The 72,089-nt window shown below is 38.0% G+C and overlaps 1 protein-coding gene across 4 annotated transcripts; it reads left to right on the forward strand.

The window, feature by feature from the left end:
- Nucleotides 1-17,913: 17,913 nt before the first annotated feature.
- RAB11FIP2 (RAB11 family interacting protein 2) lies at nt 17,914-59,224 on the forward strand. 4 transcript variants are annotated; one of them, XR_002177316.3, is made up of 6 exons: nt 17,915-18,856; nt 24,271-24,713; nt 25,425-25,893; nt 29,455-29,530; nt 49,076-49,121; nt 54,893-54,980. XR_002177316.3 is itself a non-coding variant. In XM_019940072.3 (5 exons), the coding sequence occupies exons 1-4, from the start codon at nt 18,504-18,506 to the stop codon at nt 29,522-29,524; spliced, it is 1,335 nt and encodes a 444-aa protein (XP_019795631.1). In that variant the 5' UTR covers nt 17,914-18,503; the 3' UTR covers nt 29,525-29,530; nt 30,511-31,276. The 4 variants fall into 4 exon arrangements, 3 of the variants coding, with proteins under 3 accessions (XP_019795631.1, XP_019795630.1, XP_004322680.1); XM_019940072.3 differs by lacking the exons at nt 49,076-49,121; nt 54,893-54,980 and adding an exon at nt 30,511-31,276 and having other exon boundaries at nt 17,914-18,856; XM_019940071.3 differs by lacking the exons at nt 29,455-29,530; nt 54,893-54,980 and adding an exon at nt 50,966-54,886.
- The last annotated feature ends 12,865 nt before the right edge of the window (nt 59,225-72,089 follow it).

The following is a 72,089-nucleotide window of genomic DNA, read 5'->3' on the forward strand; positions in this document are numbered from 1 at the left end:
GCAATTCACAGGGATATTCACTGTAGAATTTTATAACAGTAAAACACTGGAAATGACTACAATGTACTATAATAGAGAACTGAATAATGATAGATTCATGCTATGAAATTCTATGAGGCCAATAAAAAGAAAGAAGTTGACTTATGTCTACTCACCTAAAAAGAGCTCCATGACATATGGAGCTTAAGAAACTGAAGAATTTATATACATATATATATATGTGTTGATCTTATGTATATAAACAAGATACGTATAGATAGGTACATATATGTGTGAAACACATAGAAGAGGACTGAAAGAATGTACATCCAACTCTGACCACGCCCACCTTTGAGTGGGACACAAGAGTAGGAGGGTGATCAGAGACTCTCACGCTTGGTTTTGTGTCACTTGATTTGTTTGTCTCATGTGCACTAAGAATGCACAAGAGTAGAAATTAATGAAGTGCTCTCACATTTTTGCCATTGTAAATGGAAAAAAACACTTCAATAATTAAAAATAATAAATATTTTTAAGCCAACCATCTAAATTTATTTATGTCCTTCCTTGAAAACTTCTTGCTAAGTCAGCTAATTTTCCAGCATATGATAAATACAAACAAGAGATTCGAAATTAAGGGTCACCATCTATTTATCATCTATCTATCTGTCATCTAACATCTACCTATCTACCTACTTATCTAACAATTTTCTATCCCTGTTATTTATACTCTCTGCCTTCCCTAAATAGTTTGTACTACCCTTCATGCTGGTCCTAAAATTTATAGCTGTTTCCCCACATAACATTTTGTTTTCAGGAGCCAAGAAATGACAAGAATAGAATGGAAAAATAACAAGAATGCATAACAAAAATAACAATATTAAAGTAGACCTGTGTCAACATTACAGCTCTAGAATTTTGCCATCAACTGTAAAACCTTTCTTGCCTATGTTCAGGTTTTCCATCTAAAAGGTTCAGTAGCTCTGTTTTCTTAGCAAAATGATAGCAAGCTGTAAAGCGTTCTGATTTATTTTGCCACAGTGAAGAATTTTTTAATATGACCTCATGTCACTTTTGCTGATATGAATGTTTGTTGCCGTAGTCAGTGCATTCTATTATGCATTCTATACCAGCTTGCAAGCAACATTTTTTATAAAGGTTAATCCAACTTCTTTTACAGAAAAAGCAACTAAAGAGCTTAAAAATTAAAGCAAAAATTAAAAACATCTGGTTTGGGGTCTTTGCATTTGATTGGGTAAATATGTATATAAATTATACTTAGACCTGAAGGTAGTCCCTGCCCGTTTTTACTTTATGATTACCTCAAGTCAATGTCGTGCCTTGTAAAAACATACCTATGCTGCAGTTATTCCATAAACTCTATGAAATAAAACACATCTTTCTGGCTCAGTGAAGTTCAGAAAATCTGGGTCTTCGCTCCTATAAATGTATCATATTGCATTTACTGGCTAATAAAGTCTCAAAGAACAAGATTGCCCTTCTTCTCACAACTTGATCCTTTACAAATTTACAAATGTAATGCTTTAACCTACTTGAACTCAACTCTGGCTCCCTGAGGGAAGATCCTAACCAAGTGGAAGTGTCTGTTCTCGGTTAGCTGGGCCTGGGCTCGCAGCAGCGGGCGCATCGGGAGGGGGCAGCCGTGTGCCTGAGGGTACAGTTGGCCTCCGCTAGAGGTTTATGTAGCCTGAGTTAATGAGGTTAATAAACCAAGGTCAAAACAAGGAGGCAAAAGGAGAGAGTGGGCACTGAGGAAGCAGAACACAGGGACCAGGTACCAGAAGGTTTGGTCACAAGACAAGGTCGAGACCTGTTATCAAACCGGAGGCCAACTCCCCGAAAACCAAACAGAGATAAATGCTGAGGAATAGGTGACATTCTTCAGAATCAAAGTGTTCGTTCCCTCCTAGCCATCAAATGCCGGGAGAAATATTTCTCTGCAGAGCTTCTGTATCTAGACAATCACAGTCCCCTTACCTGAAAGGCCTTTGTGACATTCATGTGGCCTTATGGAGGGTCTCATGATAAAAGGCCCTTACTCAAAGGCCACCCAGAACAAGTCATTTTAGTCTGTTTTTCGGTTAAAAGGGTATAGTTTGAAAAGAGAAGCTCCAAAGGAGTTAAATATATAAGAAACTGTAATGACACTGTAGGCAGTAACTTGAACGTGACCTTGTATAAAAATGGCAAGTTCTTTATCAAACAATGAAATGTTTTGTCTATACAACTCCAAGCATTCTGAACTAGGAACAATAAAACAATGAGTTTGCACTGGACGTAGAGGGAAAGTGGAGAAAAGTAAAATTCAAAGAAGAGAGAAGAAATGAGAGGTAGGGAGAGGGAGGGTTAATGTGTTTTCTCTCCAAAGCAGGGGAGCATGTTTCACCTGTCAGATAAAAAGAGCCCATTTCTGCTGCAAATTATCCTCATGGAAGACTGGATTTTTTTCTGAATTCCCTGCATGTTTGTCGTTGAGTCTGATCACTTAATAAAATGGATAATTAAAGCTGTTTGCTAAATAACTCCAAAAATTGCTTCAGTTTCGACACCACCACAAAAATGCAACCCATGCATTTTCTAGGTAATTTGAAATCAAAGCTTTGGGATCTAAAAGAATTACCTGGTTTTCCATTCTGCTCTGCTAGTTGATCTTCATTGGAAAAGGAACAAACGGTTTCTTAGAGTCTGCAATGCACACGCTCCATTTGTTTTGAAGTTTTTAACTGGGCAGATGCCCTATCCATTACCCGTGGTTAAGAGCCACTTCTAACTACCTCGCGCCCCCTCCAAGAAGAAGCAGTGTGTGATCATCATCAAAACGCTGACAGTAAAATGTCTGTTTCACTAAATTTCAAAATAAACCACTAAAAGCACTGTGACCACTGGCTACCTCGTGCTCGTTTCCTTCATCTTTTAACAGTTCAAAATTTTATGGAAAACAAGTACTTTTCATGAAAATGGTTGGAGCTCTGGCTGTCCCTAGATGAATGTGGGTCCCTCCAGAAATAACATCGCATAAGGTCCCCAACTGCCAGCATTTTAATCCAGGTAAAAAAAATCAAGTGATGTGAGTCTTTGTGGCAACCCTAAAGGGCAAAAGGTCAGCCAGAAGGTCTGCAGGTGGCCTGTGGAGGTGGGGAGGGGCAGCTAAGGAGCCTTGAAAGGCTACAACTTCTGAAGAATGTTCTCAGGAAAACAAGTACCCCGTCCCTCCCAACACACACACACATTTTTCCATCCTCGCTCCACTCCCTATAAGAGGTTTTGTTTGTTTTGTTTTATTTAGCATATTTGGGGACCAACCGCCACCATCTCATGAGTTGCCGTCATAGTCCCACCGGGCAGGGGCTGAAACGACCATCTTTGATTAACATATGGAGAAAATCCACCCTCTGTTTTGGAGCTGAAATGCCAGTTGGTCTTTGTTTTACAAATGTGTCTGTAGTTTTATCTTTACTTCTGATGCAGATGAGGCACCGTGACTTTTTTTTTTTTTAAGATGTAAGAGAAAAACTTCCCAGTGAAATATCTGTTTGCAGTGGTAATGTGCTTGCCTGAATATTTTGGGAAATATTTGCTTATTCTTTACAACAAATATTTGGCAGAGCAACTGTGTTTTAAATAGTAGCTAAAACTCTATAGTGGAGATATGATTACCCAAGGAGTGGTAAACATTTCAATTCAATTCAATGTAGTACTGCTTTCCTAGTCTATGCTTAGCACCCTCTAAGTGCTGGAAGATAGCAAAGAAGTGTAAGAAGCAGCTCCAGCTTTTTGCAATGTTATTGAAGAGAAAAGACAGAAATAACAGACGGTGCAAGAGAGCATGAAACGAAGTACCAACATGTGTCCTGCCAAGGACATATTCTTGTTTTAAGCACTAAAGGAAAAAATAAATTGTACTGAAGCTCTGCTAAGAAAAATGGCTTAGCTCTACTTTCATTGGAGGTAGTATGGTACAGTGGGGAAAAAAAAAAAACAAAATAGATTTTTAAGGTCAGAGCGTAGCAACCCAGGTCAGTGGGGTGGCAAATATCTAAGCCAGAGGGTTCTTACGCAGACCTGGGTTTGAATTCGGACTCTTCCTCTGATTTCGTTTTGTGATCTTGGACAAGGTTAGTTTCCAATTGCAATTGAGGATAATGATATAGTACAATTGATTTATTTCAAAGTCTCAGTGAAGTGGGGTATAGACATGAACTGGCTTTACGTTTATCCAATCACTGCTTTGAACATTGTTTTGGGTAACCCTATCTTTCTCATTGGAAGGCTTGTAATTTCTTATCCGTGAGATAAGCCGTACTGACGCCAGGAAAAATGTCCGGTCCCCGTGTTAAACGTTACTTAGATCAAGCAAAATCACTAGGCAGTTTGGTCCGGAAAACACTTGTTTTGGAAGAGAACATCATAAATCCATTCTGGAAGACAAGAGTCAACTAAATAGCTTACTGATCAAGACTAGCTACTTGCTCAACAAGGTTCATTCCAAGACTGGAGTCTTGATTTGCACTTAACCAAAGCTGTTACGTCACAGACCGCCCGGTCTCACCCAGTGACCCCTACTCCTGCCTCGCAAAACCTGCCCCAGCATCACCAGCCCAGACCCTTAGGCCCTTTCCCAACTCCCCACTTTGAGGCACCCCTGAGACTTTGTCAAGGTGGTGTTCTCTCTTATTGCAGTAGATCTAATAAACTTCTCCTGGCTGGATCAATTGGTTTTCTGGTGGCTTTTTAAGAAGTTAATGATCAACGCATCCCTCCAGAATATCTTCAGCAGCTCTCCTAATATTCTGGCCACTCTGGAATTAAAACACAAACCTATCGGGTCTGGCTTATAAAGTTCAATTTACATCTTCTTCAAAGCACTCACCCAACCTTACTTTACCCCAGATGTGTGGCTCAAGGGACCTGGGAGGGCAAGGTGGGTTGGCCTTCCTTTAAAGTGGGGGTGAGGCAAGAGGGGGAGGGGACATGGCTTGAGATGACCCTTCCCCCTTTGAAGAACTCACACCCCTGGGAAGAGGAAGGTAGCTGGTCACTAGCTGGTTGTGTGGAGAGGTTTTCCTCATATTGCTGCTCTAGCTGGTTCCCTGGGTCCCTGTGTCCACCAATATGGTGGCCCCTGTGTAGATGGTGCCCATGGCTTTCTCTGGGCACAGTCAGCATCACGCTGCCCCCTCCATCACTAATGTCCTTTTCAAAGAAGAGAATCCTATCCATCACACCTGCCTCACAAAACCTTTCTTGGTACAGTGTTGCCCTGCTCTGCCCCCTCTTATAAACTTTCTGCTCCTTCATATGGAGCCACTAAGAAAATGAGAATAAAATAGAACATTGTAGTGAGAATTAAACACACTTCTAAAATATATGGCCTACAGACAATAACTAGAAATCTTCTTTCTTCCCTGTTATACAGGATACATTGTGATGGTGACACTACCTTTGTAATTAAGAATGAAATATGAGAATATTATCTAAATTTACCATTTTCAAGTATACGAAAAGGTTCACAAACCAAACTACAAACTAATGTAAATTTACCATCAAGTATTTAAAAATTCTTGTCCAGACCAATAAGGAAAAAAATTTTGGTGCCAGAGTGGTGCTCTATTTTGACTTTTTGTTGTTGTTACCTCTTAATAAATAAACTTTAATTCCACGTCTTAAAGATGGATACGTCGTTGTTGATGTGGTTAGACTCTATTCAAGGTGTGAAATTAGTATATGCCAACATGAAAGGGGCATAGTTTTCTTAATAACACTTTCCATGACATGTCTTAAAGAGTATTGCTATTCGGGGGAGAGCCAAAAGAGCAGAGTGAGAAATACTTACAGCATATGACTATAATAAAAAAATGTAATCATGAACAAACAATACGTTAAACTGGTAGGACATAGTTTACATTAGATCACAGGAATGAATATCAAAAATACAGGCAATATTTTTGAAAAAACAACCAGCAGTGAAAAATTTATTTATAATGCAAACCAGACACTCCAAAATAATTTGTGGTTTACTTAATTCTTACCGTTCATCCTATATTCTTTTGAATAAGCTGAAGGAAGGCACCCGAGTAACTACCTCAGCTGTTTTTGATTTTGATTCTGAATTTTCAGTGAGATGAAAACTCTAGTCTATACAACAAAAAGAGATGGCATGTCATTTTTAGAAATTTAGATTTTTCCCCCTCATTGTAGATACATATTTAAAAGAAATGTATTACAATAAATTACTGTATTTCCAAATTGTCTCATTATTTCTGGGCAAACAATAATTACATATAAATTCTGAATAAAGGAATATCACATTGCATCTTATGCGTTCTGCAATAGGCACTCACAGAAAATCATTACAGTAATAAAACCAGCTGTATGTAATAGAAAGCAAATGATTTACAATGTTACTATGAGAAACTACTTTATTTCATATTATCATAAAAAGAGCAGAGCTGAATATTTGCATGACAAACAGAAGAATCCAGGAAATTCCAAATGCAGCTCAGTTTTTTTTTAAATAGGTATTAACGCTGGGAGGTGATTTGAAAGCTTTCTACTCTAGAGAATATTAGCAATTATAATTTGCAGTCATTATTAGTCCAACAATTGAAAGAAAAAAATCTACAAACACTAATAGAATATAGAAATAAATACTTGGAGTAGTATGGGCTTCGATCATACAACATCGACATTACAAGAGCTTACATTTAGTGATTGTGAACACTTCATTTCATTTAAGCTGAGAAGTAGAATGCATTTTTGTCCCTATGTGAAGCTTGACCCTGAAACTTGACCCACACCAAAAGTCTTCAATGTCTGTGTTTTAACGTTTTATATGTCATTCATCGTAGTTGCCTACCAACAGCCTAGTCCAAGAGAATTGGCTCTGTCCACATCCCTGATAAAGGTGAAATCCTCTGCAGACTGTGGGGTCCCAGCTTTCTCCCTCCATCCAGCCACAGCCATGGGGATAGAGTCAGAGCTACTCTGATATGCCCTGCCTCAAGAAAAGTTGAACTGGGTCTGTGAGACTCTTAACATCACCAAACCAGAGAAAGGTCCCAGGATGCAGATATTTATACCTGAAGTCCAAGCTCCAAGTCCCTTGTTAGAGCTACCAAATAAAAGTTGTCTTTAGTGATCATGCTTTTTAGAGAAGCACCTAGTATAGGCTGTTTGATAACTTTTATGGTGGAAGCAGTGGGTGGATATAAAACATATTTTAAATATAATTGAAAAAAAATACACTAAATGAGTACAGGAAACTAGCTCTTGGTTTATATTTTCATTACTAATCATCATATATCACAATGACATTAAACTATAATACACCCAATACTGCAACAGAGTAGGCCATCACTTTGAACCTTGGTGTTGTTCTAAGACGTCTTTGCTCCCTAAATTCTAACATCAGTTTTACCTCATGAATGAAAGAAAGCTTTAAGTGATTAACTGTATCAAATGTTGCTAATCTGCCCAATAAGATGAGGACTGACCATTGACCCTGGCAACATGTAGGTGTAGAGTAGGGAAGACAAAATCTGATTGGAGCACTTTCAGTAGAAAATGGGAGAAAGAGAGAGCAAATCTTGACAAGACTTTCAGGAAGTTTTCCTCCAAAAAGAAATAGAAAAGTGGGGTGGTAGCTGGAGGGGATGTAAGGTCAAATGAGCGATTATTGTTTTAATATGAGAAGTATTGGAGAATATGTATATTGATGAGATTTGATCCAGTAGAGAAGAAAACAGCTGAGATGCAGGAGGGAGAAGGGAGGATGGAAGACGCAAAATCTTGAGACGACAAGGGATGAGACGCATTGCCTGTGCAGCGGAAATGTCCTCAGGTCGGGGCACAGATCAGTGATCCGCTGCAACAGGAGAGCAGAGTGAAGGAGAATACTGGAGCACCTTCATGAACTATATTTCCATCAATGCATGCAAAATTTGCATTAACTTTGCAAGAAGCCACACCATGATATCAATTTCAACTGCCTTTGGAATCAACCAAGGCTCTACGTCTTTTCCCTGTTTGCTGTTGAGAGGTCAGGTGTCCAATCCACCGCAGGTGATTTTTAGGACCAAGTTCACTAGAGACATCACTTCAGGTTAATACATTTGTAGTGTTTGTTATATATGCTAATACATTTTAACATTTAGTCCTAATGTACCACCGTAAGCTGATAGAAAAGGGGATCCAACACCATCTTATAACATCATGGAGGGACCCCTCAAATCCATGGGCTCTGGCAATCACTTCACTTTGCTTATAATGTATTACCCCTTGTAGTGAGTATAGTATTTTAGGCCACAGCCTGGGGTGATATGTAAGAAATGTAACTATTTTCCCTATTATTCAACTTAATCTCTGTTTTGATTGTTCCATTTCTATCCCTGTCAAAATTCATCCAGAAAACATAGCTGGATAAATTTAATAATTTCAGGTTTTAAACTCGGGTAATAATTTCTGCCTCCCTATCCTTCTCCCTGGGACAGAACTGAAGTTCTAAGGGCTGAACTGAATTTGAGGCCCAGGGGACCAGCCAGGGTGTGTCCATGGCTGTTGGAATCTGTTCCCAATAGCATCTCCTTATGTATATCAATACGTGTGTGTGCCATTGTGGTCGGTTCCTGGTCTTGGATCCGTGTACTCCAATCCTTTCCAGTCCTGATTTGGATGATCATTTAAGTCTACCAGTGGTTTCTTAGTCATTTTCACACTTCTCTGGGGAAGATGAAATTCTCAGAAGTTTTCTGGTGCCTCTCTGATGACAGGAGGCTCAGGGGGTTACCTTGGATCTTCTCTACCTAGGGTTCCCCTGCCCTGATGTTCTACTGCTACAGTAGCTGCTCCAAGGCAGCGTGGTGCAGAGGAGTGGGGAGCTCTAGTACCTTGCACACCTTCAAGGACCCTCCCAGGAGACAAGATACAAGCGATAACCGCTTTTGGTCTGGAGGCTTTATCAACAATATGCCCAATTCTTATGCTCAACAAAAGCAGGAAGAGAAATACCATGCACACGTTAAAAAACATCAGACAAGCTCGACCTTCTGTGCCAGTATCCTTATTTTTTCCCTTCTCCCTGACCAGTAAAATCTTTGTCCAGTGTAATTCTTCCATCAATTGCATTCTTCCAAAATTCTTTGTTTACTGCATAAACTTTGGCTTTTGTTATCTCTACCCTTACTGGTTACTTTGACATGGCAAAGCTGATACTGGACCCTGGTGCAGTAAGTCTGGTTTTCCTAGCTGCTGCCTGAAACTAGGAGGAAGGTCACAAGGGGGCCAGGTATAACTAAGAATGAGAAGCACGTAAGGTGTTATCAACGTATTATCAACCTTAACAACCACATGAGCTTGCTAAGGTGTGTTTTTCCAAGAGGGTACTGGGATTCTCATTCCATAATAAATTTACATTTAGTCTGTCTAAGTACAGTGTATTTGACCCATCACATATATTTATCTATGTAGTTTTCAAGTTATTATTTATTCATTACCCTATAAATTTGATTGAGTTGAACTTAGCTTGAATGATGGTAAACTAGAATTTTCTTTCTTTTAAATCTGTCCAACACTTATCATTCTAAGCAACTATTGATGCTAGAAGAAAAAGTGTGAATGCTAGTAGGTATGCATGTGAGAGATACAGGACTAAAACCTATGATAAAATATCATATTTGTAAAATTCTTTATAGTTTACAGCATGTTCTTCCATACATTATTGTGTTTTACTCTCCAGCAAATGTCTAATAAATATAATGAGTAGGCTGAGGTACTATGTGAGCCTTGGTCTCCTGAATGAAAACCCAACAATTTCCCAACATTGAGCTATGAAAGCAGAAGAATGAAGTGATATCAAAAATGACTTGTTTTTCAATGGAGAGGGTTCACTAATACATTACAATCCCCTCTAGTTTGTGGATGCCAAACACCACAGAACAGGCTGCTGCTCCCGGGAGTATGCCATGAGCTGCAAAATAGATCAATTGTCTTTTGTTTGTCTCTACGCTTTCACTAAAGCAGTGTTAGGCTCTGGGATTGTGTCAAGGATGCTACGATAATGCTTAAAGCCAATTGAGGTACAAGAGTTGTTCAAAGGATATGAAGGATTTGATTTCCAAGTTTCCTGCCTCATCCTGGTGTGAGCAATGCCTAAGAGGACAGTCTACTGTACAACCTTCCTCCTTCTTTGTGATGGGATAGGAAAAGGCAATGGTGATGTTTGTGTTGGCTATAGCTTTATCTCTTTCAAATTAAATGAGAATGCAATGTTAAAGAATTTAGCGTAAGGTGAGCAATCAGCAAATATTAGCTATTATTATTAGTACAGAGATAACATGCTTAAAATTAGAGTGGTACACGGGAGTTCGAAAACACTGATTAGTCGCTGAATGTTTATGTTACTAGGTGTACCAAAGGATGTCATACTTTTGTTTTTAAATTCGTCACAATTCTAAGTAGAAATCTAGTATATTAAAATATTATCTGGTATATGATCTATTACTTAAGTTTCTAATTCAGCTACTTGTAGAGATAGAAGGTACATAATTTAGGGAGTCTTCGTTATTTTTGTGCAACTCAAAATCTGTCTAATAAAGTTGTTAAAATGATACTTTAAAAAGTCAGTATTAAATGTTAAGTGAAGGTCTGAAATATTAAGGAGTTATTTTATTTTTATTTGGAAAAAAGTGTCTAACAACATTGGGTTTGGCTTGAAACTAAAGTAACTCAGGGTCTCCGCTGGCTGGCTCTCACCTGCTGAGCTAGAGAAGCACCTGCTGCAGCTCCAGACCCTTAACCCCTTGGTGAAGAATAGCCCAGAACAACCGTGCTGCTAGCCATTGCCTTCAGATATGAGGAAAGCCGTTGCAAAGAGAATTGGAATTGTACCACCAACCCAATAGCAATGAACATCTTTTGAGAACTTCCTATGTGCCAGGCCCTCTCTGAACTTTACATGACCCCTCAATTCATCCTCCCAACAACCCATTTGGCAGATGAGCAAACCTAAATTTAGAGAGTTTACATCATTTTCCAGAGGTCGCACTGGTAGTTAGTGCCCAAGGGACAAAACCTTTCCTGGGATGGACACTCAATCAAAGTTGAGTGAATGTTTCTATCTGAGTGAGTGCCTGTATCCCAGGAACTTTGGAGAAAGTCTTGTTTTAGAAAATGTTGCAAGCCCTTGATTCCTGAGGTGCCTAATGCACCGGACTTCATTTTTACAAAGCTAGTTTGCTCCATTCCTTTCCAATGTCCAAGTGTATGTAGAAAAGGCAAACAAAACCCCTTGAAATTACAAAGATGATTTAGTCAAAACTTGAGCTTAGAAATTCATACAATGCACTTTGTAGTTTGGACAGGAGTTTTTTTTTAAAAACTTCCTTAATTTTTCTTAAGACCTCAGGTTACAAGAGCACAGTTACAGGCACAAATTACACCATCTAAATACCTTATCCTCCTGGGTAAGCCTGATAAACAACCACGGTAAAACACAGTTGCTTATTGATGTGAGTCCATTGGGAAGTAGGTCTGGATAACCTGAGATCCAAGTTTGGAAGTAGAAGAAAGGTACAAGTTGCTATTTTACTAAAGAAGAATTTAAGTTGCTCAGGGTCATACATACTGTTGGTTGGTTGACCCAGATGGCCTCTCTCAGTCCAATGTTCCTTCCATTATTCCTTCACTTTTTGGAAGCAAGTATTGCTTTTAGGTCTACTTTGCCAAACTAAGTCCGATGCTTAATTCTGGCTATGGAGATCATCAACGATCATTTCAATAACTAGAAAATGATTATAATATGGTTTCGAAATCATCGTTCCCTATATCATAACCTGTAAGTGCTCGGAAGGTGACCTAATCCAGACCATGTAAAAGATAAGTACCCGGTTCTAAGCCAAAACTATTTTTATTATCAGACATTCAGATGGACTAAAACATTGTTCAGGCTGATTGAAAACTGCTTAGCAGAAATCTGACCTTGGAGCAAGAAGAGTTGGGTCTAGCCCTCAAAATGAAATGCTTTTCCCCAGGCTTTATATCAAACACACAAAATATAACAAATACTTTTAAAGTCCTCTACTTTGTTTTGGATAGATTAAATAAGTAGAAAGGGAGAGAGAGCAGTAGATCTTATGTAGGGGGAGAAAAACATCCCATCAAATGGTTTTGCAAGCTGCTCACCAGTTTAATGCTCTCCCAAAGAACATATATATTAGTTCCAGAAATATTGTAATTCTAATCCCTTATTATTTGTTTCTAAAAATCCTCCATCTTGGATTTTAACTGGTCATGAAAAACTATTAACAGATGTTTACCGAGTACGGGGATGATAAGTTTATGTAACTCTGATAAACATTTCTTTCAATAATAAAGTTATCCCTTCCTTGTTAACTTCCACATAAATCCATACAAGTAGCAATGTTCTGGAAGATTTCAGTAAGACTCATGATGGTGAGACAATCACAACTTGAAGACAGATACCTGTGTATTTGCAAAATCTTTTTCCAATAGCAATAATCTCTGCTTTTCAGTAATTGCATACATATATAAACTTAGTTTACTTTATCAATATATACAATATATGTATACATAGAAACAAATCATATATATTAACATATAACATTATACATTATAATATATATATTTATTAAATTATAATATATTATAAATTATACATATTATATATGCATATATGATATGTTATTAGATATTATATACTATATACAACATGTAAAATTTATAATATATTATGTTGTATGTAATATATATTATGTACAGTATTTTATCTATTTATTTTTATATATAACTTTGAGAATTCTGGAGGTGGAAGGGGCCTCAGAGGCACAGAAAGATTATGACTTGTCACGTCTACAACTCCTTAGTTGCAGAGCCAGAATTAGAACTCATGTCTTCTGATGCTCAGGCCCATGGGTTTCTCACACTATCATTCACAAACTCCTAATAATTTCATCGTCAGTTGTCAAAAAGAGGCACGATTACCAAAAAAAAAATTCCCTGCACATGTGCATAGGAGACATATATGGATATCTCTGCAGCATTGTTTATGATACTGAAAAATTAGAATCAATTTAAATATCCTTTGGAAGGAGAAAAGATCAAATCGGGCTTATTCATTTGACCCAATACTATAAAGTATTAAAGTAAATCAGTTCATGTTCTGTGTGTTAACATGTATTGACTTTGTTGAGGAAACAAAAATTGCACAACATAATAGTAAGATACCATGAAGAGGAAATTAGAAAGCATCCATACTAAACATTTTTATGTACAAATATGAATTCTGGTCCACAAATTCTTACCCTTCTCAGCATGTCTTCATAGATTGAAAAAGCTACAAGTAATATGAATAGAAGTTAGGTTTATTACTACTAATGAAAAGTTTAATACTTTTCAAAACCCCTTTATGTAATTTCTTCCAAATCTTGAGTTGTTCGTGTCAATTTCCTCATGCAGGGTCTATAAATAAAAGTTATATTTACTTCCTTTCTGTGATGGTCATTTTCATCCGGGAGAGAGAGCTCTCATTTTGAAGATCTTTTTCTCCTGAATTAGAAAATCCTTCATTAATAAATTACATAAAAAGGGATCTGCTTTAGTATATTGACCAAATTCAATTAGATAATGATAATGCGATTTGCTTCTTTGTGTTATGGACGTACTACTTCAAATTATTAAATGATAGAAAATGCTTTAAGTGGTTCCTATTATAGACTCTTACTTTACAAATGAATAAACAGAGGTCCAAAGAAGGAAAATTACTTCCCTAAAGATATGTACCTAGGAATCTGTAGCCCTGGGATTAAGATACAGGCTGTTGACTAGAGCACTTTAAACTACACACCACACTGCTTCTCCTGCATCACAAACTGTGTCCATACACTGCCCAATCCCAGAGACAAATTAATCAATGATACAAACAAAACAATCACCAAAAACCCCAATACTAGTTAATAGCTATTATAATTTCTAATTGGCTTGCCAAGTTTACTTTTTTACTGATTATGTGGAGTTTATCTATGTATGTATCTCCAACATAACCCTGAGTTTTGCCATATTGTATATGTATATATATTTTATATACATTGAGTTGTATGTATATTTGCAGCATGTGTGTGTGTGTGTGTGTGTGTGTGTGTATCTGAAGTCTGAAGATTGTAATGGTACATTGGGAAAGCTTCTTGTTGCCCTATGTTTCTGAACCTCCATCTGGAAAACAATATCTGGTACATAATGTATATGTTATGCAATGTATATGTGGGCTATTTAAAAACTAAGAGCACTATAATTGTCCTACAATAGATTTGCAAGTCTTAATTTTGAAGATGCTGATGCCCAAAGGGGGAAAAAAATGGAAAGATTCATGATGATGCTTAGAATAAGTCTCCTTATGGGATTTTATTAAAGGTGCGGCATTTAGTAAATATTTTCGTCTGTAGAATCCTCCACTATTGAAGAATAAATATTGATTAGTTTTACTTTCTGGCCAAATCATTTTTATTCATTGCAGCAGTATTGTTAACAGTTAGAAATTTCAGCATTTTCCTCCTTTAAGATATGTTATTTTTCCAAGCCCTTGATTTTTGGAATTACACCAAACATTTCTGGACATATCATTAGTCATAGGGTAATTTTTAAAAAGTGACTCCTTTAATTCTGGTATGTTGTCCTTATGAATGCAATCCTTTTTCCCTGTTTAAATTATGGTCCTTGTATATTTTTAAATTAGTAAAAAGAATCTTTAGACTGTAAGACAATAAACATTTTTGTAGAACCACTTTGATCTCAGATCTTACATAATTACCATTATATTTCACAGTGAGCCAACCATATATTTGACTCGACTGACATGTTTTTACTCTTCATACAAATAATCAAAAAAGAAAAAAAACACTTTCTTATAGAAAAACACTTTTATAATGCAATTCAAGTTCTATTTAGTTCATTTTGATTTGTTTGTTTATTTGCTTTCTCCGGGGCAAAAATATACTATTTTTTTATTTTGGCTTAGAACATTAAGTCATGACTTCTGATCTTGCCAGATAGTAAAACTAAACAATTTTGGCTCTAGCCAAGTTTTGGGAAAACTCAAAAGAAATTTAGGTGCAACAGGGAGAGATGTTAGTAATTCCATTTGTTCAGCTCTTGCTTTTAGAGTATTCCCTGAATTTTGTTGAAGTCTGTTACTGCATTGCTGTGAATCATTGCTGCCAACTTCCACCCTAGAGATGGCTATATTTCAGATGGGTGAAATGATACTTGTAAACAAGTTTATAATCATTAATAAAGCTTATCAAACAATTTTAAGCTCTTTAGAAACACACATTCACTATTATAGTTGCCTATTTCTTATTTAATTACAACTTTTAATAGAGACATGACGACTTTTAAAATGCAATTTATAACAATTCTACACTTAAGTTTTTTTCATGATGTTTATCTTGTTTTTGTAAGTTTCAGGTGTCAATTTATTTCTCCCTGGACATACTGGTTGAAATTTCACTGTTGACTATTCCAATGCACCCTTTAAAAATCCCTGAGAATATTTTTCTTTCAGGTTGACAACAGCCCACTCTGGGATCCAGGTGCAATATTAACAGTATGATGATTTTGTTCTGTTTTCTACACATGGCTTTTTCATACACTGTCTCTCAGAGATGGAAAATTCTGCCTCTTTTTTACATTTTATAGTAAACTTTCATCAGAATGACCTAAAACCAGGTCTTTTCATTCTAGATGGCTCAAGATTATTCAAGATTCATCTGTAGTTTGGTTCCCTGAATATCTTGGTGATAAATTAATCTAATGTCTCTTTTTAGAGTGCCTACTTCATGCAGAACATACACCAGCCACTGTGTGTAAGCAGCACTAAAAAACTGTGGTTTCCAATAAATGAAATCTATAGATGCGAGCAAGTGTCAGTGGGTCCCTGAAAGAATGTGCTAGAATCTGAGTAGTCTTGAGGTTTGTGGTGCTGTCCTTTAGAGTCAGGAGAGTATCTTCTTTCCATAAGATTAAAATAATATATAACGTTATCCCCTCTCCCCCTAAGGTTTTCCAACTGTATGGTTGCTCTTCTGACACAAATGCATTGGGCCCTCCCATACCTCCATTCAAAAAGTAATGAAAAGACCCTTGTTTCTTAAGAGTTTTAAGTGCTTCAGCTAGTATCCATGAGGATAGCGAGAAAACATGGAGAACACAACGTTCTCCCCAAACTGAAAAGTTTTAAACATTGCCTGAAAATCATAAACACAATACCTTACACTTTTATAGTCACTTTAAGTTGGAAAAGTGTATACACATCTATCATATTGTTTTACTCTCAAAATTAGTCTTGTAAAGGGAGAAGGGCATTCAATAATTGAGTGTCTACTGCCTGCTAAACACTGTGAAGTGATGATCCATGATACACAAGGCAATCCAAAGAGGTTAGACTTTCCTTGGGAAGATAAGACATGAACAGAAATAAATACAATAAAGATAGAATGTATCTTGTAATAAATAGAGGGAGGAAGGGAGACTTAGAATTATGTTCCATACTATGCCAGGAAATGAATATGTATAATCTCTTAATACCCCTCCCAACTCTATAGTAGCAATTTTATCAACAATTTATGGACTAGGAAATCCAGGCTCCCAGAATCTAACTTCCTTGTCTCAGGAAGCTAAGTGCCCATCACAAGCTTTGTACTGAATTTCTGGCAGTCAGGACATCAAGCAAGGCTCCTGACTCATCAGCCATTACCCAAACTTTTCCCATTAGATCAGGCTGATTTCAGAAAAAATGCAGTATTAACACATCCACATTTTGTTCTCTTAACACCGTCCCTTCCATTCCAACAGCGCTGGTGTCCCTCAGGACTTGCCCTCAGGGCAGGTAAGGAACTTGTCGGTTGCCCTTGGTGAGGGAGGCTGTTTGCTTTTCTTAGTTGACTTAGCCGAATACGACCAGAATCACCTCTGCGTTTGGCGTCTGACGTTAGATAGACTAACAGACTGTGAGTGCCCAAGGGGGTCCTTTGGACGCGTAAGCCCACAGAGTGGCGATGGCGTCTCAGACTTTACGGAGACCTGTTTTACCTGTGAAGAAAACGAGGCTCAGGGAGGGGAAATGACTTGACCAAGGTCATACATTCGACGGTGGCAGATGTGGGATCAGAACCAGGTCTTCTGACTCCAGCCCAGTGCCTCCCAGGATCTAATTTATTAACCCCTGTGTTAGCTTTGGAATCTTTTATCCGCTTCCCTTTTTCCTGTCGTCTGAGTGGGGGATGTCATTCCAGTCAATTAGCAGCCTTCTCTCCTTTCAAAAAGGGAAGAGTGGATAAGGGGTTGGGGAAAAGTATGTTTTCGGCCAGTTAAAGGGACTGATTTATTTCACCACCACTCATCCAACGCCCGCTCGGTGCCAGGCACTGGGCATCCACGGTACAGCAAAGACAGCTTCCAAAGATTGAAACTGGGTCTCTCCCAAGACCGGGCGTGCCCTGGGCCTTGACTGCCTCCTCTCGGAGCAGTCTCCCGCTGTCCCCAGAGCCCCCCTGCTCGAGGAACCTCCAGCACTGGGCGCCTAGCTCACGGCCTCAGCGCCCGCGCGACACGCCCCCGGTCACCACGGCAACCGGGGAGGTGCTGACCCTTGACCCCGGGCCCCGCCCGGCCCTGCCCCGCCCCGTCGCATTCCCGAGATCAAGATGGAGAAGGACAACCCGGAAGTGCCGCCGCCCGCCTGGTGCTAGGAGCCGCCGGCTCGGCTAGGCCGAGACCCGCGCCCGCCGTCCTTCCGCCAGCGGCCCACCCCGCGGTCCTTCCGCGCCGGAGCTGCAGCGTCCCCCGCCCCCGGTCCCACTCCACCCCACAGCGACCCGCCCCCGCCCCCAGGCCCGCCCGAGAGGAGGAGCCGAGGCGAGGGGGAGGAGGCGGGAGAGGTTTGCGAGAGGGAGCGAGGCCGCACGAGCCGCCGGCGGTTCGTATTACCGGGGTCGGGAGGAGGAGCCCAGCCGGGCCCGCGGACCAGCGCCGGGCGGGCGGGAGGCGCGGAGGAGGCGGGCGGAAAGCCCGGGGCTGCGAATTGGGGCGGGGGCGCCCTCCCACCTCTGCCGCCCTCCGTTCGGGCCTTGGCGGCCTGGCCTCACCTGCCCGGAGGCCTGGGAGCCACCAGTCGCCGCCGAGGGCCAGTCCCCGGGGCCGGCGGAGCGTGGAGGTGCGGACGCGAGGCGCGGGCCTCCGCGCGGAGGCCTGGACTGCGCGGCCAGGTGATGGTGGGCCCCTGTGCTTCTCCAGAGGAAAGGGGACCCCCAGAGCAGCTGTGCCCCCAGGCTGCCCCAGCAAGCCGTTTGGACATCAGCCGTAGGGAAGTCGGGCAGCTGTGAGTTTGCCTGTCTCCGTTAAGTGTCCTTAGGATGCAGTGATTTAAGGAATCAGGCTCTCCCTGCGGGAGGGGCCCTGCCTGCGCTGGTGAACTCGGTGCAGAGAAAAAGGACAGAATGATGCTTTCCGAGCAAGCCCAAAAGTGGTTTCCGACCCACGTGCAGGTCACAGTGCTCCAAGCCAAAGATCTTAAGCCAAAAGGCAAAAGTGGCACCAATGACACATACACTATAATTCAGCTGGGCAAGGAAAAGTACTCCACGTCTGTAGCTGAGAAAACCCTTGAGCCAGTCTGGAAGGAAGAGGCCTCTTTTGAGCTGCCTGGTTTGCTAATGCAGGGGAATCCAGAGAAATACATCCTTTTCCTCATAGTTATGCACAGGTCCCTGGTGGGTCTGGATAAGTTTTTAGGGCAGGTGGCCATCAATCTCAATGACATCTTTGAGGACAAACAAAGAAGGAAAACAGAGTAAGTTATGTAATTTATTTTGAATTGGGGGGAGTTTAACTATTATCTCATTTATGGATTTCCTGTTCTTGGAAATTATTTGTCTATCTAGGGCATTGGTTTTTGGACTGAAATATGACCCAGTTTTAAACACCATATTTGCATGAATCTGAAGTAAAAATAGCCCTTGTGAAGAAACATTTTTTAAGTGGAGTCTTTAATGATCCATTACTCTCTCATTTGTTTGAGGTAAACATCTTCAATAGTTGAATATTTTGCGCAGGATTTTAAGTAAACATTGTTTCACTGCTTAATAAGAGGACTGGACCATAGTGTTGACCAATTAAAACAACATATATGTAAATTGTTACAATCTTTAAACATGAACAGTTTTTCAGAAAATGGAACATCAGAAAATTAAGTCTGCCAATATGACGTCTTATATATATATATATATATATATTTTTTAATTGAACTCTGAAGCTGTTAAGTGGTAAATTACCAAATTTAGAACTCAGTATTTTATTTCATCATTATAAACACAGTTGACTTTTATTTTAGCTCAGATTTAAGGGTCAGTACATCTTCATGGAGTCTAAAGCTATTAAAAGAAAAGTTTTAAAAGTATGTACAGATATCCTCAACCTTGAATGCAATTACTTCAAAGTTAGTTCTGTAAAGCCAGTGTGTTTAGACCATATTAAATGCTAGTCAGATTGGAGACAGTGATTAAATTCTTGTGATGAAATGATTTAATGACATCTTCAATAAAAACATGGGCTTTTTAATATGACTTACAAACTTAGGTTAGATGTATTCTAATTTAAAAAACCATAATATAAGTTAAAACTAGGATATATGTCTTAAATTGAAAATAGTATGTTTTCTGAGATAGAGATACTCACCCCTTGCTTAAACTTATAATTTCTCTAGTCTGAGAAAACATTAAAGTTGATGTAATTAGTGAGAGAAAAATATAGGTTGAATTTATGAGGACTTCAGATTCCAAAAATAGCTTTGCTGTTTCAGTTATAACTGAAATTTATTTATGCTTTTAAGAAGAACTTTTATAATAACTTTCTTGAAGTTCATGTTATTTTCTTATATTTTAAAACAGCCATCTCATGTTCTTTCTGTACATATCTTCCTGCAAGATTCTCTTGATTGGAGTTTTTATTGAAAAAAAATTTTTTAATCAGGTCTTTGGTTTAATATATGTGGGATAAAAGGGTAGAGAGAGAAGTAATACTAGGAATGCTGGAGGAAAATGGTAAATATTTAACTGAAGAGATGAAAATATTTTAAAAGGAGAGAAAAGGGTTTAAAGAAAAGTGTAAAGTTGAATATATATCAATGATTTTAATAACACTGTTTGATACCTACAAAGTAGCATTCAGTTACTTCTGAGGAGTTCTTCATCAAATTTAAACTGAAAAATGGATAATCACCAAATAATTTATTTCAAATTGCCAATTTTAGATGACCTTACTAAATAATATTTAGAAGTGTTTTGAATGTAAACTTTTAAGTATATTGCATCTGCAAATTTCATACTGCATTTTCCGTACTTTTAGTGTTAATGGATGATATACTACAGGCCTTCTCTGAAATATAAGTTTTCCGAGTGAAAGTAGGCCCAACTGTGTGAACCCAGAGATTCTGAGGATGAAATAAGCTTTTAAAGTTTCTTCTTGTTTTACTCCTTATCTTTGGCAGCATCACAATTACAATAAAGTTGGCTGTAAGCGATACTCCAATATCGTAGTCTCCGTACAGAAATTCTCTATTGGCTACTATATGAAATGGATTAGAACTTTTGGGAAGGAAAATGCTTTTAAATGTTATCAAGAGCGCTTGTGATGTTATTGCATTCAAAGTGATTTTCATATGTTATTAAATCCCTAACATTTTCTTTCTTTGTGGGTAAATGGGGACCACGTATTTGATGAGATCTCTTTATTGGTAATATTTCTAGTTTTTTAATATAGTTAATAGCTTCCTTTTCCAGCACAGCTGTACATATGGCCCAGTAAGAGACAGACTTGAGTCACCGGTGTGTTGCAAGAAAGATATTTAATATTCTGCACATTGTTGAGCCTTGTCAGCATATTCCCAAGTGCTTTTTAGAAAACCGGTATGAGTGATGAAGGCTACCAGCTGATTTAGAAGTCCCATGGAACTGCTGGGTGTGACAGTTTCTACTCTTGACACTGAAGACAAGTATTTACAGCTTGTCTTCCAGTTGTGTTATGACAAGCCAAGAAGTGTGGTGGCTAAAACTATCATTTTACTTATTTTTATACCTTGAAATTAAAAGCCTTTTTTTTTCTTTCAAGGAGAGGGGAAGAGGGGCCTGAGCCAGAACACTTTGAGTGGGGCATGGAAAGAGAACTTCTGTATCTCCCACTTTAATGGGTGTCTGGGTCGGTTCTGGCACGAGATTTAAGGAAACAATACAGTATTTAATAATAGAATGGTAAAATAGTTCATGCTGTTATGTAATACCGATTGATTTTTTTTTTTAACAGCAGAAGTGGGTGATGTTGATTTTTTTTTTTTTAAATGCTCATGAAAAGTAGTAACTATCAGAGTCCCCAGAGTTAGGTATGACTCAAGCACATGCAGATTTTAGGACTTTTGTGTGCAGCTCTGCAGTGCACCTGCGTCCTGGCCTCTGGCACCCTTACTGCCAATCTTGTCCCATTTCTGACCACACAGTACCAATTGCTTGGGAATAGTTCCCACATGTGTGGTGGTTTTTGAACATGGACCTGTGCCCACTAAAAATTGAACAGAGGCCATATACAGTTTAAATCCAGCACTCCAGAGGTGAAAAAAAAATCAGCATTAATCCACTAAGCCTCAAATGCTATGTCTTCATTTTATCTTTTTGAAGCCTGGGAAAACAAGTGCTATCTCTGGAATGATTCTTGAAGGTCTCATTAAGACTTCCCTATTATATCACTTTCAAAACAAAGCAGCTAGAGTTATTTGTCATGCCTGTATTTTCAGTTGGTATATTAAAGTTCTTCGCAGTTGGGTTTTTGGAGGGTTTTTTTTGACGAGGAGGAAGGAAAATACTGTTTTTACAGTTTATATTCAAACACTGACTTGCTTTATCCATTAAAGCTTACCTAAGTCTTTATCTTTCCTTACCAAAGAACAAAACAGTGCAACACATACACACACACACAGGGTTGTAGCATGGCTGTTTTAAGAATATAGTTCTAGAAATGAAAATTCAGTAAACATTTATTTAGTGCGAGGCACACTGCCTTCAAGGAGCTTACAGTCTAGCAGGACAAAACCTACATTGCCTTCTTTGTTGGCTCTCATGTCTCCTGATTAAATACAGTGTCCTGTAAGGTACAACCTGGTATGCGTTTAACCTTATTGACATATGTGATTCATTAGATACAAAACAACTACTATTTTCATGCAGCTGTTATTCATCAATTTTGGCTGTTTTCCTTGTTGACTCCGATCTGACATTGAGAAGTTACTTATTCTCTGTGCCTCAGTTTCCTCATATGTGAAATAAGGATGTTAGACTAGATGATTTATTTGGTCTCATTTCTAAAATTTATGAATTTCGATTACCCTTACTCCCTTACATTTATTGGGTTATTGCTTCATTTTTTCCTCAGATTTGCTTTGATTTGTTATACACATGCAAACCCTATATGCTTGGAGTTTTTGTTTGGTTCATTTTGTTTGGGGATTTGTGGGGTTGGGGGGTGCATTTCTTGCAAAGTGGATTCACCTATTTTCTATATAACCTGAGTTGTTAATAGAGCATTTCTCATGGGCCATCCATCGGAAGGATTTCTCCCCCATGGAAAATGCTCTGTTTCCCCAAACTGTGAGTTAATAATTGGATATATAACCTTGCTTCATTTCCAGGCTTTTCGAGTGCTCAACTTTGTTTTGTTGAAGGTTCTCTATTCCACAGAATTTATTGCTGTAATTTTTTATTTCTAGTCTCTGAGTTTTCAGATTTCACCATTTGCCTCAGATAAGGGATTTTCTCTATTTAGGGTTAATGCTTTCTATTATAAGATATTCATGTTAATGCTTTCTATTATAAGATATTCTCTTTAAAAAGTTGCTTGTTTTGATGCAACTAGATCTTAATTGATTGAATTGCTTCAAATTAAATAGAAAATATTTCTCTTGCATGTTACTTGCTAAGATGTAGCTGGTATATGTATTATGTGCCAGTTTTCTTTTGCCTGGAAAGGCCTTTGAACCAGTCTTCCAATTGATAGTAAATGTAGCTTCTTCTGGTATATCCTGTAAAATTAGATCAGAGTTCCTTTTGTAGCTAAGAAAATTTAACACTTGCAGAGCTGTATTTAAATGATGACCTGTCTCCGATAATATACGGATATATACGGGATATATCAGATATATACAGGACGGATAATATACTTCATTGTTAAGTAATGTGAAAACATTGTGGAAACTCTCTTCTAGGCTGGCGTTTGTAGTTTTTTTGGCTGTTTGCCCTGTAGACTGACCATTTGTGACACCAACAGCTGGAGAGGTTCTCATGGATAAAAATACTGTAAACAAAACCAAAATAAACTTTGCTTCTTACACATCATTTAAAAATGGGCAGTGTAATTCACTGAAGTGACTAAAAGCATAGGATATGGCTCCAGTTAAAATAAGTTTTATTTGGTATTGTCACAGTACCAGTAGTTAATGAAACAAATAGATTCTAAGAGGACGCACGTAAGCTTTCTTTTTTCATCAAAAACGCTTTACAAGATTTATGACTATTTGTCACTTCTTGCATTTTATTAATTTGCATATTTTATTCAGGAAGAGGCTTTGACCCATTTTATATGAATGCAAATTATATCATATGCGATTTTCATGATTAGCAAACTATATGGAGTAGTCTCCCATATTAACAAAATTCTTTTAATAGCTTTTGCAGAGGAACTATTTTGAGATAGAGGCTAAATGTTTATTATTTTATTAAAAAATTAGTCATTATCATTTTATGGTGCTCAAAAATAGTTTGTATTGATGAATTATTTCAGGGTCTCTATCTTAGTGTCTTTTAATGCTAAAAAATGTTCTTCAGCCATTAGCAACACTTACCCCAGATGGAAACATAATAGGCTATGTATGGTTGGTAAGAATTTTTGATGATGAGTGATTTTCAAATCATGAAAGAAAAAGTTGTCTAAATAGCTTTTCAAAAAAGACTGATTCCTTCTGTATATGCCACATGACAGAGACTTATCTGTTTTTTAAATGAAGCATTGAATAAAACCAGAAGCACTCTGGCTGACAATTTCTCGTTTAGTGCTTAGATTGCCTTGATGTAGAGTAACTTTACCTAAAAAGCTGTTTGTATACAACAGAGCTCAATAATCCTCTCTTCATTACATGTTACAACCCAGTTTTTCCTTCTCTTTAAGGTGGTTTAGTTTAGAATCCAAACAAGGAAAAAGAGCCAAAAACAGGGGTGAGATAAAGGTCAATATTCAATTTATGAGGAACAATATGACAGCAAGTATGTTTGACTTATCAATGAAGGACAAAACAAGATCTCCTTTTGCAAAATTAAAAGATAAGATGAAAGGTAGAAAAAATGATGGGACATTTTCTGATACATCTTCTGCAATCATTCCAAGTTCTCACATGCCTGATGCCAATACTGAATTTTCAAGTAGTGAAATACAGATGAAATCTAAACCAAAAAAGCCTTTCCTTTTGGGTCCTCAGCGACTCTCTTCAGCGCATTCAATGTCTGATTTAACTGGGGCCCACGTATCCTCGGAGAAGCTGAAGGCTGGCACTGTTGCTCAAACGCATCTTCTCGGACACCAGATAGGTTCCTTTGGAGCAGTTCCGGAAAGTGGTAAGTGACTCATGCATTCTTTCTTGTTGATCCTCCGTGGTTTGAACTACCCTCTTAATTTTTAAAGTTTGACTTCAAAGTTAGAGAATAAGAATTGGAGTTTCTTGCTAGTATTTTCTAAATTTAGTCATCAAATATTTATTGAGTACCTACTGTACTCAAAATTGGTAAGTATATTAAAGGCAGAGCTTGTCTGCATTCAGTACTGTATTTATATTATTAGAGAATAAAAATGATTCTTGGTTTCTTTTCATGGCCTGGCTTCTTTTTCTTAACTGCCGTTTCTCCTGTCTCAAAAGCCTGAAGCATAAATGAATATTCCGTTTCATCAGAAAGTTCCTAGAAAAGAAACCTTTAATGTTCAGAAGTAAGAAAGTAAATTTAATGCTAATGATGAAAAAAAGTCTGAGAATTTATAGCACTATGATGCCAAGCAGAACCTTTAGTTTTGACATTATAATTTGTTTATGTGATTGTTTCTTTCTGAGCTGAGTAAATTACTAATTGTCTAGCAAGATACTAATTGTTATTAGCCTACATACCGCTGTACCTTAGCATTTTAAGGTTGTTTTCCTTGATTATTTTAAAAGGTTAATATCTTTAAATAGCTAATTGCTCTCATTCTAAAAACAGCAGTATGCTCACAGAACATGTCAAATAGTGTGATGTAATGTGTCACTGATTATGTACTAACTACAAAATTGTTTGCAGGAAGTCTCAGATCTCCACACAGAAGAACATTAAGCTTTGATACTTCTAAAATGAACCAACCTGACAGCAGTGTGGGTGAAGGTGAATCGTCTTTCGGAAGACAAAATGACCCATTTACAAATGTGACTGCTTCATTACCCCAAAAATTTGCAACACTGCCAAGGAAGAAAAATCCATTTGAAGAAAGCAACGAATCGTGGGACAGCAGCATGAATTTATTTTCAAAATCAACTGAAGTAAGAAAAGAAAATAAAAGAGAAAAAAGGGAGAAAGTTAGCCTGTTTGAAAGAGTGACTGGAAAAAAAGACAGCAGAAGATCTGATAGACTTAACAATGGGGGATCTGATAGCCCTTGTGACTTGAAATCACCTAATGCATTTAGTGAAAATCGTCAGGACTATTTTGATTATGAGTCAACTAATCCGTTTACAACAAAATTCAGGGCTTCAAATATAATGCCATCTTCAAGGTAAGCTTAAACGGGGGGAAATTGTGCTATTTTGGAAAATATTGTACTTGAAAGTATCAAATATCCTTTTTAAATTCCTTTTATTTTACTTGAAAAATAATTCTTATCTTATTTTTATAATTAATTTTGGAGCCGGGCAGTGTTGCATACATCTTTGGAATTGAACTTTTTATCTTAGAAGGATAAAAGATTCTTAATCCCCACTGTAGTTTATTTCTACTTATGTTAGCCAGAAGCTCACCGAAACTTACAGAGAAAACAGCATAGCTTTTGATGAGACATAGTGGGAGTGAATCACCAGTGGGAGTTAATTCAAGCCAGAAATTTAGGTGATAAGTTGTGTTTCTAGATGTTATTTTCCGGAGATTAGTTATGGACCAATAGCAGCCTATGGACTATTCTTTAAGAAATGCTGGCTTCAGTATTAATGGTTTTCATAATAGGTGTTAACTATCCTTATTAAATGGCTATTTAGAGTAGTTTTTATTTGTGAATGTTTATTGGAATTCAGTGAACCTTGTGGGTACTATAAATACATCAAAGAGTATCTGTAATGATGACTTATAGTTATAGAAATAATCTATCATGATAAGGTTTAGATTTTCAAAATCTGTTCTCAGTTATGTAATAGTACTTTTCTAATTCCTTAGTACAGGTTGGAACTGTATGGTTTAAATAAAATGATAGATTTTGCAGAAGTGAATGGTGGAATAGCTGATTAAGGAAACCTCAAGCAAAGAGTAAGATGAATTTATTGGAACCTTAAGCAGTCATCATGGAAGAGCATGGTAGGCTGTTTGCCATGTAACATAGACGTTCTTTCCCAAGGCAAGGACGTATGGTGTTCAGACCCCAGTGGGAAACCTGGCTCAGTAGCTCTGTGACCTCTCTCAACCTCAGCATCTCCATCTTTGAAATAAGGAAAATGATATCTACTTGATAGGATTGGGAGACGATAAATGATAAAGTACATGGTACAAAGCCAGGCCCCAAATAGGGAACCCATAAACGGTGGTTGCTGTTTACATTGCCATGTCATACTTTGTTCAAGAACAGTGCTTTGTGTTGTCCTACTATAAACAGAAAATAGTACTAACAATTGCCCTTTTAGGCTTGTGATCTCCTGCCTGTCTTCTGATCTTCTAAAACATGCATTTAGAGTTTTCCAGGGAAAGTTTGTGTTTCTTTTATCAATAAATGGGTATTTGCTGTGGCTTTAGAAAGTATTGTTCAGTTTTCTTTATAGACTGTACTCCAAAGAAATACGTTTTTATCATATGGTATTAATATTTTATTGAAGAGTCCATGGTTTTTTCATGCTATTCTCAAGCATTTCATTTTGGTATTTTACATAGTGTACTTCACATATTGCGGTTAAGTCTTAAACTACAGAGGTAAATAGAAATGTATTTGCTTTTTTCCCCTCTTTAACTGAACTTTTTTTGAAGAGGATTACTGTAAAGAACTGAGATAACTTAGAGATTGGATAATTTACATAATGTTAGAGTCAAAGAAAAGCAAGAAAAATGGGAAACAATAGGAAAATAATTTTTAAATTATGGCAGCATATGGAAAAATAGGTATCCTCAAATTTTTAATTGCCTTATACTTGGGCTTATTTACGTGGACTTAAAAATTAATGTTTTAAAAGTGAGTGTGGCATTTTGTGAAATTCAGGCTTTGTTTTGGGTTACTTCGATATTAATACTGTATCAAAATTAGAGCTGTTTCGTGATATTTATATAAAATGATTGCAAATGTGTGAAAAACAATAGGTTTTTTAACTTTAAGAATTTCTCTTCTTCATATTCATGAGATGCCAGCTATAAGAACAGAAACATTTGTAGATTCCTGAGAAGTTACTCTTCCTTTTTGTGTCACAAACCATCTTTGTGATAAATGTGAAACATTTGCAATAAAGGGGTAGGTCTAATTAATAGTATAAAAAAAGAAGGATTGAATATAAATAGATCTAGGAAGAGAGTACAGTTCAAATTCTTGGAAAGCAACTTTGTCTCGAGTGGAATTAGGAAGGATATAGTCTGAGGTAGTTTGGTCTATTCATATTTATCCTCCCAGTATCATTCCTCAGTTATATGGGACATTTTAGATTTCTCACCTTAACATCTAAACCAAATGCACTTTGAAGCTATAGACTCACATCACTAGGACACATGCTGTGAATTATTTTTTTCTGTAGTGCTAAATAGATCCATTTACGGAGTCTCCTGGACTCTTTTTTTTAAAAATTTATTTTCATTAATTTATTTTTTTGGCTGTGTTGGGTCTTCGTTGCTGCACATGGGCTTTCTCTAGTTGCGGCGAGGGGGGCTATTCTTTGTTGTGGTGCGCGGGCTTCTCATTGCAGTAGCTTCTCTTGTCGTGGAGGCACGCGGGCTTCCGTAGTTGTGGCACGTGGGCTTAGTAGTTGTGGCTCACGGGCTCTAGAGTGCAGGCTCCGTAGTTGTGGTGCACAGGCTTAGTTGCTCCACAGAATGTGGGATCTTCCCAGACCAGGGCTTGAACTCGTGTCCCCTGCATTGGCAGGCGGATTCTTAACCACTTGCGCCACCAGGGAAGTCCTCTCTTGGACACTTGTGACTGATGTTTTCTTTTTTTTTCTTTTTCTTTTTTTTTTTTTGCGGTACGCGGGCCTCTCACTGATGTGTCCTCTCCCGTTGCGGAGCACAAGCTCCGGATGCACTGGCTCAGCACCATAGGCTCCATGGCATGTGGGATCTGCCTGGACCGGGGCACAAACCCATGTCTCCTGCATCGGCAGGTGGACTCTCAACCACTGTGCCACCAGGGAAGCCCGACTGATATATTTGAGAATGCTGAACAAAGTGAAGGGTAAAATATGTAGCTGTGGAACTGGATTTTGTTCTTTAGTGAGCTGTCTCCGCTATGATTGCAGGTACACAGGAACCATATTATTACCCTCTGGGTGAATAATGTGTATGATTACAACCATAGAATTTTCTTTATGCCAAAAAAATTTTAAATACTAAGGAACGCTTTCTTGAAAGTTAGTTTTTATTTCTTTGTAAGTAAAGTCCACCTGAAGAAATCACCTCGTAATCACAAAAATTACTGCATTTTGGTTCTGTTCTTGGAATAGATCCCATAGTCTTACATAAAACTGAGAGCGGAAATGAGTTAGGCTTTTTGTTGGGTTACTTCTACAAAGAGCAGGGCTCTTTGAAACACCTTTCCCTGCAGTTACTAATTCTCAGTCTCTTTCCTCTTACCCACCCCCACTTCTTTGAAGCCTCTCTTACTCTTGTAGGAAGAGGTATCTGTTCCTTGTGCTGCAGCATGTTCTTACCTAATCTTCCTTTCTGTGGGCATCTCATTGTTCACTAATGTGACCAGCCACTTTTTTTCCCTCTCACCTCCATGAACAACATGAGGGCAGGGCCTGCATTTCATTCATCTTTCAACCCTTCATCTCCAGCATGATGGGAAGTAGCTGGTATTGGAAAGCATTTTTTGATTAAATGAACACGGTATAGCAGATGGATTTCCTAAAATGCTACTTTCATTCTCTCATTCCCTTAGTCTCCTGCTTCCAGCTCAGTGTGGGCTAATAACACTGAGACACCTGCTAACACCAACAACAGATCCATAAAGGCAGGTGTGTGCATTTTTATATACAACTAAACATGATTAGAAATCTAAGTGAGTTTTAAGGGACTACCAAAATTTAATATTCATATCCTAATTAACATATTTCTGGAGTTTGTTAAGAACTCTGTATTAATTAGGTTAGGTTATCAGCTGCAATAAACAACCTCAGATCTCATTGGTTTGCTCCAGTAAAAGTTTATTTTTCCTTGTTGTCACAATTGAATTCTCTGAGACGGGGCTGGAAGAAGTGGCTGCTTTGTTCCATGCTATTGCTCAGCTCAACACAGTTGCTCAGGAACCAGATGCCTTCCTTCTTGTGATGCCACCCTTTAACACCCATCCTCCAAGGCAGCAGGGAGAGAGAGTGGAGGATCACATGTGGGACGTCTTTATATGCCAGGCCTGGCAGTGGTACCCATTACTTCCACGTGTGTCCCATTGGGCAGCGCTCAGTCATGTCCCAACCTGAGTGCAGCCAGTTAAGAAACATGGTTTAGCTGTGGACCCAGAGAACACTGAATTGGGTGTGGTGAGTGTACCGTATTGTGTGTGTCCTGGATGCCAATTCTAAGAAGTGTGGACACTGTCTAACACTTGGCATGCTGTAAAAGTCCAACTACACGTGTATGTGAAAGGGTAGCTGGGATTATAATTTTCAGGAAAATGTTTTCTTAATTTACTATTGGTATTGAGTTGTTTGTATTTTAAAATTGCTCTTGCTCTTGCTTTTTAATTACAAATCACAGGTAGTTTAGCAGAATCAGTATCAACTAATTTGTTATGTGGTTAACCCTACAATTTGTAAAATAATGATTTTTTGCATCAGCAGTAATTAACTTTCCAAAAACAAATATTCCTGAATGTTTGTTATACCATTTTCAATAATTTGTTCACAACCAGTTCTTCTTTAATACTGGGTTATTTTCCCTCTGGAAAGTGGAAATAGGTGGGTATGTTCACCAAACCAGATTTCCCTTTTTTTTACAGAGATGGAGCTAGACCGTTCACTTAGGTGGGGACATGTGACCAAGTTCTGGCTTATTGAAGACTTAGTGGAAGAGATGTACGGTGGGCCCTCCATATCCCCAGGTTCTACATTCGTGGAATCAATCTCGGGTCGAAAATATTTGGGGGAAAAAATTCTAGAAAGTTCCAAAAAGTAAAACTTGAATTTGCTGCATGCTGGCAGCTACTTACATAGCATTTACATTGTATTTACAGTATTCACATAGCACTTACATTGTATTGGGTGTTGTTAGTAATCTAGAGGTGACTTAAAGTATATGGGAAGGATGTGTGTAGGTTACATGCAAATACTATGGCATTTTATATAAGAGACTTGAGCGTCCAGAGAGTTGAGTAATCTCCTGGGATCCTAGAACCAATACCCCACAGATACCGAGGGATGACTGTATACCAGTTTCAGGTCTAGTCCCATGAAAACCTCCTATACAGTCCCCCATATTGCCTGTCTTCGTCCATACCCTAGGCTGAAGGTTGCCAAATCTGGCTTGCTGCTTGTTTTCGCAAGTAAGGTTTTCTTGGAGTGCAGTTCGCCCATTTGTTTATGACTGCTTTTGTGCTATAATGGTAGAGTTGAGTAGTTATGACAGAGACTGTATGACCTACAAAGCCAAAAATATTTATTATTTGACCTTTTACAGAGATAGTTTGCTGAACCCTGTACTAGCTGGATGGGGGTCTTTAAGAAGGGCAGAGCCATAAGATAGGGACAACCTGGGTCCCTGAATGCATTTGGAAGGCCACCTGATAAACAAGAATAACTGTTGAACCTTGTCTTGAATGATAAATTTTCAGAATATTGTTACTGTGATTTTTGCATTTATTTATTATAGCACGTAGCATCATTATTATTTATCATTTATGGCACAGGGGCCATAGTGCCTCTTGTTCTTTTTAAGAAAGCCTAATTCAAAAACCTTTCAGAACCACTGGTGTGCAACACCAAATCCAAACTCTTGTTCCTAATTTTCAAGGATTATTGTATTTTAGGCTTTTCTTAACTACCCAACTTTTCTTTTACAATTCCTCACCTTTCTGTGCCAGGTGAGTTCATTTCCTTACTGCACCTCTCTACCCTGCGGTCCCTATAAGCCTGGCCAACTCTATTCCTTGGCTCAGCTGTGGAATGCACTCTTCACTCATCTCTGAGTGTCCTAAGCCTAGCTATCCTTGATGTTGAAAACTCTTTAATCCTATTTTGATTGATAACATAGTGTTCCCTTCTGTGGAATTCTGCTGATATAGAACATAATTGCTGTACGATGTTCATTGTGTCTCAGTTTTAGTTGTCCCCACTAACCTGTATCAACTGCTGAACAGTTGTGCTGAATCTTCTTTTGTGGGTGCCTGCAGCACCTAGATCACTGCATGTCATCAGTGCTAGAATCTTCAGTGAGTGGGCCCTGAAATAAAAGTCAGCATTTAAAGAAAAAAAACTTCCTGCTGATTCTCAGGCTTAAAAATTGTTGATCTAAATTATATCATCTATTTCATAAAAGTTCAGTAAGTACTTATTTATGAATAGGAATCAGGAGTCGTGCTGGTAAAGTCATAGTTGAATGGACAGTTTAGTCATATTAGCTTTGTCTACAGGGCCCTAACTAAGTAAAGGGATCAGTGAGGAGATCGGCTTGACTAAAACGGGGGTGTGGAGAAGAGTATGAATTTGGTTGAATGGCTAAGAAACATCTAAATTTACTTAGGCGTTGAAGACCAGGCAGAAATGTCTGACTGTTAAATATTTATGGCATCTGTGGATGGGTTGTTTTTCAGGATTCAGGTAACACCAAGGCATCAGTAGTGATGAACAACATTTAAAAAATATGCTTGTGTTTGTATGCTACCTATAATAAATTGAAGAGACTACATTTGTGAGGTATATTCTTCTGAGGTTCCAGTTTAGGACTGAAGATACCTCCTGGTTAATTAAGAGAGTTCATTAATATAAGGAGAAAATTTGTGGTGTATGTCTTATTCTGAAATTTAAAAAAATATAGTCAGGAATATAAGCATACTCTGTAGGATGAGCTAATGTTGTTTGATGTTAGAGGTAGCTCATCAGAGAGCAAGACCTTACGGGAGATATTTTTACCAGAGAATTTTGTTTTGGGAACATCCTTCTATTTATGACCTGCACAAAGAACACACTTTCCCTTCATTATTTTCTGCCTTGTTGTAGTTGTGAATATACCATGTAGCAAACTCTTAGTTGCGCTACAGAACTTAATGGTATGTTGTATAATAACATGCCTAGTATCATTGATTTTATTAGAGCATGTATGCATATATTTCCTTTTGCAGTAATTGCTGTGGAAGAACCTGTCTACTTCTTTGCTCTGAACTTAGGCCAAAGAGGTATTTTTTAGGGCAGTACATAAATAGTGTCTGAGATGGCGATCTCATATTTATCACTAACATTTTATAATTTTGCATGATAGTATGCCTTTTCCTTTCCGGATCAGGTTAACCTACTTCTCTTTTCCCTTCCTCCGTCCCTGCTTTCTTTAATCAATTCCGGTGATGATTGTACCATACCTTTCTTAAAAGCTGCAAAAAAGTTAGTTATCTAGAATGTATATTTAAATGTGTCTCTAATTTTCTCAAATCAAAAATCACCATAGGCTTTTAAGCATGTAACCATTATTATGAAGTTGTATAATATGTCCATAAAAAAGACTTCACTGTAGACTTACATTTTTATTTTAAAAAGTTATAGTAAACAGATGATCCTAAAGAAAAGACCTATATTCATAGTTTTAAAACCTTCATTTTTATAATGCTCCTTATGGACATTTTTTTTTTTCCTGTATAAGTTTAAAGCTCAGTCTTTGGCTTAGTAAACCTTATCCTGCATAAGGTTTACTTTAATAGCAATATTTATTTTTTATCCTTATTTGTCTAATATTAAAGATAATCTCCCTGTTATTCATAGCAGCCTATAAATCTTTTACACAGCTGAAAATTTGTAGCTTCATTTATGAGACAGAAAATAAAAACTTGACATGAATTTTGGAGCCATTAATCCATTAGTGCCCAGGGATTTACAGAATGTGTCTAATGAAACAATGACTAGGAGCATGAAATATGCGATGTGATTAGTTCCCTTAACACTAACTCGAACTTTTATGCTTAACTCCCCAGGTACTACTTGAAACTTTTTTACCCTTTGTCATCCTAATACTCATTATAATAGCTTTCATTAATTGGTACATCTCCCCATGGGTTAATTTGCAGGCACCAACCATGCCATCCTTTTGCTAACTTGCTAATGCAAATTGATATTTATAGACTTCAAAATTGAAAACAATAAAAGCTCTAACAAAAAGACTTTGCTAAGTTATTATCATTATTATTATTTTGAGCTGAGAGATTGAGATACACAGAGAATCTGTGAGAGAAGAAAACAAGCCAAAAAAATCCACAAAAACTACTGTAGGCTAATAAACTGATGTGAAAATTTCTCAATTTACAGCACTTGACAGGTGCTAAAAGAAAAGCATCTTTAATTTTAATGTGTTGTTAGGACCTCTTTAGAGAGACTGTACAAGTTATTAACAAGGTCCTCTGAGACAGGAGACGGGTAATTAACAAGACCTATGGAGGTATAGTTTAGGTAATTAACGAGCTCTTAGGCACTGGACACAGGATAACACATAGCGAGTCCAATAGTTAAAGAGAACAGGTTGTTATGATATGATCAAATACAAGATGTAGTATGTAAGTCTTCTTGCAGTTTCTGATAGGAGAGTATTAAGATTATATTCCAATGACCTTAGTGTACTAATTTTTGTAAATCATATATAAATATTTTGCTTTAAGATAGAATTTGAGAGGATTATTTGCAAAATCAACAAGCAGAGAAGCTTGTTACATGTAGATTAATAATCTTCGTTAATTGCCATTAATGAACATGTATATTTTAAGAGCAATATATTGGAGAGACATAAATTATGTGATTCTAAGTTTAGACTTTTATTCCGTTTACTTTTTACCTGTGGCCTCTTGGCTAAAATTGTCTATTCCAAATTGGCAGTCTACTTTCCTTGTCCAGTTTAAGACTGTCAGGATCTAGGGCAGAGAGAAGACTGTCCTTCCTCAGTTTGTTTTTTACATAATATGCAAAGGTCCCTCAAGTCATGATCTTATGGTACCTTTAAGTCTGAGACTCGAGAGTCCCAATTTCAGGTACTTGGTCTAATCATTTCCAGTGTAAATTTGAAATTGTTGGAGTATGAATCGAGTTCTGGTTCAGAAAACTCCCAGTCAGCAAACCTTTATTATAAACATGTTATACTCTGAAGATTAAGAATATGAAGAAAGAAAGCCCTGCAGGTCTGATTCATTCCATTGCTTCCGACGTGTGGCTGCTCCAGGCCATCAGTATGACTTTTTCCGAATTTCAGATCTGATAATCAAATGATATTTTCATTTTTATTATTTTTGGATGAACAGCAGTACTTTAATAAGATAGAGCAATACTTGCTATAGACAAGGACAGCAGAGGTTATTAAGATATAAATCCTGCTCTTAGAGCTCATAAAAGCAGTCATGTAAATATTAGGTCTGAATTCCATGCTCAGGACTGGACATTGTATAGGCGTTGGGGTACTTTGAAAGACTTTTCAGTTGGGTTGTGATATGATCAGAGTAATATCTTAGATAACTCTGTAGCATGGTGGGGGGGTCTGCTGGGGCCAGGAGTGGGAACAGGGAGGAGGCTTTGGGGCAAGAGAACAAGTTGGGAAGTTACCGTGATTGTTGAGGTGAGAGTTGATGGAGGTCACTTGACAGTAAGGATGGAGAAGAAGGGAACCTCTCTGAGATACATTTCTGGGCTAATATAGATGGGATTTAACCATTCTGCTTGTGTGTGTGTGTGTGGAGGGGAGGGATGGTGGGGGACTAGTAAAGGAGAAAAAACAAGGAGGATTATTCCAAGGATGTGTCTTCAATCGGTGTCTTCAATTTGATGAATCACAGTACTGTAAAAACTGTATTACAGCAATGTCAGGTCTGTAGTCTTGAATCAAACTTGGCATTTCAGTCTTGATGGAGAGGGCTACGGTTTTTTGTGTTTTTAATGAGGTGCTGTCTTGTTTATTTTAGAATTTTGTTTTTAGAGAATAGGAATTATGTGTTTTGAGTTATTCGAGACAAGCAAGTTAGTATCAACATAATAACAGTTCTTGAGAATTTGTTTTTGAAAGCTGGAAAATATTTTGGCTTCTTTGAACACAAGAATGTGTTCTGTAACTGCTTGTGGACTTAATGCATTTAAAATGTGTTCACCTTAACACTGTAATTACTCCATGTATTTCTCTCCAGTGGCTTTTGGTTTTACCAAACCTTGCCCCCTTTTGTTAGCTTCTCACTAAGAGAATAACTTCTTTCTTTTATACTTTTCCCTTACTTCTGTATACCACTTTTCCAGGCCTCCTGCTTCTATATTTAGAACATTTCCTTTTGGACTACTGTGACCATATCACCTGTGGTTACCTTTTTTCATAGCAGTAAAGCTTTAATTTTTAAAATATGGGTGCTGTTTCTATATATTTAATATATGGTGGTAGTGTTACCTGATTATTTGATGTGTTAAATATAATTCAGTATTATTATATGACAGATAATAATTATAATGTAAATGTGTAAGAATTAATATAAATATTAAACTACAGTATTATGTAACTATTTTGAATATATTATACATCAAGTAAAAATGTTTTATGTATTTTATATATTTATTTTAAGCTTACATATCTTTTTGACAAAAGTGCTAATACCACTTAAATAGCAATTACATGGATCACCTTGTCCAGGATAAAACTTAATTCAAATTGCCAATTTTTAAAATTATTTTCACAAACATGTCTGTAAAAGTCTACTAGGGCTAGGGGTTGGATGGGTTGAAGATAAGATTCATAGGTTACTAGTAGCCTCATAAACTAGGGAGAGGGATGTGTAAGCAGTGACCTGTAATCCAGGCAGAGTGAACTGTGTTGAACACAGCATTTGCTGCGGGAAGGGAGAGGAACAGCTTGCTAGAAATTAGGAAATGCTTCTTCAAGGAAGAGGCCTTTGAACTTTTGTTCCTGACCGTTGAACATGATTTTTTACGTTGGGGAATGAGTAGATAGACAATTGTTTTAGTAAATAGCGAGAAAGCTTATTTTAAAAATTATGAGATGTGTTTGGAAGGAATGTTTTATAAATTGTGACTGTGTACTATTATATCATTAGTTGTCTGCTAACTACTTAGTAATTTTACCATTGCTTTTCTAGTTGGAACTATAGTCTTTGTCTGTTGTTCCCTGCCTGGTAGGTTCCTGAGGAAGTATGTTTGTTACTTTAGGCTACCAGGAGCCAATTAGTGAGTGCCCTGCAGCAGCTCTGCATTAAGTATAACAACCTCTTTGTTATGGAGCCTGGTGTGGGAATGGGGGTATTCAGGTTAATCACATGTTTTGTTTACTTGAGGTGTACAATATTGTTTCATGTAGATTTTTTCACTTTAAAAGAAATTAAATGCCCCAAATAAATTTAAAATGGAAATCATACCAAACATAATTTAATATTTGATTCAGAAGGTATATTTAACTACTTCTACCTGAGGATTTTTCAGTGTTACATGAAAGTATAAATATAGTAATAGAATATCTAAATACAGTACTAGTAGAATATCCTAAAGCGAGTATAGGATAGGTTTAAGAATTCAGGTTTAGGACTCAGGTCTGGATTTGAGTCTTTGGAATAGCTATATGACCTTACTTAGCCTTTCTAAGCCTAATTGTAAAATGGAATAACAACCTTGGTGTGTTGTGGAAGAGATTAAATGATGTAAGGCACGTAAAGTGCTGAAGGTAGGTTTGCCACATGGTAAACCTGGAAATGGTAGCTCTTGCTATGATCTTATTACAAAGCATCTACAGAATCTGTAACAATTGGTTTAAATAAGTTAAATGAAATTATTTACAAGTAACAATAGATTCTCAACTTTAAAAACCGTAAATAAAAGAAGTTAGGAGCTCATGTTTTTCACTGACTGATAAAGGACATACATTTGGTAGAAAACAATAAACTGGATAAAAGTTTTTTTCAAGATGTATGTTCAGTAATAATCTTTGATGAAATAAACTAAACCACATTCAAATTAAGTAAAAGTATTCCCTGTATTTAGTAGAAAATTTATTTTATGACTTTCAAGGCAAAGGTATTCTAATCAGTATTGCTATAAAATCCTGTGTCCAGAAATTATCGCATAGCACTAATAAGGACAGTGCAGGGTAAATATCTAAGCTGTGGCTTTACCTTAAAGGATGATGAGGTTTTCATAAACTCACATGACTGAGTTCAAATTAAATTGTTCAAAACTATCATAGTAAGAAAGATAAATGCCGCTTACCAAAAACTCCTCAGAGACCCCTTTGGGAAGAGGGTCCCTGCCTTAGGAAATTCACACAGGTAGTAGTATATCCCTTCTAACCAAGGTTTAGAAGTTGGCTCTTTCATTTCTTTGTCAGTGAAAGTACACTCTTTTGTCTTTGTTTTTTTTTTGTTTTTGTTTTTGTTTTTGCGGTATGCGGGCCTGTCACTGCTGTGGCCTCTCCCGTTGCGGAGCACAGGCTCCAGATGCGCAGGCTCAGCGGCCATGGCTCACGGGCCCAGCCGCTCCGCGGCATGTGGGATCTTCCCGGACCGGGGCATGAACCCGTGTCCCCTGCATCGGCAGGCGGACTCTCAACCACTGCGCCACCAGGGAAGCCCCTGTCTTTGTTTTTTAAGCAAAAGTATAAGATTCTACTCGAGTAGTCTCCGAGCTCAGCGTTCTGAGAGATAGTATAATGTATAATTTCCAGTAAAATCATTATACTTATCTTTTTTGGGGAGGGGGCTGGAGAGTGTATCTTAACACAAAACAGTAAATTCTTTTCTAGCAAAATTTTATTAATTTCGTAGCACTGTGAAACCAGCTCTTACTTGCCAAGAATGTTTTAAGGCTGGGCTTTTCAGCCTAGGGTGTAGCATGGCCAGAAATCCCCCAGTCACCCCAGCAGCTCTGCTTCCAAGGAGGATACACAGGAGTTTGGGGTTTGTGTCACCAAATGGAGGGTCCCCAGGAAGTCTGGCTGCCTTGAGTGCCTCTCCTTGAAGGGTCTGCAGAGATGACAGGTTAAGGAAGCAGTTGCTTTCTGGCCAGGGGCCTCATTGCAGGGTGTTCTTGAACATTGGAGGCCTTCCTGGTGACCAGAGGGCACCAAGGCTTCTTTTCCAGAACTTGGCTTCGTCCTGGGTACAGAGCCAGCTTGTGGTACTTTTGGCCAAGGGTGTTGTGAGCCAACTTGCTTCGCTCTCCACCTTCCTGGAAGAGTTACCTCTGCCCAGGTTGTCCTCAACCTCTCCTCATAGGAAAAGGCTGATCAGGGATGCTGGGTTGTCCTTGATCGCAGACAGAACCTGTGCTCTGTCAGGCCCTGTCAAGGGCCCTCGTGCCTTGTTCTCATCGCTTCTGTCCAGTTTCACTGTTTGGCTTCCAAAGTAAACAGAACTTGCTTTCCACTCCCCTGTACCCTCAGGTAGACTCTAGTGGATATATGGCAGACAGTGGACCAGGATCTACTCAGAGCAACAGGATAATCACAACACAATTTCCCAGAGTGACAAGGTTCCTAAAGATTTAAGGAGAAAAGATTCTTTTTCTATTAAGAGAAGCACAATTATGATAGGGAGTAAAACTTAAAAATCTACCTGAATTTTTAAGTTAAATTTGAGATGTCGAGGCAATTTTATGCTTGTTGTCAGATTTATTCTCATGGATCAGGGGTACTAAAGAGAACAAAGTTTGACAAGCTTAGTTGTAAAGAAATGGAGAATTTTTGGAATTCATACAGATTATGTTTGGAAATTTGTGAATTGTTTGATTGACTGTATTTTAAATAATCATTTCTTTTCTTCACCAGGAGAAAATAGTAAGTTAAACTTGATTGAACGTGATATTCTTGATGAAACATGCCTTAATTTCATGGGTATCTTTCAGCCTTCAAGTTTTAGGACTTCTTCAACAGTATCGTCATTACCATTTCATGATGGAAAACCAGTTAGGTCTGAATTTGCTGTCCATGATCTTTGGTATCACTGACCACAATTTCCTAATTGTCTTGCCTACGAGATCTCATAAAAGATATCCTGTGAGAATAATAATAAGTAAATTACTGTTAATCCCCATAGACGTTTATAAATTAGGTTCTGTTTTGCCATCGCGGTATTAGTGTGCATGCCCAGTCCCAAGAGAGATAATGGAGTATTTTAATCTCTAATAGCATTAATTTGATTTGGTACTCACTCCCCACCCCCCCCCACAAAAAAAAAAACAGGAAAAAAGCAGTATTGAGTTGCACTGTGGCTCTTAAGCCCTATTTGCATGTGTAATAGACATAATTGAAATGTGCTAAAGGTTGAGTTTACTAGTGGAAAGTCTCTTTGGACACTTCATTTTTTAGGGCTTTTATAAAAGGAATCATTAAGAACATTTCTTTAAACTCCTTTAACATTGAACCTCTATGGAATAAATGTTTTCAGGATTTACCAGAAAATTGTCAGTTGAATCTGTATTGTGGTCAAATACCTAAACTGGTAGACTTGGTTGGTAAACTGGATAAACTGGCTAGTTGAATGGATTATATTAGAAGTCACCAATTTGAAACTTATTTCAATTCATATTGGCAGTTTTAAGTATCAGAGTAATTCTTTCTGTCTTAAAAAGAATGGAAAAATATTCCATTCATATGCTGTCAGGTCTAGATAAAAGTGATCTTTGTTATTCAGAAAAACGATATCCTCTGCTCTTTGGGGACTTGATACCTTGTTGTCGAAACCTGTATTGACCTACTATTGATTTACTCAGTCAGCTATTAGCCCAATTTTTATTAAGCACTGGCTGCTAATTTATTCAGCATACATTTGTTAAGCATCTGCCATACCCTAGGTACTATGTCAGATGCTAGGGCTGAAAAGATTGAGATATCATTCCTTCCTGTAAGCAGTTTGTAGTAGAAAGAGGTGGGGAGGCCAGGGGTTAGGATAGATACCCAAAATGCGAACTTAAAAAAAAATTCATTTTTAGAGCAGTTTGAAATCACAGCAGAATTGAGCGGAAGGTATGAGATTTCCCATATACATCTTACCTGCACACACATAGCCTCTCCCATTAGCAACCTTCCCCACGAGAGTGGTACATTTGCTAAAATTGATGGACCTACGTTGACACGTCATAATTATACGTAGTCCATAGTTTACATTACGGTTCACTCTTGGTGTGGTATATTCTGAGGCTTTTGACAAATGTATTAATATAATGGCGTGCGTTCATCTTTATAGTATCATACAGAGTATTTCTACTGCCCTAAAAATCTTTTGTGCTCTGCCTATTGACTGGTCCCTCCCCCCAAACCCTTGGAAACTGCTGATGTTTTTACTGTCTCCATAGTTTTTGCCTTTTCCAGAATGTCATATAGTTGGAATCATACAGTCTGTAGCCTTTTCAGATTGGCTTCTTTCACTAAGTAATATGCATTTAAGGTTCCTCCATGTCTTTTCATGGTTTGAGAGTTCATTCTTTTTTTAAGCACTGGATGTACTAGTTTATCCATTTACCTGCTGAAGGACATCTTGGGTGCTTGCAAGTTTGGGCAGTTATGAATAAAGCTTCTATAAACATTTGTGTGTAGGTTTTTGTGTGGACATACATTTCAACTCCTTTGGGTAAATACCATGGAGTGCAATGGCTGGATCTTATGGTACAAGTTCCTGTTGCTCCATATCTTTGTCAGCATTAGGTGGTGTTAGTGTTGCGCATTTTGGCCATGGCAGTAGGTGTGTGGTGGTATCTCGTTTTAATTTGCTTTTCCTGGATATCATATGATGTGGAACACCTTTTTATGCCTATTGCCATCTGTATATCTTTGTATCTGTTGGGATCTTCGGCCCATTTTTAAATTGGATTTTTTTTCCTTATTGTTTACTTTTAAGAGTTCTTTGTATATTTTGGGTACCAGTCCTTTATCAGATATGTCTTTTTCATATATCTTCTCCCAGTCTTTTCATTCTATTTAACAGTGTTTTTCGCACAGCAGAAATTTTTAATTTTAATGAAGTCCAGCTTATAAATTCTTTGTTTCGTGGATCCTGCCTTTGGTGTTGTATCTAAAAAATTATTACCATACCCAAGATCATCTGCATTTTCTCTGTGTTATCTTCTAGGAGTTTTATAGTTTTTTGCTTTACATTTGGGTCTGTGATCAATTTTGAGTTGATTTTTATGTAAGGTCTGTATTTAGGTTCATATATCTGAAATTGGAATAGCACTTCGTCATGCAAAACATTCCATTTTAACTCTCTTTTAATCCTAATTCTTTGAAATAGGTGGTAAAATGTCTATTTCTTGATTAAAAATAAAATATGAAATTTAGAGCAATTTAATAGGTTGTACCTGGGTACTGGGTGGTGGGCAGTAGGTTTGGAAAGATAAGTATAGTCAAGCCCAATAGGCTTTGAAAGCCAGGCCAAGAAATTTTGTTATTGTTCCAGAGGAAGGTGGAGGCCAGAAGTTTTTTTTTTTTTTGCAGTACGCGGGCCTCTCACTGTTGTGGCCTCTCCTGTTGCGGAGCACAGGCTCCGGACGCACAGGTTCAGCGGCCACGGCTCACGGGCCCAGCCACTCCGCGGCATGTGGGATCTTCCCGGACCGGGGCACGAACCCGTGTCCCCTGCATCGGCAGGCGGACTCTCAACCACTGCGCCACCAGGGAAGCTCCAGAAGTTTTTTGACAGAAGAATAATGAGGTTAGACTTTAGCTTTAGAATGTCCTACCCAGCCATGTTGCATAGGCTGGATGGGACAAAGGAGTAGTGACAGAGACTGAGAGGAGGCTATTACAGCAGTCCGGCCTGTTATAGTCTAGGTGGTCATGTGGTCTTGTGAGCGGAAAGGTAGCTGTGAAAGTGAGTAGTGAGGAAACAATGAGAGATCCATGTCCAGAAGCTGAATGGGGAGAACTTGGCAGCTTATTGATGAGGCACAAGCTGGAGGCTGGAGTCAGGGGTGCCTCTGAGGCTTCACCTTTGGTGATCAGGAGACTGGCTGTACCAGAAGGAAGAAACAGACAGAACTGATAGAAAAGTCAAGATGATGATTGGTTTGGGAGAACTTTGAGACAAGTTAAGTGCAGGTAAGATATCCAGTGTGAGACTTTAAACAGACATTTGTAAAGGCGGTATTGCAAAGGACAAAGTGATTGTGGTTGAAGATCAAAGATTTAGCAGTCATCTGTCCATTTAATGGTGGCAGTTGAAGTAGTGATTTCCAAGGTAGAGTGGAAAAAGAGGTTTGAAAACAGAACGTTAAGAAATAGCTAGTGTTGGGGCTTCCCTGGTGGAGCAGTGATTGAGAGTCTGCCTGCCGATGCAGGGGACACGGGTTCGTGCCCCGGTCCGGGAAGATCCCACATGCCGCGGAGTGGCTGGGCCCGTGAGCCGTGGCCGCTGAACCTGTGCGTCCGGAGCCTGTGCTCCGCAACGGGAGAGGCCACAACAGTCAGAGGCCCGCGTACCACAAAAAAAAAAAAAAAAAAAAGATAAAAAAAAAAAGAAATAGCTAGTGTTTCCCACCTAGGGTGAAACGGGGAAGAAGATAGGTAATCAGAAACATAGGAGAAAATTTAGGCCACCACTTATCACAGAGGGGGAGAGTCTCAGAAAGAACAGTCATCAAAGGGAGCTGAGAGGTTAAAGAGAATGAGGCTGTTACCTTAAGTAAAAATTGCTTGTTGGCCGTGAGTATCGGTGGCGGGGGGATGTGTTTCAGGTTATAAAAGGTGAGGCAGTGAAGTAACGAAGACAGCAGGAGTTACTTGTGAGGGACCTGGGAGGGATTAGAGATTGGCAAAATAAAAGTGGTGGAACATCTGAGGGGTAATGGACTATAAGTATGCTCTGGTGAGACGGGTGAGGAAATACAAACAGGTTAGGAAACAATTGGGATGACAGTGGGGGTCCACAGAGCAGGTCTGATGGGGTGACGGAGTGGGAGAATCGGAAGGTGAGATGGATCAGTTGGAATTTCAGTTGGATGAGATCCTTCTGTGAGTGATCGCATCCCACCTTATTGATTACTGTTCCTCAGTTGAGAGGAACTCCGTTTGTGGAAATGTGTTATAAATTGTAAGGCAGTGTATAACTGTGCAGTGGTACTATTCAAATCCCAGTCACTTCAGTTATACCATTTCAAAAGTGCAGTTTTTCTTTGGCTTCCTTTCTTTCTCTCCTATTTTAAATTATTAAGTGAACAGTTTTTGGCATTTATTATATATTCTTGTATCAGTTAAAGTCCTAGCAGGAAACAAATGACACACTCAAAACGAGTAATTGAAGTAAGTTTAGTGAAGATATCATTTATAGAGGGGTGGCTAGGGTTAGGACACCAAGGAAGGGATAGTAGAGCACTAGGGACCAGCAGTATCTGGAAGGGACTGCCATGCTTAGGTGTGAAGGAACAGCTGTGGCTGTCTGTACAGAAGCTACTGGTAAAGCTGCAGTGCAGCAGGGCGACTGAAGAGGTTGGTAGGATGGGGCTGGAATAAATACCCTGTCTCCCCTTATTTCTGTCCTCCAGTCTCTTGCAGGTGCCTCCCAGTGGCAGAGCACAACTGGAAGCCAATGGGCAAGGGGACCCAGGCGATGCCCTTTCCAGAGATCAGCCTTCTGGGGTGCAGGGAGGGGCAGAATGGAGCAGGAGAGGCAAACAGGAAAAAATTCAATACCTGTTGCTTTTCAGCCTTCGTTCTGTCTCTTTAAGATTGTCTAAGTCTTGCACTTTTCTTAGTCATTCTGACTGGAAGAATCCTCAGGAAATTGTGTTGGCCTGCCTGAAACCAGCTGTCTCTGAGCTCATGGTTAAAGTCCAGTAATACCAGTCGTTGCTAGGCTGGTGTCATTACTCTCTGCCCTTGCTTCGCTGTAAATGGTGTATTTTTCTTTTCTTCTTTTCAGACTCATTAAAGGTTTTGTATTATGTTATAGTTCTCAGTTTACGCCCCTCCGCCTCAACTACATTTGTCACCAAAGTGAAGCTCCAGGTCTCCAGAGCCCACTCTGCTAGCTAAACAAGAAGATCAGTAGGATACTGTCCTTTGAAAAGAATTCATGTCCGAAGTTCTTCTGTGATAAAGTTATACTTATTTCCTATACACCATAAGAAATTGAATGGTGTTTAAGAAAGTTACTCCTCCACTCTGTTTTCCTCTCTTTGCCCCACCTCCCAGACAAGCAGGACGAGGTCCTGAGTTTTGCAAATAACTTGAATTGACTTATTAAATACAAAATGAGTCAAGTTGTAGGCCAAAGTGGACTTAGCTTTATAATTCCAGCAGTAACAGGGCTTGGAAAGAGGTACATGGAAGATGTAATAATAGTTGTTTTTAAAATGCCTTGGAAAGAACTTCAGGTGTTGTTACGTGACTTCTCCTTGAAAGATTTAAAACCCTAGAGCCAGGAATTTACACAGTTTGCCTTGTCTTATACTGACAAGGCAGCTAGTTAATCAGTTTTAATAGATCTTTGTTCTTCTGTGGGCTTTTTTTTTTGTCATGACAGACTTTTTCACTGTTAATAGTCTCTTCCCTTTCTTAGGTATTCTTGCTCCAAAAGAGAGCAAAAAGTTCTAAAAAGAGAAAAGGAAGGACATAGAAGAAAACTCTGATCACTGACAAATGCTTTAGTGATTTCTGTAGTGGTCAGTTTTATCACTTTATAAATGTTGCTTTGCTTTTCTGGCTTATCTGTGGAAGACTAGTCCATAGCAGAAACTGAAGGACAGTTTCAAGTTTCACCAATTTACTTACTCAGTATTTATCCTAACTTCAAAGTAAATTAATGTGATGTTATTGAAGAGATACTAATGATGCCTTGAAATACATTTGAGTACTGTTAATTTTAAAATTTCGAGTTTACCAGGAAAAATTGTTTAAAAATTGGAAATATCACAAGGTAAAAAATAAGCTTTTATTAAACCTAAAGACTTCAGAATGTTAAGGTAAAGCATTTTATTAGTTTAAATTATTTTTTAAAATATGAATTTAAAAATATTTTTATCAGTCTCAAAGTTACTTCAAAATCCTCTGCTGCCACCAAACTCTTTCAGTTCCGATTTCAAAAATTAATTGTTTTGAATTCTGAAGTTTAAATTTGTGTAGACTTTTTCAGTGTGAGCATGTCTAAGTTTATTTTTATACATGATTAAAAACACCATTTTCCTTAACCTGTCAACAACTCAGTTGAGCAGACTACATTATTCAGTGTCTTGTCTGGCATGAGGAAGCAGTCCAAGAAGGGTAGCACAAATTGGTGCCGCACTTGGATAGAGACATTTCCCCCCAAGCTAATTCATCCAGTTCAGTTAACTTTTTTTTTCCCACTTAAGGACAGATCAAAAAAAGCAGCTGTGAATGACTGAGTTGGTCACGTATTTGATGCGTCAGTTTGTGAATATAAAGCCGAACACAGGAGCGGGGTCCTGCCTTTAGATTCCAGACAATGGCCAGTACCAGAGCCCTGGCCTCAGATCGCTACACTGGGCTGCTGGAGAGTGTGGGCGAGCTTAGGTTACACTCAGGTACAATGGCAAAGAGCTGGGGCTCGCTGTGCTCCATACCTCTTTCCCTTACAGTTGTGACCATTCTTGAGAATTCTCAGACACTTTTCAGGTTGTCACTGAGTTTCACTTCCCCATAGGCTGAAGACGTTGGATAGTACATATGGTTAGGTTCGTGATTTTGATAAAATTTTTGTCCTAAATGTCTGTTCCTTCAAAACTCTTATTACAATTAATATAATACCAGCATTTCTATTTCTCAGTTCAATAATTTCTTCCTGAGACATATAATGAAATTTATACAGTCATAATACTGTTTATTCTTCAAGGATGTGATAGGATAGATATGAAACATCTAAATAACATTTATGAAAGATTAAATTTGTCAAAAATGGCCTGTTGCTCTATGGATCAGCTCTAAGAGCTCATCTTCTGCATGACAACCCTTCAGGGGCTCCTTCCCATCCCGCTTCCTGTGTACCAGTCTGCTCCGTGTCCTGCAGTGGCACCGCTGTCCGGCATCCCCAGACAGCATGTGTCTTCAGAGTTCTCTTTCTCTGGCCTGCCGAACCTAACCGTCATGTAATTTTAAGTTCTACTTTTTCCTTGACTTAGTAGACCTTCCTTGACTAATGCTGCGATAGAACGTTTCCTTCTTCTGGGTGGTCTAAGAATTTAACTCTCAGGGGTGCTCTCCCCCTACAAGGGCATCTCTCCTGTGTGCTTACTCAAAACATCTGATTGATCCACGCGTCCTGTGTGTTCAGGGCTTCAGCCGTGCGGCCTGTGCTCACTAGGTAGATCTATGAGCAGAAAACAGGGCTAGGACTGTGTCACCTCCAACACTCATCCACTGGACAACCTCACACAAGCTACCTAACCTCTCTGTGATTCATTTCCTTCTTTTGAAAATGAAGAGCATACCTACCTTAAGGGTTATGAAGATTAAATGAGTTAATTTTGGTAAAGTGCTTAGCACAGTATCTGGCACTTTCTAAGGGCTATGCAAATGTTTATTAAAATAATTTACTGAACATGTCTGTTAACCACTGTGCTAAGTGTTTTACATGTGGTCAACTCATTTAATCTTCCCAGTAGTCTTACATGGTAGATCCTGTTACCATCCCCATTTTACAGAGGAAGGAACCCAGACACACTCAAAGGCAAGTAAGTAGAGGGCAGAACCAGGATTTGAGTTCACACCATGTGGTTCCAGGGCCCTCAAGCACTTCTCTGCCTGTAACCAGTACGGTGTGCCGTTACACTGAATGTAAATCAGTTTGTCTTCGAGAATGTCACAGTCGGATGGAGAGAGATGCAGCAGAATGTGTTTCTTGACCTATTAGAGAGCAACATGCTGTGAGATCACGGGACAAGGAGAGATTAGTCCCACTGGTCCCTGGTGTTGACCTCCTTGGACTGAAAATCAGGGAGGCTGAGAACTGTGCATGTTATCAGCTGCTCCCTCGGCACTCTAGGCCTAGGGGTACCACGTGATAATGTATTTTGGGTTTGTATTTGTTTTCTTTTAAGCCACTTTTCTGTCAGGCTTTTGAGACTTTGCCGGTACAGTGACTCTAGTCTGGGACCATACAGAACACAATAAAGACGGTGAGGTACAGGGAATGAGAAAATGTGTCAGCCGAGTCGGCCTGTAAATGGTGCATCGTAGGTATTTAAAACATGTTTCAATCTTCCCTACCATGTCACCCAGCTCTACTGAAATACCAGGTTTATCCACAAGAGTTCTAGGTAGAAAAGATCAGCAACCGGTTCTGGAAGCTAGTACTACAAATCTTAGTCATAACAAATGAAACGTTGGATATGTGAGAAATTCTCTTGAGGTGGTTGTACATGCCTGCATGCCCTGTAGATTTACAGCTGGGGATATGTACTTGTAATAATAGATACTTTTCAGTGTCCAGACTTTTTGTGCATACAGTCAAAAGTTTTAAAAGTGAATTTCTTCAAAGGATTCCAGTTATTTGGCTGATAAAGCACAGATAATGAAAAAATATATTTTACAGTTAAGTCTTTTTTTTTTTTTTTGGAATAAAAAGGTTCCTAGGACAGTAATGCTTTGTAGAGGTTCTAATGGTTAATACTCTTAAGTGCCGGGTAAAAATTAAACTTGAATAGCAACGATGAAATATTTACTCACCAGATGGCTTTGAAGTTTAGCTTCTTTTTGGTTCCAGTCCCCTTCCTAATGGACATGTTTCAAAGAAGAAAACGATTATAACATTCAGCTGTGATGTTTTCGTCCTCTGTGCATGCAAGAAATCCATTTTGTTTTGGTCCATTTGGGTATTTAAATTTTGAAGACCAGCTACTTAGAAATTCATTAATGACAGAAATGGTTCACACAGCTCTGAATTCATTCTCCTTGATAGGATAACATTTAAAGGTTAATTTTTCTAATACCTATAGAAATAATTGTTTTAAAAGATTGCTTCAACTCTTTTAGTCTACAGTCTTCCCAACCTAAATTTATTTAAGTCTCTACAGTTTTATATTAGAAGGCCTAAGGTAAGTGAGTGTGTGTATATAAAATGAATAATAACATTATAGAATTTAATTTTATAAAACATCTCACTAGGTAAAATCGCTTATATTTAAAGATGTTTAGAAAGTACACGTTAGAGGTACAGTTCTTCAGTTCTAATAATACTGAAGGGTTTTCCTTCAAAGTTGAAAATTGTAGCTGCTTTAGAATGTTTAGTAAATATTGTTTTTCTGTTACATCCTGGATTAAATTTCACTCACTCAGGTAATATAGGAGTTTAGAAATTGTTATTGCAATGTTGGTTAAAATGTCCTGTTTTTATGTTTCCTCCCACGTGTACTATGATACGCTTTTAACATTTATGTTTGTCTTTTATTGCTCAGTTTTCATATGAATCCGACAAGTAATGAAGACCTCAGGAAAATCCCGGTAAGTTGCAGAGGGGGTTAGAGAATTACCAAAAACCAAGCCACAAGCTGTCTTTCTGTCTGGGGCACATTTCTAAAAAGGCCTCCGTCTCCTTGAATCCCTCAGTTATCCACAGATTATAGCTTAGTATGATGATTTAGGGAGAAAGAAAAACAGCAAAATTCAAACTTTATCTTTAATATACCATAGGGTGTGACTTCTGTATGATCTATGGAAGTGTACGCAAACATAGTTATAATTGAAGCCAATTTAGAATATACAGGTTTTGTTTGCAGACTGTTTAAAAATCGATATGAAAGCTGTATGTCAGCATTATAGTTGTGAAATAAGAGCATGTGGAGAAAGCTGCCATTTTGTTACTGTTGTTGTAAATCAGGTTGAGGGGAGAATAAACCTGCTTGTGAACATTTAACAGTAGGAAGAGCTTCCTGGCCAGAGACCCATTTAACCAGGAGTGTGTGTGAAAGATCCTTTACGACACTTAACCTTCCAAGTCAGAACAAAACCAAATATATTAACAGGCTTTGTAGCGACCAGCCAGATTAGCTCACATATTTTGCAAGGATTATTCAGATATCTTAACTTCATTTCATTGTTATTTGAAGTCCAGTTTTTGACCTCTGTTCCGAGGTCCAGTACATCTTCAGTCTATTCTAAATACTATACTAAGCCTAGAGAGAATAAGTTGCTTTACAAAAATATGGGCACATGTCTTGGTAGGAAACTAAATTCTCACTGAATAACAGAAATAAAGCCTTTATTCCAAGAGGCTGGTGGTTGCTCTTTGAACCATCTGTCCTTAATGTGTGTGATCCAGATGTGTAATAAGAATTTTTCGAAGCAATAGCATATCACAGTCTTCTGTGGTGTGATAGGCTGAGAAGAAACCATGGTGTTGTGTAAACCATTCTAAATGCAGTCATTTGTCTTTAAAATGGTAGAAAACACTATAGAGGCAGAGGACTTTGTACTGTTTTTGCTGTTTTAATGTACATGATGTGTACGTTTTGATGTTTCATAAATACTCAAGTCTTTATATTATGGCAGACTGGCGAGAAACGTCAGAATATATGAAGTCAGCCTTTGATCAGATAGTAAAATGAATTCTATCAGGCGGTTACTTAATCTCAAACAAAATGCGACATCAAAAAATCGATTTAATGTGCAGCTATTGTTTATTAAGTAACTTAATTACAACTTCTATGTGCTTGTAAATGCACTTTTCCAAATCTTGTAATTTATTGCTGTAAAAGCATCCTTAGAATTCTTTAAAGAAATAAAATGTGAAAATTGTTTTAGTTCAGGGATTTAAAGGTGATAAAAGAATCCTTGATGTGTGATTATTTTTCTCTGGAATACTAACTATTCTAAATGACAGTTAAAGGATTACTAGGTGTTGTTAATTTACTGCAAGATACAATTAAGAGGAGAAAGCTCATCCTCATACTGATCGTTATTGAAAAAAGTATTTGAACAAGTTTTATGTTGAAGATTATAAGATGTTTGAAGTAATTTACCTTAAGTTCTTTAATAATAGCTGTCCACCAAGTTATATTTTTTTCCCCTTCTGGACATAGTATTTTGTAATTAAGTTTGTATGTCTTATATGCTAGTGCCAACACCTGTCTGTGAAAGCAGTGTTTAAACAGGAGCAGTAGCCAGTTGAAAGGGCAGTGTGAGCTCTTTAAGGCCTAATTAAGAACTGAAAGGGAGATGAAGGGAGTAGCACAAAAGATGTGAAAGTAGCTGAGATGATATTCCCAGAGCAAAGTTCCTCATTAGAACAATAATGAGATGATCAGAGAATGCCAAGCCTTCATCTTATCTCTCTCTCTCTCCTCTAGTTGCCTTGGATGTCAGTTAGTACCCCACCAATATTTGGTTACCAGGACAACCTTTCTTTAAATCTTCAGTTATTTTGAGTCTTGATAATTTGCTTTTGTTGAAATTTAAATATTGTAAAAAATATACATTTCCTAGTTTAAAAGGCTAGACTGTGAGTAAAGTAAAAATAGATCACTAGTAATTCTCGAAGTATTTTGCACAACTGTTATTTAAAATTCCAGTTAGACAACTTAATGTAATAATTCTGTTCACTCACCCAACTCTTATTTTCTTATATCTGCATATGGAAATTTTTAACAGAGTTTGGGTAGGAATGAAAAAGGGTTGGTTATGAAACGGGAAGAGAGAAGAAAAATTTACATTAAATTTCAATATAAGAAGACATCTTAGAAACATATGTGCCATCTCTATGGAGTGCTAGAGGAGAAACTGTTGAGTATGTAGGAGTCCCATGTTAGGTTATCTGAGTCTTTACCAGTTTGGAGATTTCTCAATTTTAGTTTTTCTAAGAATAGTATTAAAAGTATCTTTTGAAAAAATAATTCATTTTTACATTTGCCTGAGAGTTTTCCTCTTCAAGCAAAATAATTTTTGTAACCAGAAAATATTTTAATTTCCTACTGTATTTAGTTAATATTAATCTTTATTTTATTTGGAATTATATCAACAAACAGAAGGATAGATGTATTTATTGAGTATATTAGTCAATTTAAGAATCTTATGCCTAAAATTAGAAGGTTTACATGATTTTCAAATATGGGATAAAATGTGGAACTAAGCATAAAACTGTTTTTAATTATTTTATATTCTTTTCCAGAATATAGTTTATAGTACATGTGTTTCTAAGATTTTTTTTGCATAAAAACTTGATGCAGAAATTTGGGGTAAATTTTTCACATAAAAGGACAAATGGAAAATTTATTGAAAAGGTCAGAACTGTATTTCCAAGAAATCTGTTTATCCATAAGTATTAGATGGTTGTGAGGGGGGAAAATAAGCCAAATGATGGATTTGTATATTCTAGATTATGGCTTATATCTTAAGTGCTGAACAGTATTGTGGGATAATAATTGATCATTTTGAGAGATTAAATTTTAGATTGATTTGTATCATGGCATTAATTTAAACTCCTTATGTCAAAATAAGAATTTTTTGACATGTCTTTCATCCTCATTGTCTGTAGAGAAATGTTAAAAAATTATTTTAACTACATTCTCTGGTAGCACTGGTATAGTGTTAAATGTAACAATATAAATGATTTTCTAACTGCATATTATCACTTAATTAGTTTGGAGAAATCAGTTCATATATGTATAATTTGATTAAGAGAGGCCCAGTCTGATGCTATTGTTATGTTAAATTAAGAAAAAAGGTAAAACAATCAATTGGTAATGAATCCCATTTAGTTTAATTTCATTAATCCCTGCAGTTCTCACAAGAACTGCTATTTTTCAGTAAATATTGTTTTAGAAAAATTAAATCACATTAGTTGGACATAATCACTTTTTTAGAATGCAGTTCTGAAAAACCTCTTTGCAGACCAGGAAATGTTAGAGTTGAAAGGGACCTTAGAGAACATCTCATTTATCAGAGAAGGAAAGTGAGACTTAGGTGGGTTTCAGTCTCAAATTTGTGCAGAATTACTTAGGTTAAAGTAAGAAACTTTAGCTTATTTTTAATTAATGTTTAAAATATATTTAGCTCTATGGTATGTCTTATCTTTTCTACAGAAACCTGCTGCGTATAATAAATGTGAATAGGAATGTGTTTAGGAAAATCTAAGTTTTGTATCTCTAGACGACTTATGACCAATTAAACTAGTAAATATGTGTGTATACTTATTCTAACAAAAAGTTAATTGATCTGAAAGAGAAGAGAATAAAAAGTAAACCAACACGTATCTCCAGAATTGTCCTTTAGTTGTCGTAAAACAATATTCTGAAATGTTTTGGGGGACAAAGGTAATCTAATTCATAAAGTTGTATCTATACCCAGTTTCTAATGGTAAAATGAGTCATTTTTAAACTTCCTCTTAGCATCCTCTCTATTCTGTTAATCTAGTAGAGGCTCCTCCTGACTTTTGTCTTTAGTATTTAAATAGCTTTGTAACTAATCGCGGTCCCTCTAAATGATTTTACCCACTGCTGCCACTTTCCTAAAACTTAGCTTTAATCATCTTTCCTCTGTTTAGAAACCTTCAATGGGCTTTCTATTTCCCATAACACTAAGTGTGATAGCATCAGACATCCTTGATGTTCTGTTTGGAACCCACTGTTTCAGCCTCTCTCTCTGTGCCCTGTCCTGAACCTTATTTCCCAGCCGTGCTCCACTGATCACCTTTATTAGCCACTGTGCCTTGAACCTTGCTTCCTCCTTTGAACAAGCAGAGCCACTGCTTGAGATGCCCATTACGCATTTCTGCCTGGCAAAATCTTTGAAGGCCTAGTGCAAGCTATATCTTCTCTGCAAAACCTGAGAGATTCTATGGATTGGAGAAGTTTTCAGCCAGGAATATTGTTTTGCCTTTATCCTAGAGAAGGGAGTGTGCTTGGGTAACACAAGCATCAAATTGGTATCTGTGCTCTAGCTTGTTTCTCTGGTGCAGCAAAGTCATGGGGCCTGGTGAGGAGGGGATAAAAAGTTACACTTTGGTTTTACTGATGAAAACTCCTGGATGCATAGCAAATTAAAATAGATCCTGAAATTGAATACAGACAAATTTAATTCTTATGACAAAAAAGGAAAAAAAAAGACCTTTCTACGTTCACCAGTCCTCGTTCTCCGTCCTCCACTGAATAGATTAGATACTATTAGTCCTTAAGAGCAAGGCCAATTTCCTCAGTCTTTTAGTTTATTTTCTTTAAAGCCAAATGGAAATGTTTGGAAAGAAAGTGATGAAAACCATTTTAAGTTGTTGAATGTAGTGATAGAACTATGTATAAGAAGGCATAAAGATTGCTACTTTATATTTTGGCATTATATTTTACATAATGAAACATCTAGATATTATGCACTTTAAATACATGATGTTACAGTGCCTTTTTGATTAAATTTCTGAGAAATATTTTTCTTTTAATATTAGGATGCTTTGTAATAAAAATGAATTGAATCAATGCCTTTTTTTTTTGGTTTATGTTTGTACCTTTGTGTTAAGAGAATTTTCACCAATAGAATGAGGTTAAACAAAATAAAGTAAGTGAAATGGGAGAGAATGCAGATATACTAATCTTAAGTGTTAGCATGACTGTAGTTGAACTCTTGAGTTTCCTGACAACCAAGGCAAAAAGGGAAATAAAATAAATTGTATAGGTATTAGTACTAGGAGGAGAAAATAGACTACTCAGAGGAGAAAAGGTTCTATTTGCCTATAAGTTAAAACAGTAGTTACTCCCATGGAGCTTCTTATAAAGGATGCTCATGGATTTAGTTCTGAATGCCATCAACATCTCATAGCAAACTGGAGAAGCAGAGTTGATATTGCTGTTTCTTGTAACCATCTTCAATAAAAAGGCAAAGGCATAACATTAAACTACAGTTTAGCGGAAGCGATTCCACGAGGACTAAAGTGATATCCAAATGTATAGTTTTCAATAGCTTCTTATATTTCCTAAAGTTAATTCTTACAGATGTTTCGATTTTGTCTATTTTAATTATGTTTATTATTGAGCATTTTATCTCTTAACTTAATCTTAAATTACGTGGTCAGTTTCTTATATTTAAGAATTTAGAGTTGTAATCAAGGCTTTGGTGTATCTGCTTTAGTCCTTTCCTCAGAACTGGCTAGCCGTTCTGTGAACTGTCACACTAGTTCTAGCCAAGGATAGAGAAGAGTTTGACAAGGGTTTGAAACAGTAGAACTTCAGAATAACTCATAATTTGCCCCTGATGTGCTGTCTGTTAAAGTGACCGTCTTTATCCTACTCTAGGACAGCAACCCTTTTGATGCCACTGCAGGCTACCGTAGTCTCACCTACGAGGAGGTACTGCAGGAGCTGGTAAAACACAAAGAGCTCCTTAGGAGGAAAGACTCCCACATCCGGGAGCTGGAGGACTACATCGACAACCTCCTTGTAAGGGTGATGGAGGAGACGCCCAGTATTCTCAGAGTGCCGTACGAACCATCCAGGAAAGCTGGCAAGTTCTCCACTAGTTCATAAGCCAATGGTACTGCATTTATAATTGGGGAAAAAAGAAAGGAAGAAAGAGAGAGAAAAAACAGAAGAAAAGCTCGTTACTGAGAGAGACCACACTATCAGGTTTCATTCCATACTCTCCTTCATTGTGAAGAACTGTTTCACCTGTAAATATTAGCAGGGACTATCAAGAGTGACCTTTGAAGTGAGCTAAATAATTTAAACCTTTGAAGTGAAGATGGGCCAGATTCTCGTGAACAAGCAGTTCCTTAGGATTCACTTAGGTGCTGGTGCCGGCCTGCTAATCTGCCATAGCCTAGGAGTATCTTCAGAAGGACATGATTTATTCCTCAGGAACAGGTTTCTCATCAAGCAGAACTGATACTGTGGTTGGTTTCTCAGAAGTCAATTTGTACAGATTTAGCTGCAGGAATACTGCTCATTATAAACACTACTAAAAAAAAGTTCATATTTTATATACATATATGTACATGAATAATCTGTTCATGTATCTTTGTATATAAAATACATGCATATACCTCATATATACATGTGTTTTTAGAACATTTAAAGACAACTGGTTGCCTCTAAAATTAGGATACCAATTAGGATTTCTTAATTTGAAAATATGTGTGCTCTGTCAATGCAAAACAAATCGTCATTGCTACTATAATGGTTTGTTACACAGAAGCTGCTTCAAATCACTCTTGACTACGTGAACCTTGGTTTCAAAATAAGCTGCTACTATATATTATTCCAGCATCAAATCTTTTCTCTTTTTCCAAAAGTAATGATCTAAAGCCCCTTTTTAAAGAACGATGTATTTTAGGAAACTTCATTAACCTTGCAACAGCATGAATTTCTTGAATTAATTTTTATCTTAATATTTGAGTTTTGTTTGAGCTATAAGCAGAAGATAAGCAAGTGTGATTTGTTGAGATTCTGAATGTCTTTAAAATATTCAGTACTAGCAAAGAAAATATTTGGAATTTATATCTGAAGATAATTTGGAGCGGGTGGGGGGAAGTAGGTGATCATTCTGATGCCTGATAACCCAAAGCAATGAACAAATTCTAGGAATGAAAAATTAGGCTCGGTTTCAAGTTACAAAAATAATGGAACAGATGGTTGCATTTGGTTTCTGAACCAAAATAAGAGTTACTAAAGGAGGGGTGAGTTTTTAGAATAGATCTTTACTAGCACGACATTTTACACTATTCTACAGCCACCCTGTAAGAATAAATCAGTATTACAGAATTGTGTCAGCTTTGTTTTTAAGTCTGCTCCCCAAAAATGTTGACTACTATCATGAATTTTCTTTATATATTTGTACAGAATTAGTCTTTAAAGTGAAAATGATATAAAAATATTACTAATCATCTGCTGATTTTTTAACTTTAAAAGTCTGAAATACATACTATGAAATACTGAATCTGTGTTTTCTAAAGGAAATTTAAGATGAAAAATTCACCTGTATATGGAGACATATATTCCCCAATCTTTTACCAAATGCATTTCTGTCTAATATTTATCTCTACTAAGACTTCACTGAGAGTTAAATACAAAGGCATATAATAGTTTTGCTCAGTTTAATATTTTGAATCAGATAATACTTGGCCAAGCTTATATTCACAAGCTAAAATCCCTTATTTGTATTTTTCTGAGTTTCTTCAGTTTTTCTATGAGAGCATAACTTTTGAAATTCTGAAAATTTTTCTGAAATACAAATAATTTTTAATAGGAGACAAGGAGAAATAGCTTTCACTGACTTTTTCCTCCACTTCTAAATTTCTGTAATAAACCTCACAATGTGGTATAGAATTTTATTTTGAGGTCTTGGTAGTTCTTTTTAACGTGGTGCCATTTTTAGTTAACATTTATTAAATGTTGCACAATTCTTAGTATTTGTTTTTTCTGTTGTTGGTATAACTGAGGCTCTTCTTACACTTTTAAAAGTACTAAAATCCATGTGTTTGCAGTATTATGACATTATCTGCAGATATTTTAATATGCTTTGGCCAAATTTACTCTTTATAGAATGAACCACGATGCCAGTGTTGTACTGGGGATATGTTTTATGTAAATAGAGCTCATGAAAAAGTATGGTTAAGGGACTGCCATTCTTTTTATGAGGAAATTCATTTTTAAGGAGGATTCTTTGCCTGTATAAAAACTGTTAAGGATTAGACTTGTCCATACGTTAATGATTTGGTTATAACTGCGTCAATATTTTTATCTTTAATTCTGAGACAAGAGTTGTATTGAAAACTGAATCTGCATTTATCACTGCCCGAAATGTTCTGTTCCGACGTTTATGAACTTTCTTTCACTCGTGACCTGGAATCAAACTGACTATATATATATATATTCATAATCAATCGGTCCATATAAGGAACTAAAAACAAAAAGTAAAAATGAGTTCCTATGTGAACATAACAGTGTTTCCTGTGTTTGTGGGCAGAAGTGCAAATAGAGTAGTTTTAATTTTTAGCGTTGTAGAAAAAAAGGCCAAAAGATCACATTAGTTTATTTTTGCAAACTATAACTTTTAAGTATTCTAATGGTATATTTTGTTAGTAACTTAGACAAGGAAATAAAACATATGTACTCATTAAATAACGCGCAGCACAGTAGACTTATAGACAGAGTTTACTTTTGCTTTTATGCTTAAAAAGGCATGTTCAAAAATATTTCCACCAATAAGAGGATTTTTTTAAATTGCAGAGTTTATAATAGTCTCAAACCTGTCTTAAGCTTAACATACTTCTGTTACATAATTAAAAATATTTCTGCTAATATTTTTTAAACAGTATAGTTTTACAACCAGCTCCCCTCCCAGTTCTAAAATTCAGCTTCAAAGTATTGAACATAACTGTCCTACCACTTAGGCTTCAAGTTCATTTATTAAATACCAGGGAATAAATCTTAGAATTGTATATAAAATGTGTCACCCATTCATGAAAAATATTTAAGTATTGCTTTTTGCTGCTGTATTCTGCATTGAGCCTAGTTTTGCCATCCTCCCATGAATGTAGTAGTATCCATAGATTATACATAACTACATCTATTGCTTTTAGCAGTAAGTGAAGATTTCGTTGTAATTTTCCAGCTGTGAAAATGTTGCCTGTATTTAAAAGGGTTTCATGAATGGAAACCTAAGTAAAACTCAGCTCGCTAGTGACAGACTTGCTTTCCTCACATCCTTCACTGACTCCTCCGCCCTCACACCCCACTGCCTACCACCCCCATAAGGGTGCTTATTCTTTAGCAAGGAGAATCTCAAAAAAAAAAAAAAAAAAGAATTGCTGTCTTTAATATATCTAGAAATTGTTACGCTAGAACTTCTTTTCCTCTTAGGTTTTTAGAAAAAGCAGCCTATCTTGGATTTGTAAAACAAGGTGAAACTTTCTGATGTCTGTGTGCTCATATGTCTTATAGATATGGTTGGTGTCACGTGTGTGTGTAAATGAAATATGAAGCATGCTCATTCCCTCGATCTCTTTGAAGTAAAAGGGAAAGGATCGCAGTGCTGCTGGTTCATGATTGTACATGGAAGGGTCTGTCAGCACACACTGAAAGCCCCCGTTTTCACAGATTTATAAGTTTAATAGTCCAGATGCAATCATTGGAGGTATTTAATATGTAATAGGTAGCATCTTAACTAATTAATCTGCATAAGAAGGGTTTTCTGGTGTACTTAATAAGAAGTGTAGAAGCTCTTCAAGCATTAAACTGGAGTTGACATTTTATTTCATTTATTTTCCATGTCAAAAAATACACTCTTACAGTGGAATTGAAGTCTGTAACAAATGGTACATTTGGACCTGTCAATCTTCGATCTTAGGGGTGGTTTGATTTTGAGGTACAAAAAAAAAAATGCTGCAGATCTAGAAATGTATATATTTAGCAGGTATTTGAAAGATACAAGCATTATTTATAACTGAAGAGTATTACACTTAGTAAAATGCTCTAGTAACTTGTATACATTTTTGCAGGTACAAACTCCAACGTATGTAAGCATTATGTAACATGACAGTTGTATAATTTATGTAATCTGATGCATGAATCAGAATTTTTATATATGATTATTGGTTTATTATAGTTGATTAAAATGTTTAATCTTAATTTGGTTGTCATAATTTCTTATTGCAGATAAAACAGCATGAGTATTCATTTGTACGTGAGCCCTCCTTGTCTTTTAAAAGTACAGTAGGATGCCTCTTATTATTTGATGTATGGCAGCAGGTATTCTGTAAGACCTACAGACTCACTTCACTATGAAAATAGTTTTGAAAAGTAAGGTTTAGTGTGGACACTGTTTAGCAGCCCTTTGTGTATAAGATATCCCCTCACAGGGACAGAACTTACTGTTTGGTAGCAAATTACATCTGCATATTTATACAGAGGCTAAGACCTATGCTGAGTGCTTTCTCTTTATGCGTTATTTCATTTATTCTTTACAACAGCCCTCTACGGTAAGGACTGTACAAGCTTTCAGAGGAAATTGAAGACAGCTAACAAAACAGCTATTTGTGGAACTCAAGAGTAGAGTAGAGTTGGCAAAGCCACGGCATTTCTCACTAGTTTTTAGTGTCCAGCTCATGGCAGAGACCACTAATTCATGCCCACTCCCAGCCCTCTCAGCCTGCAGTCCAGGTGTATGTCTGTCCATCCCAGATGCTGTCTGAGGGAAGCAGGAACCTAAGGGCCTGGGATGATGGTGTGGGTGTGGCAGAGTGTTAAGCAGTTGTATTATTCTATAGATTATGAGACATGATCCACACGTAGTGGTCCTGAAGGTAAGTAATCCACTCTTGGAACAAGGGAGTTCTCTGCAGCCCAGAACACCTTCCTGGTCCTTAATTGCCCTCAATTTTAGAGGCCCATTTATTGTATCTTTTTACTTCCCCTGGTATTTCTCTGGATTGTTCCCCTTTCTGTCTATCTGCAGCACACACGTTTATTTTTTCTTAGTCTACTGAGACAAAGATATTTGAGGTAATTTGAGGGTAGGGAGTTATTATTCTGTTAAAGTGGCTGTTTTCCACATAGGTTTGTTCTAATGCTGTGCCTCTCTCAGAAAGGCCAGATGGAAATGAAAGCGAGGCCAGGGTTGCTAAACCTGATCATCTCAGAGACTGAAAATATAGATTTTATGTGAAATATGATTTCCACGTGTTAGCAACTGATTCTTTAAAAAAACAAGCAAACAAAAAACCCACAAAACCGCAGGCCATTAGTGCACAGTCTTTTCCTTAGTCATTGTTTCTGATGTACCGTCATTGTCGTCATCATCATCATCAGAACAGTGCAGAGTGTAGTTGTTTACTTCCCCCACAGGTGATCTTGTGTTTAATCAAAACCTGACTTGGCCAAGGGGCATGCAGGGCATGTGTGATGTGTAAGACGGAATTACAGCTCAGGACTCCTGGGAGGGAGTGGGGAGAGGATAGGGAGTAACTCTTCAGTGACTCTAGAGTTTCAATTTGTAAGATGAATAAGTTCTGGAGGTCTGCTGTGCAACATGGTGCCTACAGTTAATGACACTGTATTGTGCATGTAAAAATCTGTTACGGGGGTAGAGCTCATTTGAAATGTTCTTACAGCAGTAAAGAAAAAGCCTTTCTCAGGTATGCCGGCCCCTGAGCCTGGCAGTGCAGATGCTTTTCAGAGAGAGAACAGCACGGTGAATCTGAGTTACAGTACAAGGGCCACCGCTCTGGTGTTTAGAGCCTTTTAGAATGTTATCTAGTATCTGATACATACCTTTTTATGGTAATTATGATTTTTCAGTATCTTATTTATGACGGTCTTGCCTTTTGGTAAAAAAACTGTATAAAAACTATTAGTGTCCCAAAGATCAGTTTAGCACTTAATTAGTGTCCCAAAGATCAGTTTAGCACTGTCCTGTGTTAAGGTCACATCACGTATGGTATGTGACAACTTCCAGTCATCTAAAGTCAATGTGTTGTTGTATGTGTGTGTTTTTTTTTAGGGTATAAAATACATATTTCAATTGAAATATATGGTCATTGATTCCGTAGTTTCTTTGATTTTGTACATCCACTATTTAAAATTCCACTGTACTTTTGGACGCCAGCCAGATCAGGAAAGCTGGATGGTTAGATCACTGGTTGTCAAAGTGTTGTCCCCAGAGCAGCATTGGCAGTATCACCTGGGAACTTGGGAGAATGAATGCAAACTCTCAGGCCCGACTCCAGACCTACTGCATTAGAAACTCTGGGGGTTGGACCCAGAAAGCTCTATTAACCAGCCCTGCAGGTGTTTCAAATGCACATTCAAATCTGACTACCATTGAGATAGAGACCCACCCCCACCCCCCTTTTTTCTTAGTTTAGTGTACTTCAGAGAATTTTTTTTTAACTTAATGTAATTTTCCTTGCCAGTCCTGAATTTATTTATGAACCTGTTTTTTTAGTTTTTTGATAAAATGGATACTTTGTGTTTTAAAGAAACTTAAGTCTGATGAAACTTAATATAGATAGAATGCTTGTAAGATAATGCGTAACGTGTTATGCAGAGTAGATACATAGTTAATACCGTTGATTCTTTGATATCTTGTTTTGTTTGTGCAGTAAGATTTGCTATTGTGATGGGGAAGGCAAAAATGCACATGGGCCTTAATGCGGAAACTGCCATAATGTCTTCCTTTGTTCTGACGTGGCGGCCAAGCTTGATTAAGGAGGGCATCTTTCTCAGCCTCACAGAGGCCTTGAAAACTGAGGTAAAAGATAGTAGTGTAGAAAGGAAACAGAAAATGGAGCCATGTATGGAATGCGGTAGAATAAAAGTTTTGAATGTATGTGTGAAATTGGGCAGTGAACCTTAATATAACAAGTGAAGCCAACTTGTGACTTGAAGTGAGAGGTTCTGTTTAACAGGCACTTTGTAAGTTTGCTAGTTACAATCATTTTGTCAAATAGTTCATAAAAAGCTTACATTATTTTCACAATCAAAACTGAGTCGAGTTCTCGTGTCTAGGGAAATCTAGAATGAAACGTAAGAGTCTTGTTAGATCTTGCATCAGATACTGGAAACACTGGATGATTAGGAAAAGACCATTATGCATTAGGTTAAAAATAACGTAATTTAAAATAAGGGTGGTATGAGAGAGGAACATCCAATAGCAGAGTATTTTATTGGTTTTTATTCCTCGGTGGAAAAATGGCTAGAACATTAACAGTGTAACATGGATTCAGAGACGTCTGGACACTGGCAAAAGTTGTTGGGTTTTTTTTTCTTGTTTGTTTCAATCATCGCTCTCAAACCCTCAGTGGAAACTTCAGTGCCAAACATTAGATTAGCCTCTGGCAGAAAGGGATCTAGAGAGCACGGGTCATTAAAATCACGGCTGATTCTGAATCCTCAACTTGAACTTGTGCTTTCAGTCTCTTTCAGCAAAATTTTGCTAAAGTTAGACAAAGAGTAAGAACATTGGCTTATGAATTTCATTTCCTTTCCTAGTTATGAAGGAGGCATTAATGAGGGGGAAATGGCAGGAAAAGCCTGGGGAATTGGGTAGGGAAGGCGGCAGTGGGCCAGGCTCACAGGAAAACTAGTTGCCAACCTCAGATTAATTTAGGTTATAATCTGAAACCATATAGGACAAGCACTTTTAAGAAATAAGTCATTTGTCATAAACAGTTGACTGATCCAATAGCAGTATTTAGTGTTTTTATGTTTACATTTAAAGATATTTTATTAATATACTGTTACTGAACATCTTTCTTGATTTATAAGCTATAAAATACTTTAATCCTTGACTTACTTTTTTACCAAGCTATTCACTTAATGCTATATGATACGTAGCGCTTGAGACCATCTGTTAGGAATACTTGAATCATATGCACACTGTGAAGATATGTACAGCAAATAAAGCAGAAAACACATGAAATACTAATAGGAAGAGTTTGTGAAGACAATCCTTGCATTTTAACTAAAAAAACAAAATGTCTGAAATCTAGCAGGAAGTCTTTCCAAAACTGAAGCTCTTTTCTTATTCTGGGCAAATTGCTCTGCTGAGTGGCCTTAAGATGTCACTTTGCCTTTAAGTGAATAGATCTTAAATAAAAATATTGGCATCAGTACTACTTAGAATTGTCCTCTGAGCATCCCTCATTAAGTGTGAGAAGTTACTGCAGAGTAATGGCGGCAGCTGCATGGGAACCAGGATAAGCAGGCTGTTTTGTGAAGCGGGCCCAAGAGGGAGGCTGGGATTAGGACAACCTGGGCGTCTTGGGGTCACCCCTGGAGGACGGATTTGGGGGGAGCATCAGGTTGAATTTGGTAGTCTTGGAAACACTGAGCTGGGTGCAGCGAAATCCTAGGCCTTGGATGGTACTTTAATGCTGTTGGAGGTTGAAGCTATTTCTTTCTTTCCTTTGAACTGGTGGAGGATGGGAGCAGGTTGGCGCCCTGGGTGGGTCTCCCCAGAGCAAGGGACCTTGTGAAAGATGGAAAGGTTTCCTAAGTCACTCAGCTGCAGGTAGACTTCTGGATTCTTAGTCCACCCTTCTGCTAGTTGGGAGTGATTCCAAGGAGCCTCGCTCACTCCAGGAGGCTTGTTGTCACTTAAGGGTCACACCACCCGATGAGCTTGTAGCCTAGACACCTGTCATGATGCCGCCTGCCTCTAAGAATGGGCCGGAATGGTATATATGTGGGACAAAATTTAGTTCCTGCCAGGCCACGGGAATGTCTGGCCAACGGTCAGTCTTAAGCCTGGTACTCACCCTTTAGCAGTGCCTTCTGTAACTGCTTTCAACTCTTGTGTTCTGATGCCTAAACCAGATGTCCTCAGAATCAAACCTTCTCTTTGTTTAGTGATTGTTACCTTTGGATCTCACAGTAGCAGGAGTAACCTCACTCATTGGGTGGACCTCAAACCCCAAAGACACATCTGTCAAAAGCCTTAAGACCACAGCTATGTACCACATCTTAATTTCTGATTGACTATTGTATAGAACTCACTATTTGGGGATATTAGCATATTATTTCGACCTTTTGTCTGATCCTTACTCTTTTTATCACAGACACCCTAGGTACTTATTATTATCCACCTAAACTAATTTGGGACTGTTCCTTCTGTTGATTTCCGCAGACTGGCCAATCATTTTACAAATGCCTTTCAGTTGTCTTTGTGCTGAGTTCTTCCTGTTTGTGGAGGGAATCAACCAGTTGGACAAGCTTCATCTAAGTTTCTCTTCCATTTGGCAATCAGTAGTATTCGGCACTCTCTAGTAGCTGAATGAATTTCAGTATGCATGGTAAACTTACCCATATTTCTCTTTGTCCTGACTCATTTATTTCATCGTTTTGAATTGTATGTATGTTTGTAAATCACCTCAGCTCTTCTGTGGGACGGGGCATCATATGAATAAATTTTTTATTTGGCATTTCTTCCAATCCTGCTCATTCCAGTGCATGCAAAGCGCCCCATCTGATCTTTGCTGACCTCCAGCAAACCACCGTCTTGTACATTTATTTGTCCTCGTTTTTGAGTCTACTAGTTATTTAAAAACTATACACAAAGAATTCCTGGCAAAGACTTTGAGCCTCTGGTCCTTGTATCCCCAACATTGATGCGTAGCACAGTGCCTGGTATTTAGTTGGTTCTCAATAACATTTGTTGAATGAGTGATCAGATTACTTTTTATTAAAATCCATATTATTGTTGTGAACATCTGTTACCAACAGTGATGTTATCTTCTAAGGGAGCCAGCCCCTTTGAAATGAATAAAAATAAAGGTTTTTAACAGGCAGTGGAAGTTGTATCTAGAGGAGACATGATTGCTACCAAAACCTTGCCAGTATGAACTGGGAACAGGCAGAAATAAATGTTCGTCTTAAATTATAGGCCGTCTACCAGAGTTCAAGAGGCATGCTTAGTCAACATCACTCTTTCCTTTACTTTAGTGGGGGCTGGTCACCTGCAACTCTTCATGTTTGTTCACTTGTCTACACGCCCTGCTCATTTGTATGCAAGCCCAACAGAACCAGATAGCTGGTCACCTTTGCTGCCCTCCCATTTAGAGTTCACGTGTCACATTCCAGGTCCTCAGTAAATGCCTGTTAGAGGAGGGAGGGGAAGGAGGACTTCAGTGGCTAGTGCTTTGAAATATGGTGTAAGAAGTTTGTACTTTTTCATTGTATGTGATTCGGTTGGCAGCATGCTGAGATTTTAATTATCTGTACTTTAAAATATTGCAACCATGGCTATTATAAAAACACTTTCCATTGTCCTTGATGAAGGGAGGAGTTCTCATTCTAATTTGGCTTCTATTTGTAATTAATGAGAAAGAAACCTTGAGTGGTCCCTAATTGAAAACAGGGAGTACATTGATCCACTTTTGTTTAGGAGTCTTATGGAAACTTTAGATATAAAAACAGTTTTCTTAATTATATCATGATACAAAAATAAATAAATCATTTCAATAAGAACACCAGGCAAGATAGGCTTTTCTAACTGAAGTGCTTCCTTTAATATACATGTCTTTCGTTGAACAGTTAGGAAAAATGAGTCCAGAATAAAACCTCGGTGCAGTGCGGTAAATAGATTTCATCTTGAGTGTTTAATTGCTCAATCAACAGCTGCTGTGTCAAGGAAGTTGGTGAAGCCTCATCTGGGCTCTCCCAGCCACCCATTGATCCATCCTTCATTCCATCCTTCAACTCAACAAACTGAATACCTGCTATGTGCAAAGCATTGTTCTAAATGCTAATGATAGAGTTGAGCAAGATGGACAAACGGAAATAGGGCCCAGATCCATCAGTGATGTCTACCAAGGGCTCATGACGTCCATGCCCCGCCCCCATTTTTTAAGGAGCATTTTTGAATTTTTTAAGGCCTATTCAAGTTGAAGTAACCAGTTAAGTACTCTCAAGTTAATCATAGCAGCACCAACTGACTGCACTTGAGTGTTACTTTCTTGTGAGGATAGAACTTCATGTCATCTGACAAATACTGATCCTAGACAATGAGGTAATGGTAGATGTATCTGGTAGTATGAAGAACTAATGATGAGCTCATATGCAGTTTTTCCATGACTCTCTTTGTTAACCCCTGAGTTTAATTTTTTTAAAATGTAGTTGAAACCTGAGAGGTGTTCCAAGCAAGATTGGAACAAATAAAAAAACCACGGAATTATCTCCAGTATAGGGACACTTCTTGGATAATTAAAGGTAATGATGCAGATGGTCTATGTTATCCTTTTCTGAATTGCAGAGAACTCATTTTCATTCACCACTTGGGTTGCAGCCGTATCATTGAGAAATGAAAGATGAATGAAAGTAAATTGTATTTAAGAAACCTTCATCAGCATTTATGACACGGGAGTTTTTGGTTTGGAGAAAAATAAGTACCAACTGCTGAATGGATTTAGAATTGTATTTAAAAGGATGTTTTTTGCCAGTAGCTTCTAAATCAAATAAACTAACTGAAAAATTTTCATACCCAGGATCTAATGAGTCTGATTTAGCTTTTTAATTGAGAGTAATTACCTTCAAAAGACGAAAAACAAACATCAAAGCAATGGGAAAGAGGTGGGTCAGTCAATAAATAGACTTAAGGCAACTGAATTCCATTTGGAAAAATATACAAGTTCAAATCCACACCTCACTCTTTATACCGAAATTAATTCTATATGGATTAAAATTTTAAACGTAAAATATGAGATGTATCAAAACAATGTGGGAGTTTTGTTCTGTTTTGTTTGGTTTACAGCAGAGAAGACCTCTCTATTCAAGTCACAAAACCTAAAGCTATAAAGGAAAAGATATATTTGACCACAGACAACTTTTAAAACATTTGAACACCACCAAAAAATCCAGTAAACAAAATCAAAAGGCAAATGGCAAAAAGGGGAATAGATAGCAGCACAAATGACAGACAAAGTCTGATTTCTCTATAATATAAAAAGCCCTCATATACCCGTAAGAAAAAGACCACGAGGAAAATACTCAGAAGGCAGACAGAAGAAAAATCCAAATAGCCTTGTGAACATCTGCAAATTAGAATAGACGAAGAACGTGCCATGTTTTACGTATCAGGTTGCTCAGCTGTGTTAAAGCACAGGCTTGCTAGGAAAAGGGGACACGGATACTAGATCATTTGGGGTGTAACTTGAAGCAAGCTCTTTGGAGGGCAATTTTATAATCTCTATGAATATCTTAAATGTGCATCCCTTTTGATCCAGCAATTTTATTCCAGGAATCTATCTTACAAATATTCTGGAAAATGTATACAAACATGTATTTGTCAGGATGTTGACTGCAACACTGTTGTTAGTAACAAAATACTAGAAATTGGCCGCTAATCAAACCCTTTATGTTGTCTAATGGAATAGTATGCAGCAAGTAAAAATCACAAGATCCATGCATAAGCTGGTATGGCAAAATACCCAATTACTTTGTTAAGGGGGTAGAAAAAGGCAACAGAAAAATACAGATAGAGTGCTCTAGTAATTTGCATTTTAAAATACGTATGGGTATGTATGCATTTGTAGGAACATTGCTGGAAGAATATTGAGATGGTGGTTATTTCTGAAGAATACACTGGGTTTGCACAGGAGACAAATTAGTTTCTCATAAATCCCTTTTGGTTTGTTTTACTCTTTCATCATATTCTTGTGCCATTTTCAGAATTAAATAAGATACATCTTTTGATTAATTTAGGAATATTTGACTTCTAGCCTGATTTTAGACTTCAGCCACCCTTATATGATTTGGGGGTCTGTATCAGAGCCTCAAGTAAACCACTGCCCTGCTGAGGTGAGTGGTTCACCATCTGGTCAAGCAGACGAGCCAGGCTCCTCCATTTGCAAAACCGCCAGCTTTCCCACTCGCACATCTGGCATCCAGAACACGTGGGGCCCTTCCCGTTAGAGAACAGAATCCCCCTGACCCAGGCTCTCCATGAAGATTGATGCTGCTTCTGCTGGAGAACCACAGTGGAAGGTGCTGCCCATCATGTTTCTTATGATACATTTCTGGTAGAATTCAGCCCAGGAATTTCATTTTTAATTTTCTATAGGAGTTGGACAGTGAAGTTCTAGAATTGACTTTCTTTACCACATTGCTTTCTTTGCCTAGAATCTTAGCATCAAAATCAGTGTTCAGGGGGCTTCCCTGGTGGCACAGTGGTTGAGAGTCCGCCTGCTGATGCGGGGGACGCAGGTTCGTGCCCCGGTCTGGGAAGATCCCACATGCTGCGGAGCGGCTGGGCCCGTGAGCCATGGCTGCTGAGCCTGCGCGTCCGGAGCCTGTGCTCCGCAACGGGAGAGGCCACAACAGTGAGGCCCGCGTACCACAAAAAAAAAAAAAAAAAAATCAGTGTTCAATTCATAACTGGCTTTTTGATGACTGTTTTAATGATCTGCTTATGACCAAGGTATTTATTGAAAATCTTTTTTTGGAGAAACCATGACATCAGTGTAAATTGTAAAGAAAAGAACAGGTTTAATGCTACTCTGACTAGAACCTTTTCTGTCCTGTAGGTGAGATGAAACCTTTAAGGTATGTTTTCCTTCTAGGAAAGACAGTATCTCCTGCATAGTATTCTTGCCAAAGATAAATTAGTTTGAATCTAATCATGAGAAAGCAATCAGACAAATCCAGAACCTAGTTTATTCTAGTCAGTTATCTTATAAAACCTCAATGTCATGAGAAACAATAGACAACAAAAAAGAAAGGTTGCTACAAATTAAAATAGTCTCCTGAGATATAACCGAATGTATTGGACAATATTATTGCCTGAATATTAGATTCTGGATTAGGAACAAGAGGCCAAAAAAAGATATTTGGGGGACAATTGAGAAAATTAAATATGAACTATATATTATTAAATAAAATTAATATTAATTTTCCCAGGTATGTGATGGTTATGGCCTTATTATTAGGAAATGCATGTTAAAATATTTAGAAATGAAGCATTTTGGAGTTTGCAACTTATTTTCAAATGGCTCAGGGGAAAGGTTACAGCTAGAAAGCTAAAGCAAATGTTAACAAAATGTTGACAATTTGTAAATCTAGATGAAGGATATATGGGTGTAAACTGTATTTTTCTTTCAACTCTGCTAAGAAAGTTTGAAATTTTTAAATGAAAAAAATGGAGAGAAAAGATCTAATTTGACTCATAAAATCATACTGTTGGAGAAACAGACTCACAGAGAACAGACCAGTGGTTGCCACGGGGGAGGACAGGTAGGGGAGGGGTGGAGTGGGAGGTTGGGGTCGGCAGATGCAAACTAGTATATATAGAGAGAGAGAGAGAATGGGTAAACAGCAAGTCCTGCTGTAGAGCACAGGGAACTGTAGTCAGTATACCCTGTGATAAACCAGAATGGAAAAAAGTATAAAAAAGAACGTGTATATATATACATATATAAAACTAAGTCATTTTGCTGTACAGTAGAAATTAACACAATACTGTATATCAACTATACTTCAATTTTTAAAAAATCATACTGTTTGTAAACAGTTATAGCAAAAAAAAAAAGAAGAAAAATGACTTTTTAGGTTAGGCTTCTTTGTGCCATCCTCCTGATTTGACATTTATCCCTTATTATTACCAGGTGAGGACATTCTCTTGGTAATGTCCCTGCCACTCCTAATTCCTTTGGCCTGTTCTGCCTAATGGGCAGCCCCCGCCTCTCTGCGGCCTCCATTTCTGCACTCTGGTTTCTGCCGGGCTCCTTGACCTGCCTCCTTTACACCTCATCCCAGTGGAGAGTGTTTCTATCAGGGTCCCAGGTGGCTTGTTTTTCTCAACCTTTGCCCCCGACCCCCTTGGCTCCCCAGGTGTCTCGTCTTTCAGGCCTCTCCCCCTCCTCCTGCCTTTGTCTCATTAAACTGAAGCGGTGCCGCCTGGCCAAGTTCTTCCTTCCTGGGCCTCTTTGGGTGGGTTTTCCCTTTTTCCCCCTCTGGGGCTGTCATGAATTTCTTGTCAGCATCTCTGGCCTTTCCTGCCCTCCTTTCTCCCCAGGCTGGCCCTGTGGCTGCCCCAGGTGCCCGGTTCTTAGCTGTGATGGAAATTGCTGATGGCCTTTTCAGAAACCAGGAAGACCCAATTGGGATAGCCTGCACACCTTTGCAGACACAGATTCCAAACATGGGTGCCCGTTAGGTTGACTGCTCGAGCTGGGGCACGTGTGTGTGTGTGTGTGCGCGCGCGTGTCTGTGTGTGTGGCTGTGTGTGTGGTGTGTGTGCGTGTGTGTGCGTGTCTGTGTGTGTGTGTCTGTGTGTGCGTGTGTGTGTGTGTGTGTGTGTGTCAGCCTATGTGGCTGGAAGGGGTGCCTTTGCCTCTTCCTCCCTGGGGGCCCTCCTGCCCCTTCTCACCCTGGTGTTGACCTTTTCACTTTCACACTTTGAAATTTAATGCCAAAAGCTTTCCTGTCATTCCACTGGGATCCCCAGGACCCCCAAAACAACACCCAAAACAAATAACTCTTAAACAGTCAAGGCTAATTTAATGATTTACGTCCTGGGTCCATTCAAGCGAGGAAGCCAACTCATGGATCAGTTCTTACCTGGATTTCCCAGATTTGAGCTGTGATCTGGCCGGTGGGGTTGGACCCTTAGTATGGTTACTATAGTATAAAGTGTATTGTGAAGAGAAATGAAGGCTGGAAAATTATGGGGACCAAGAGACAGTCATGCTTTGGGCCAGAACGTGCAGTCTACAACTTATTGCTGACCTTGGTGAAATACTTCAGCAAATGAGCAGTAAACACAGCTACAGGTAAGGGGGGAGCAGTCACACTGCCTTCTCCTTGGATATTCTTCCTTAAAGTTTCCAACAGTTGAGAAGCAGAGATGAATAAAGATGGATGGAGGATCCGAAGAACTGAGTTCTAGCCCTGACCTGGCCACTGATGAGCTCTAAGTTCCTAACCTTCTGTTTCCCCATTTCATAAAAAGAGGAAGTGGGTTGGAGGGCTGGTAGATTTGATGATCTCCAAAGTCTCCCCCAGCCTTAAAAGTCCACGTCTGGGGCTTCCCTGGTGGCGCAGTGGTTGAGAGTCCGCCTGCCGATGCAGGGGACACGGGTTCGTGCCCTGGTCCGGGAAGATCCCACATGCCGCGGAGCGGCTGGGCCTGTGAGCCATGGCCGCTGAGCCTGCGCGTCCGGAGCCTGTACTCCGCAGCGGGAGAGGCCACAACAGTGAGAGGCCCGCGTACCGCAAAAAAAAAAAAAAAAAAAAAAAGTCCACGTCTGGAGTTTTACATTCTTCCCCTCTATTTTTTACAAAGTGCCTTTTAAACATCGAGAGGAGGTCTTACTGTTTTTTGTAATTTGAGAAGCTCAATTTTGAGCAGTCAATCCTGATCTGAACCCAGGGCTAAGACGATACAAAAGGAGCCCTGTGAAAATCAAAGACCGCAGTGTGTGGGAGACACCTGCAGAGCATCGACACCCAGGTGTCTTCCTTATTGATGGGAAGCTCAGGGGAGCGACTCTGCAAACACCCTTGGACGCCCATGCCTGCGTGTCTGCATTCTACACCAGAGCCCTGCCTGGTTTCATCACCTCTCCCTAAGTGTTTGACGATGGTGACTTTGATCTGAGCCCGAAATCCCAAATCAGAGTGGTTGTTTGTTTAAAATTGTCACGCATCCGGAAATTCTAAAACCCAAAACAGAAAGCACTATAACAAGGATTTTTCTTTCTAGTCTGTTAAGGTCATTAAGGAGCCCTGTCCTGATTCAGATAGCTGCCTATGCTTAGAATTACTGAGTTTCCCCAGCAACAGGTTACAGAAAGAGTATACTAAGTCATGAAACAGAGCAGAAGTAAAATGAAAAGGTAGAAAGAAAAGTATGACCAAGTAATTTCCTTTGACAATTACATAATTTAATCTAAATAGAAGGCAGATTTAAAATATGGATCTAAAGAATGAGGTGAATTTTAAATTTGGAGGGGTATTTGCTAACACATATTCTGGTTACCACAATAAGAATAGAGCTGAGAAT

This window comes from Tursiops truncatus, chromosome 16 (assembly GCF_011762595.2).
Source record: "Tursiops truncatus isolate mTurTru1 chromosome 16, mTurTru1.mat.Y, whole genome shotgun sequence".
NCBI lineage: Eukaryota > Metazoa > Chordata > Mammalia > Artiodactyla > Delphinidae > Tursiops > Tursiops truncatus.

Bases quoted from the DNA above. Each gene is read 5' to 3' on its own strand.
- RAB11FIP2 (XM_004322632.4), top strand. From the start codon at position 18,504: ATGATGCTTTCCGAGCAAGCCCAAAAGTGGTTTCCGACCCACGTGCAG. The intron at 24,714-25,424 runs GTAAGTGACTCA...AATTGTTTGCAG, and splicing joins TGGAGCAGTTCCGGAAAGTG to GAAGTCTCAGATCTCCACAC. The intron at 49,122-54,892 runs GTAAGTTGCAGA...ATCCTACTCTAG, and splicing joins AAGACCTCAGGAAAATCCCG to GACAGCAACCCTTTTGATGC.